The sequence below is a fragment of the Plectropomus leopardus genome, chromosome 14, assembly GCF_008729295.1.
Source record: "Plectropomus leopardus isolate mb chromosome 14, YSFRI_Pleo_2.0, whole genome shotgun sequence".
NCBI classification, from domain to species: domain Eukaryota; kingdom Metazoa; phylum Chordata; class Actinopteri; order Perciformes; family Serranidae; genus Plectropomus; species Plectropomus leopardus.
The window spans coordinates 24000726-24072814 of record NC_056476.1 but is presented as its reverse complement, the minus strand read 5'-3'; the positions used below and the strand labels follow the sequence as shown (position 1 = coordinate 24072814).

Sequence of the window (72089 nt, the reverse complement as noted above, 5' to 3'; positions counted from 1 at the left end):
CACAGATCATTGCATCTCTAATGTTGCTTGGCATCTCAGAAACAGGTCAGGGGGATTTTACTGTGAGTCACAGCGGTCTCCTCCTCTGTAAAACAAGAAGACCCCATGATTTAAACCAGTAAAAACACTAAATAAAGCAGTTTCACGTTGAAAAAAAATCATAGGATTTGTCATATGTATTGTATTATATGTATGTTATATGTATTTCTCTCGCTGTTTGACATTACATTCCAACTAAAGATCCTGACATTCAGGAGGTGTTCATCGGGGGCTGGTGAACGCCTCTCCAGCAATGGGTCAAAACAATGAAAAAAAAAAAGTTTCAAGGTATAAGGTACAAGATATCTTAATCATCCATTTTTTACACAAAGTTTAAAAAATGAAATAACATTTTTTGCGTGATCTTGCTACATCTTTGGCATTAAAGTATCAGTTGTTTTAAATCATCAGCTGCTATCACCTCTTACTGTGGTCACTGATGCAAAAACGCAAAAATGCCAATGGCTTTATCGCAAGCCAATGTTTGGTTTGTCTGTTCTGGACTGCTGTAGAAACATGGTAGACTCTGTGGATAAGGACCTACTCCCTGGACCTTTCCCAAACCACCCCAAGACGATGTGGAAGTGGGTAGGGTCCGATTCAGGAAAGGCCGTATGTAGATGTTAATGGCTTCTTCTAAGGTAAGGAAAACACATCAATTCTAATTGTCAAGTGATTCTACGCTACATTTCTGCCAATATATAACCCTAATAAAAACTGGTCCTTTATCAGAAAGTCTATAGATTTCCTTAGTATGTGAGGAGTGAACGCTGTGGCACATCAAATGAGATCATGTAGGAGGTGTGGCTCTGGTACATCATCCATAAATAAGTTTCAAAAAACTACTGATAAAGTAAGAGGGAAGACTGGGGATGGATATTAGATCTGTCTTCTCTTGGGTATTTGTACCTTCAGTATATAATGTTATGTAACTTAACAGAATATCATATTCAGCAACATTTCTCCTTCTCAGAGGGTCAGTACAAGGTCCAATTGCTCATCTCAAAGCCATATTTTTTCATTCCAAAATAGGACTTACTTGTCTGCCATTTGAGCGTACATTTGAACATAGTAACTGCACATTTTAGGTTCATTGAATAGATTCTTAGATTTAAATGGAACTGGAGCAGGTCTATGCAATCTTGGTATCTCAATGAGTGAAGCCAACATTTAGTTTTTTTCTGCCCATTGCTCCTATTCTTTGTGAATGGCTTGGAGACTTTGCAGGTTGTATGTTTCAACATTAGAGGTTGCTTTAGATCTGAGCTTAGAGCATAAAGAAGGCCTTTGATGATAACTGAAAATGGAGAAGGTTTTTTCTTTTTAAATTTTGTACAGCCTGTTGGAGTGTCTCCACTCCTATCCTACCGTAAACAAACACTCTGTCTGTACAGGGCAAAGGGGCACTGAGTTCATCCAGTGCGGCGTGTTTATTGTTCATTTGCAGAAAGACATTTGTGGTTGCCATGAGAGCAAATGAGCATCTGTTCAGAGTTTGCAACCAAGATGGGATTGTCAAATACAGTGGATGTGGTCATGTAATCATTTTCCTTTTGATATCAAACAGAGAGTCTCAAAGCAAGCTTCGAAATCTCCAACCGAAATCTGTCCACAAATGATATTTCGCTCTAAAAGAATGATGCGCTCATCCCTCACTACATGTGCTGGAGCTATTCTTATTTTTTCATGCAATTTTACAGTACATTTAGCTTAATCCCATTTTACTTGAACTTAACTAGATTTAGTTCCTCGAATCAACAAAATCATTAGAAACGTCATGTGAAAATATTACAATGTTACTTGTTGTTGGTTGTCATCGTGTCTTGTGGCCTCAGGGAAGCAACTCAGATTTCATGAATGGGCTGCAAGGAAAAGATACACTCTGGAATGTCCCAAAACCAAGTCAAAGCCTTTATTCTCCCTCAAAGTGCTAAGGCAGTTGAATGGATAAGATACCAATAATGTCACACTGGAAGTCCCCTTAAACCATCAGAGAGTAGTAACTTAATAGCCTTTTGTCTGGTGGCAGAGAAACACTGGTGTAATGAGAAGTTAGCCAGCCCCAAATTTTTGTAATAATTTGCCATTATGTATGACGACGTAGGAATGGCTGTGGTTTCTATAAAAGTCCCCTTTATAGCGCATAGTCCCATATATTATGCTTATTTTCAAGATCTTAATTGTATTTTGGGGTTCTACCAGAACATGTTTACATGCTTTAGTGTTTAAACACATTATTTTTCTTTTGCTTTATGATTTAAAAAAATACATGTACATCTGATGTTTACAATATAGGACCAGTTTGTGGCTTTTCTGCATTAAAATGTACATTTCTTAAATTTTGCCAAAAGTAAAAGTCCTCTGTTACTTTTCCTGTCATGTAAATATTGTTGGGGATGTGTCCACTGTGTGAATTTGCAATGGGCCTGTTTAGTAGTTAGTATTATCATTTTGAGGTCCAATTTCACATCAGTTTTTTGCAATCGTCATCAGCATTTTCCACTAGTGTCTGAAATAAAGTTATTATTATTATTATTATTAATTCACTTTGAGCATATGCTATACAGCCCAAGTGGAGTAAGAACAATTGCTTACTTTTTCTTTGCAGTGTTTCTTTAATAAAAAAAAGAAAAAAGAAAAAGGAGATCCAGTGTGTATGCGGCACTGAGGTCCCACTAGTGCACAGATTAGATGAAAACAAAATAAGGTAAGTGAACAAGTACTAATGAGCCTAAATGGAGCTGTATTGGTAAACCCAGTGGGGGAAAGCCATGCATTAAAGCAGAAAGGAACATGAATGTTATTGGACAGGCCGAGGAGCGCTGTAACCAGGCAGGGAGCAGCTGTCAGGATGTGAGTGGAGAGCTTGCGTCACTAAGGGATAATTCTGAGAAGGAGGCTGAGACCAGCTTCAGCTCTTCTCCTCCTCCTCCTCCACCACCCCACCCACTCAGCACTCTCCACAGCCACTCCGGACATTAGCTACTCTTTCCTTCTCCCACTTCATCGCACTCATACTTTTTCACTCTCACATTCTGAAATGCTCTTTTGTTTCATTTACGACCTATTATTTCCCAGCTTCTGCATCACTTAAGAGCTCACCTATATTTTAGACACTTGAGCTCAGGTTTCACACCTAAATGGCTTACAAAAGTATGAGTCACTTTACTGACAGGTCTGAGATTCTGCAAAATTTTATCAAGAAAATTTGCAGATTTGCAGATCAGTAAGTGCATGACAAACTTTGAGAAAGAGCAATGCCGGAACTGTGAGCTTAAATTTAAACTATGTTTTAAAAGTATCAATCTATAAGACTCCACCATCAAAATAAACTCTCCTACTCTGCCTACTTTTTAAATGGTCTACTTTTAGGCTTAAAATATAAAAAGCACCTGCAGTGATATGGTCACTTATTAAATAAGAGGACAGAAATTGTAGAAAATGTATTTATCCATTATACAACCTAATAAAACAAACAACAACAACAACAACAACAACAACAAAAAGAAAAGAAAAGTTCATTTTGGGTTGAGCTAGCTGGGATATCTAGCTAGCTCAACCCCTCTGGACCATGTTATACTTCAGTGCGGATGAATCACAATGAAACAAATTCAGATGGAAACATGTTCACACTGACTGTTGAAGGTGATTTTAATAAGTGTCAGAGGCAGTCATCAAGAGCTCAAAGCTCAGTTGGTAAAAGCATTGTCTCATAACCTTAAAGTTGTGTGTTTAAGTCCTTCTGTTTCTATTTGATTTTCTTCTGTTACTCATTAAAACATGTAGACAAACCATTTCAAACTCTTCATAGGACATATACGATTAGCTACAATTAATATCCAAAAAATATTGCTTTATAAGGGCGTAAAAAAAACCTTTAATGGTAGAGGCAGCTAATCTAAACTGCTTAATACATTTTAATATAATTATTAATCCATGAAATGTTCTCAAACCTGCCATTAAAGCTCCACAAATGTCGGGCAAGAAAATGACTTGACATGTTAAAAAAATGACTATATCATGCTGACCTGAGAGGTCAGCTGGTAGACAATCTGTTCCATAATCTGAAGGTTATGAGTTCAATTCTTACTTGTTTTTTGTTTTTTTTCCCCTCTGAAAACACTCACAGGTGTCTCTTATTGTGAAAAGTCTTGAATAAGCCTAAAGAAGCAGTCTGTTTGATGCAGACAATCAGAGATGATCAGAGCCTGAATTTATCAGATCAGAAGTTTAGATTGGCTGTTGCTACCATTGAGTTTTTTTTGGTTTTTTTTTATGCCCTTAAAAAGCAATATTTATTGGATATTAATTGTAGCCAATCGTGTATTTTGTGTATTGGTTGATTAATTAGAAAATTAGTTTTATTTTTTCCTTTTTTTTTTGAGTTCATTTTTTTAATTTATTATTATGTAAGTCATTTTTCATGCAAAATACATTTCATGATTCTAACTCCTTGCACTGTATGTGTGAGGACTTGCTGCTTTTCCTTTTGTTTTTGATCACATTTACTTTTTTTAAGTTTTTTTTAACAGTATCTCAATTCCATTACTGCAGAAGTTTTTTGCATGTCATGTCTCTAGTCTTGGCCATGCACACGGCACTAAACCTGCCCTTAAATAGTTTTAAGGGGGCATTACCTTTTCTAGTAGGCGACTTATGATCAAGTGGGATTCAGAATTGAGCACACCTGGTAAAAGCACATTTGGGTAGTTAAGAACTTTTCTTAAGAGAAATATAACAGAAATTTAAGAGAATGTCTCTGCATGAGGCCCAGTCTCCTCACTTTCCCAGACCCTGCCTCCCTTGCTCACTCATGTTTACATGGTCAATCTTTTGTACATTGCCCTGTTTATTGTTCTTCTCAGATGAAGCAGGAATAAAGTAGAAGTGAAGTGAAAGAAGTAAAAAGCTATGTTTTGGAAATTGTAAGATGAATTTGGGTAAATGGTAACCTTTTGTAAATGCCCATCTTAAGGCAATCTCATATTAAGTTGACTGTTTACATTTTATGATGTAAACATTTTTTTATTCATTAAAGAAAAGTGCAGGTTGGTCAGTAGGAGTTGCACCAGTCACATCACGTATGTGATCCATTGTTAATGTAAAGATAGTGATGAGCGCAGCTTTGGGATAATCATTACTTCAGCTCTGGGGGTGTCGAATTATGGACCCACATGTAAGAAAATGCCTATATCTAAATACTGCTCATTTTACACTGTGACTCACTGCTGCAGCCGCTCAATTAATTAAAATCTTATTGAATTATCAACCAAAGCACTGGCTGCTAAAGTGCATAGTTTCCTGTGACTGATCATTATTAATATTTGTAAGCAGCGTGTGCAAAGCTCCTCAGTACACCTGCACACACGCACACACACAAACACACAGTACACCTCCTCCAAACAAGTCTCAGCCCACATATTAATAGCTGTCACAACAACAGTTTGCTGTTCTTTTGACCTAACAGCCTGATTGCAGTAGGTGACACGATGACTCACAGAGTCGGAAGCACCACAGACTGGTTCACAACTCCCCAACTTGCATCAGCCTGATGCCCTTAACTATTATAGAAGGACGGTAATTTCATAGAGTGTTGTTTTTTTAATATTCCTCCACCACATCTGTATCTTTACCATTTGTAAAAAATGATCCGATTTGGCCTTAAAAGTAAAGGAGGAATACCCTGCCTGCAAACAACAGAGGCATTAACTCCCTTTATCAGAGTTTTTCATTAGTATAAAATCGGTGCGTATGATGGAGAAATCTGGGGATAAATGGGAAAAAACAAACAAATAAACAAACAAAAATCTTGTGTCAAGATGAAAACAAGACACAGGAAACTTCCTCAGTCTCCTCATTCAAAGTCAGACACCTGCCATTTAACTGTTGAGTTAGATTCTGTAGATTAGAATTGGCTTAAATGGTAAAAAGAAAAAACTTCCTTGGTGTTTAAGAGCTAGTGGAATTTGCGCCAGCATGCTCCTTGGTATTCTTTTCCTGCAGAGCAAAATACACCTCAAGAAAACAATCTTTATCTTCTTTTACTGGCCGGCATGGAGAATGAACCAGTGAACTTGGTTTTATTAGCACAATACTCTGACCATCTGAGCTAAATGACCCTCTTTAAAGAGCTGTTGGTTCAATCACAACAATAATACGTAGATCCATTATGAATATTTAGTCAGATGTGACAACCATCCAGTTTGGTGGTAGATTGCACATAGGAGCTTGTGGAATAAATGTCCACATTAACTTGTAAATGCCAAGGAACTTCTCTAACATTTAAAATAATCAAGCTCAACAGTTTAAGAGGCAGCTTAGATTTAAGGTAGCTGCCACTTTGCGCAGGACTGTTGGTTCATAATTAGTTCAGAAATTGATCACAAACATAGCAAAAAATAGTGGCACCGAGTGGAAATTACCTTCAGTGGGACTACTAGTTTCCACGTGAGAGCAAGTGGAAGAAATGCCCACATTCTCCTTTGGACTGGCCAAAGGAGAATGTGGGCATTGGAGAATGAACCCATGACCTTGATGTTATTAGCAACATACTCTGACCATCTTAGCTAAATGACCCTCTTTAAAGAACTGCTCGTTCCCAAAAAATTCCTAAATTTATCGTAATCACAACAATGATGGATCCATTATGGATATTTAGTCAGATGTGAAAACCATCCAGTTTAGTGACAGTGGAAGGGAATTACTTGTAAATTGCTAGTTTTGCACGAGAGCTAGTGGAATAAATGTCTGCATTAACTTGTAAATGCCAAGGAGGTTCTCTGACATTTAAACTAATTCTACAGAAGCTAGGTCAACAGTTTAAGAGGCAGCTTAGTCATAGGCCCCTTGAATTGTAGAAATGAAGGTTTCTGTGACCATGTGGCCTAATGGACAAGGCGTCTGACTTTAGATCAGAAAATTAAGCGCTCAAGTCCCTTCATGGTTGAAAGCTTAAGTCTTATTACAAGCATCATAAGCATTCATTTAGCACCAAATTTATAAAAAGAAGGCTAGTTAGCTCAGATGGCTAGAGTGTGGTGCTAGTAATGCTAAGGTTAATGGCTCAAGCCCCACACTGGCCAAAAGATTTAAGGTAGCTGCCCCTTTGCGCAGGACTGTTGGTTCATAATTAGTTCGGAAAATTCATCACAAACACAGCAAAAAATGGTGGCACTGAGTGGAAATTACCTTTAGTGGGACTACTAGCTCTGCACGTGAGAGCAAGTGAAAGAAATGCCCACTTTCTCCTTTGGCCAGTATGGAGAATGAACCCATGACCTTGATGTTATTAGCAACATACTCTGACCATCTTAGCTAAGTGGCCCCCCTGACATGAATTTTGTCAAAAAATTTGTTCCAAAAATTGATTAAAAGCCGGACAAGAAATTGTGAATCCATTCACAATATTTAGTAAGCTGTGACCACCTTCCAGGTTAGTGTGGAAGGGAATTACCGAATAGCTTTGCATGTGATAGTTACAGCAAAATACCTACAATCACCATTTATTTATCTGCAGAGCAAATGATTTTCTATTTTGTCAACGTTTGTATCTAAGAGATGCATTTCAAATCACACCTTTGAAGCAGTACTTGCATACAAAACATGAAATACTGCAGGACTATAAATCTAGTGTCAGTGGAAGGGAATGGCCTTAATTAGTTGACCACTCACTTTGCATTTGAGTAATATTGAAATATTGAAATAATTTCATTAAAATTAAGTTATCTTTTTACCTCAAACTCCCTTTACAAACTGGTGTTGGCTTTTCAGTATTTTGTTCCTTTATGGATTGATTGCAGGCTATATTTCTTGTTACAAAGTTCACATTTGTGTTAGAAATGATAGCCACAGTTGATTATAATTACACATTTAATGCTCAAGATCTCAGCCAGTCAGTTCAGCAGCTCTTAAATCAAGCTAAACTGTGGTCCTGCACCCACTGTATGTGGTTGATTTTTGTGGACTTTAAGAATGTTTCATTATACGTACTTCTACACCCACATTTTTACATATGTTGCGGCACCGAACCAAAAGACATTCCCACTTACCCACAAAACCACTGTGGTTACTGCCGGCGTTTCCTCACATTCTGCCACAAATTCAATATCAGTGAGGCTGTTCCAGAAAATGCTGTTTGATCACATCACACACTGGTCTTCACTCTCTCTGGAGCTTTTAAAGCAACTTGTCTCTGTCTATACATCTTAATCCAGCTGTCCAAGATCATTGGGAATTCTCTTCCAGGGTGGATTTTTGCTTTCAGCATGACCCAGATTTGACTGTTCATGTTCGGCTTGCAACGAGGAGATCTAATCTCTTGTTTACACGCTGCTACAAATCTAATTTTTGTTTTGTTCTTGTGTAAATCCAGTAAACAGCATTTGCATCTGAACATGCTGTGTTACCAGTATTCTCTGTGCCATTTATGGTTTTTTTTAATTATATCATCATTTGCAACCAGAATCTTATGTCATGTTTGTTTAAAGTCTAAGGTAGGAGCTGGTACACACAAAAACAATAACAGCAGAAAGGTCTGAATTTTAATTGTCTTTCCACTTGCGTAAATGGGACTGATTGTGTCAGTCATGATGTCATGCGCTGATGTGCATCAGGTCGCTATGGTTACACCAATCTTGTGATAGTGGAGCCCTCAGATTGGATTTCCACATAGGAACCAGGTCTGTGAGGGTGAGTTTATGGTCTGGAAAGTTAGATCCAGTCAGAAAGAAATAAATGTGCTTGTTAAAACCATTGTGTGTATGAAATAAGCCACTCGCTGAGTTATTGTGAGTGTTTTCTCTAAAAATATTAGAATTCAGATCAAGCACCATATCACCTTGAATGTCCTTTTAGAAGATTGCATAAAACCTTTCCCCAAAGTGTGGGACAATGTTTTCTTTTCACACCAAAACTGTCAGTTCCTGTTCTTCTATATTCAGCTCAGTCCTATATATAGTTCCGCTTGATGAGTCTACAATAGCCTGCTTCTTTACATAGTCATACTGATGACCACAGCGTTGTTAGGAGTAATGTTATAAAACAGGCAGCCAGTGTGTCCTCCTCCCATCTGTTCTCTCTCCTCTGTCTCTATTTCTCTGTGTTCCATGACGCAAAGCCTGAGTGGGAGTGGACAAACCTTCTGCTCCCTGAGAGGACTGAGTGGGCCGCCGCCATCCGCTCTGCATGCACCAGAGATGGAGGCAGAGATGGAAGTAGAGATAGAGGTATATGGTTGGGAGGGGAGACATTTGAGTGGAAGCCTGAGAGAAGGTGACAGTGATTGATACAGAAATGTAAATAATGGGGATGAATGAGAAACAGGAAGGGAGAGACTGAGTGATATTGAGGATTACTGCTGGGAGGTGTGGATGAGTGAGAAAATGCAGAGAGAAAAGGAAAGGATGGGGAGGTGGGGATGAGAGGCTAATAATGGGGAGATAGGGATAGAAGAGCGGAAGTAGGCAGGAGGCACAAATGAGGAAACGACCAGTCGAAAAAGAGAAACATCAGGAATTAGAATGATAGGCCTTGAATGACAAATTTACCAGGAAATTATTCTGAGAACAAATGCTTTTCAAATCACGAAGCAAACTGGGGCGTCCAGTCAATGGTATCAATAACATGCACATCACAACACAATGCAAATGTTGGCAAAACTCAAAAGAGTGTAATTTAGTTATTTACATGGTCACCTCTGCTTCTTTTCTCACATAAACATCTCCTTTGCTTGAATTTTTCAAGTTATTGCACATTATATTTGTTCATGTTATAATAAATTATGAACTCAGTTCAGGCCTAATTAAAATTGTCATTCTTTTACTGTAATTGCCAGTGTTTGGAAGGTTACTATTGAAATGTAATAGGTTACAGACTACTAGTTATCCTGTTTAAAATGTTACGTAACTATTTTAATTACTTCATTAAAGTAATGCAACTGATAACATTTGATTATTTTTCTAACAGATGTTTTAAACCGGGCAGTAAAGCTAGGACCTAAAAACATAAATGCATAAATGTTGTGCTCAAATTAATCTCAGTGGCTGGTGTTGTCCAAAAACAGGCATTCCTGCACAGCGAAAAGAAAGAGACAGAATTTCTCAGTTACTGTAACTGATTACAATAACATTTATTTTGCAGTTTAATTACTGTAACTAGTTATTCCCCAACACTGGTATTGTACTGTTTTCCACTGCTAGAGGGTGTAAAACCTTCAGGATAAATTTGTTCCTGTAAAAATAAAATTTACTTGAAGCTAATAACCTGGTTCATATGTAGGCAGTATTAATATTTTATGTGGTGTATGGTCAGCTACAGTTTACATTTGTTAGTGTTATTCAAGTTTTTCATTAACTATACCCTGCACAATTGTACAACTCAACTTAGTTGCTAGCATGTTAACTTAGTCTAAATGTATCAAGAGTTTTATCATTTTTGTTTACCAGAGAGCCAATGAAAATCCATCAGAACGTACAGGGTGACAGCCTGCAGCACGTGTTTGGCACCGCTGTTATCATAAGCTTTCATCATTGTGGATGCTTACATAAATGTAGTTATAGTTCCTAAAGCCACACAAAAAATATCAGAATTATGTTGATTTTTAACATAAGTCAACTCATTCAAAATTATGCAGGGCATGGCTGCTTTGAAGGATAGGCTGTCTGCAGAGTTGCCACAAGCTCTCAAAGAAATCCACCCCTCATTTTTTCACAACTCCACTCTCTCATTCCAATGTAGTCACCTCTGGCTTCAAAAATCCAAAACGGCGATGGCCGAAATGATAAACTTAAGGCTTCAAAACAGGAATCAACAATACTGCTTTGCAGATCTCTGCTGGTGGACAGGCGCGTAGCTCTGGGGGAAGCCAAACAATGTTTATCTGCGCACTGTGCGATGACACACAGCCGGCTGAATATTGGCAAAGTTTCCCTGTTTCTCTTCATTGGTTCCTGTGTGGCAGAGTGGGTCTTCACTCAGTGTTCTAGTCATCAAAAAGCAAAAGTAGCATGTGTATACATTCAGTAGGCTGTGCATCATTCAATACCTAGCCAGCTATCTAGCCAGCCTTGAACTTTTAAGAGTTTGACTTTGGAAGATAGAAGAAATGTATGTCTGCTTTCACCTTCTGCAGGTAATGCATGTCATTATTACGCGTGCCCCCTGGCACAACTTTTAACTTGAAATCCACAAAACAAGCCTATGAATAAATAAAATCTCAAATTATTGCACGAGAGTCTATAGAGCACAGCCATATACTTATACACACCCTTGTTGGAGATGGCTAAACAGTATATAGCTGAAAAAAACAGAATATGGCTGGAAAAAAAAACACTTCGGTGGACATGGCCTCCTAGTGAAGGGTCACTTGGAACAAAAACATAAGAGATGTTGTGAAATGGCAATATGATGCAAAACACTTCCAGAAACTTATTTCTCATCAGCTTTTGTAACTGTAGAAAGAGTCTTGTGACAATGGTCACTTGGTCATAACACCACACACACATGATTAGGTCCAAAATAGTGTAAAAGGTGAAAGAAGAGTGAAGTCATAGTTATATAATTGTAAGTTGTATATTATCTTATAAATGGAATTAACCAGAAACCTTGTCAGCTTACACATTTTGCCTTTTTTTTGCTAGGATACAAAAATAACATTTAGAACTCCACATTTTGTTAAATATGACCATGAAATGATATCATTTACTTGCTTAAAAAAACAAAAAAACATATAAAATCTTGAATCAATGGCCCTCATAGTGACCTCTGTCTATTTTTAATCCCTCCCGGTCCTCCTGCCTTCTGCTGCTTATCTTTAGTAACTCAATCCCCCTCATGGTCCATCGGTGGCTATTTTACAATTTGGCTAAATCCAGCTCTGAGGTAACAAGTGACACCTTCTGTTTCCATGCTTCCGGTCGCTAGGCAACCTCAGCAATTATGCCACTGCCAAGAGAGGGAAGAGAGGAAGTAGCACCCCGAGGCCCCCTGCCTCCGTTAATCTTGGCCGCGGCCGGTCAGGCTTCATCTCCGTCTAAGTGCAGTGCTTCCATACCAAGCCAGTGACGAGGGCCGCTGGAGCATGCTGTGTTTCCTACTGCTCTCATTAAATCAGCTCTCTTTCCTGTGTTATAGAGATGCATTTGTCTGGTAAGGAGGTCTATGGGGAAGTCAGCGAATGCACCAAAACACTCTGCTGCCCTCTGTTGTCCTCACTGAATTGCAAAACTAGGAAGTTAGAAAAATAGTGTTTTAATAATGATAATCTTTATTCTCAGAGGACTCTTCGAAACCCAAAATACATGGTGCTTCAAACAAGGAAGCAAATTAAAATCAATCATCAGAACAATGACATGGAGAACTTAAAGGTGACAAAAGACATAAACTGTTAATTGTTTTTCTAAATCTCTTGCATGGACTCCCTCCTTATCACATTCACTGAGCAAGTTTGTGACAAAAGAAATCAAGACAACTAATCAAAAATCAAGTGGACCTTTAATAGTTGATAGTGACTCAGAGCCTCAAAGTCAGACTCTGAATTATAGCAGGAAAGTGGGGCCACAAAGAACCATTAATCAATAACATTTTAAAGCTACATTGGCTATGATACTGTAAGCAGTGGCCAAAAAGTACATATTAAATTCTTTACTCATTACAAATGTATTCTAAGTAAAAGGCCCTACATACAACATTTGAGTTAAAGGTCTTATGTGTAGGATTTAGTGGCATCTACTGGTGATGTTGCCTTTAACCAACTGAAACTCCTCCCATGTGCCAAGCGTGTTAAGGAGAATTACAGTGGCCGATGCTAAAACCTGGATGGCCCTATCTCGAACCAGTGTTTGGTTTGCGGCTACCAAGTAGAAACAGCATGGCGGACTCTTTAGAAGAGGACCCGTTATGTTTGTAGGTATAAACAGCTTTGTTGTATTCTAGGAAGCCATGTGTAACACTTTGGCCAAGAGACTACAGATAAAAAAAATAGTCTCCTGGCAAATTCTGGCATTTTAATACCTTATGTATTTTTAATTTGCACTATCCCTTTTTAAATAAACTAAACCAAACCTAAACCTAACCCTAACAGCTCATTCTAAGGTAACAAAAACATAACAATTATTAGTTTCAGGTGATTAAACAATAAAACATATTTATGAATACTCCATTTCTGCCAATATCTTCCCCATATTCTACACGCCAGACTGTGAAGTGCAAAAATATTATTAGCAAAATGTACTTAAGTATCAAAAGTAAAAGTAACCATTATGCAAAAAATAACACCTGAACAGAATATTGAATTACTATGTTTTTTTGACAGTAGTGAGAATTTATATTCTACTCCCAGAAGTATTGCGTTCAGTCACTCATTGTGCAAAAGATTGGCTCCTACCTGTGTGATATTATATTATGGAATATTGTTTTTGATGCATCTGCAGCATGTTAATGCTGTAACAAGTAGTAACAAGAGTAAAAACATCAGCAAAGTAAAATACTTGAGTAAATTACTTATGCTGATTTTTTTAAACATACTTAATGCTCATAATTGCATATAATCCATAAAACAAAAATGATGTTGAAAATCATCGGGGTTTTTTTCTGACTGAGATCTTTTTTAAACTGGCGCACTGAAAAAATGTATGTTTTCTTTTATAGTGTTAATATATTTATCTCTGATTTTCCATTTTGCCCAATACAAACCTACAGCACAGTGATAGACAATCTAAATTTCTGTGACCATTGAATTTATTATAGAGAAAATAATATTTTCCCACAAAAGACATTGCTAAGCTTTTTTGGCATAAACAGCTTTTACCAGCAATCTAAAACTAAGTGCGCTCCTTTAGGTCACCATGACCTGGTGGTGGATACATCCACACACACAATCATCCACTGTGCTGATGTGATCAGACAGTTTCACATTAATCAGAGAGATGCTGTATTTTGCATTCAGAGTTTCGAAACACTTTGTTCCAAAAGAATGGACATGGCTGGCATAATTCTCAAACAGAAACATGCTGCGGAGGAAAATGTGCCTTTAAAGGCCAGCATAGTGTGGAAAAGGTTGCACATGTATATTTAAATAGTCACCCTGGAGAGTGATTTCTAGCAAGGCGTCACTGTAGGCAGACATTCACTTTAAGAGATAAAATAAATGAAAATGTTCTTCAATAAAGGTTTGTAGATTATTATTGATCAGATGGAAAAAGGCTGTAAAATGAATGTAGTTCCTCGGTAATGTAATGTGTGAAAGATCAACATGGTTTAGGACACAAGACCAACTTGTGGTCAAAGATGCTATCTTTAGCGATAATGTCTTTGTCAGCTCTTTACACTGCAACATCATTTCTCTTTTTTTCCCCTGAAGTCATCAAAACCTCAAGTCAGTCACTGTCGAAAATCATGACTTCATATCTTCATATGATACCTTGAATCCTACTGTGTTACATTATAAAGCGATATTTCAGTCTGGAAAAGCATGTTTCCTTTTCTTAATTATTAATAATGACATCTGTGAGTCTGCTTTGGCACGTGCTATGTTTTAATGTATCATTAGTAGTTGGTCAGATTCATATGTTGTCATGTTGTAAAGCACTCAAAAGTACACAAATTAATATATTCTGTCTGGTTGGTTTCATTTGAAGAATAAATGTAATACAAGTTTTAAAAAATGTGGTTTCAGGGGAGTTGTAATGGAGCAAAATGAATTTTCCGCTAAATGTAACTGGAATAAGCATACCCCAAAATGTAAAGAATTCTTTGGAATTTAACAGTCTACATGAAAGAGCAAACATATTGCCTTGTGTATGTTATACACTGTGAAGAAAGCCTTTAACAGCTTCCATTTACATTTCAGTAGTTTGCATATGCATACAGAAGGACTGGCTATGTCCATATATTAACCTTTAAACAGTACAGCATTAGTTGTTTAAAATGCCATTGTGGTTCTATATTTTGAATATCTTCAGGTCAGTTGTACGCAGATTATGCAACATGCTGTATCATGTACAGTATTTGATGGCTCAGTCCAGTCACAAGAAAACAAAATGTACATTTCTACTAACCATGGATATGTATACATTTGTACTTTTTATACATATCATATTAATATTTGTTAAGTAACATCAGTCTGATTCCATGTATGTGAGCTGACTTTGTCATCAGACAGTGAACAGTCAATACTGTGACACCTACAGAATAAAATCTGACACGCTGATGTTACTGAAACAAATCTAGGAAACCAATTGCTTGAAAAGTGTGACTAAATATAATTATATACTTTTTTTGTTTACTTTATATCTTATTAAGTTTACTTAAAATTTAGCTGCATTTACTTAATTTTGTGAAGTTGTTGCAACTTAAAAATTACAAGTTTAATTAAATCAATCTGTCAACATTTTTGCCACTTTAGTAAACCATCTTCTGGTTGCAACTAGTCAGTCATCTCTGTATTTTCTTCAACATGTTTAAAAAAAAAAACATAACTGAAAAATGCTTACACTTAGAAAGAACAAAGCAATTTCCACTGTAATTTTTAAGTTGCAACTTCACAAAATTAAGTAAATGCAGCTTAGTTTTAAGTAAACTTAATGATTTGATATAAAGTTAACATAAAATAAAATTAATAGTTATATTTACTTTTCTTTTTCAAGGCAATCAGTTTCCAAGATCATTTTAAGTTACATCAACTCGTCAGATGTTACAGTGTAGGCGAGACAGCTGCCAAGTAACAGACTACTGCAGACCAACTGTTTGAGACCAACAAACAACAAAGCTGTTGGTATTTTGGGGTGTTTGTTAATGTGACATCAGCAGCGTTTGCAGCAGTGATTGTGCCGAGACATTAACGAGACATTAAGCAATCAAAGCCAGCTGTTTTTAATCAAGCCTTGGTGCATTTATTGCCACTTCAACTTTGTTGGCACTTGCTATTGTACCATTTACTTTTGGATGAGGAATTTATTTAATAAAGAATGGAAGCTGTATTTTACATTTCTTGTGTTGTTACTGGTATGTCTAATTGGTATGTCTAATTATCTTTTAAACTAAACTGTAAACAGGAATGTAGTAAAGTCAAGTCAATTTTATTTCTAAAGCCCATTATTAAAAAAACACGGTTTACCTCAGAGGCCTTTACAGCATATGACATCCCTTTGCCCTTAGACCCCCGTATCACCTGAGAAAAAAAACTCCCCAAAAAGAATCCCTGTAACAGGGGAAAAAAGGGAAGAAACCTCAGGAAGAGCGGCAGAGGGTGATGAGGGATTTCTCTTCTAGGACGGACAGATGTGCAATAGATGTCGTGAATAACAAATGAAATACAATTATGACAAAAAGGAAAGAGAAAGAGAGAGGGGGAGAGAGGGGGAGAGATGCACAGCAACAATGGAAACAGACGCATGTCATATTACAATAACGATAGGTGTAAAATTACTAAATGCACTCTATGATGATATTGTGGGTGTTGATAAGAGTCTCACGCATATATTGATAGTGGAGGCGTGGCTCATAATAATGGGAGTAGAAGGTTGCGTCAAGCAAGACACTGCAATGTTAGTAATAAAAGAAGTTATGGGTAGTAGAGACAAAAAATGGTAAATTAAAGCTATGCTGACATGTGTGCCCACAGCAGTGAGTACTCTTACTTCATGCCACCCCTGCATACGTCAGGGCTACGTGGACCACCCCAGTGTGTCTTGACACACCACTGGTGGGAGAAATTTGATTCGGTTGCATTTGTAACTAAGACTGAATTTCTGCACCACTCTGAGTATCATGCGTTTTATGGCTTTAGGTTGAAGTCCTCTAGTTTTGTATTGTAGCACTGTAAACTGCACAATACAGTATAGTATTCCAGTGAAATTTATGAAATATACAGTACATTCTGAGCCCAAAATTAAATAAGGAAAATATTGAGCATTTACACTCATGTTCCAAGAAATTAGGACACTATTTGTGGGATATGAAAGAAAGTAAAGTGGTTTACCTGTGGAGCTGGAGTTTGTGATTAGTAAAACATGCTGCAAATGGATGAAATGTGCTTATTTGATCAATCATTTTAATACGAAGAGGCACACCCCGAATGCTAATATAAATATACTTTCTTATTGGATAGATTGCATTTTTAAAGCATTTATTCCTTCATTTAACAGAGGGGAAATAAATCATCTCATGTTTAAATTTGACAGTCATTGTTCCTGTAAGGGCGTGTTGCCACGGGCCAAGTGCACTGTTGTGTAAACAAGACCAGTGAAGCAATGGGAGATAGAACCAGAGAGTGAGACAAGCATTGCATAAGGAATCCTGTGCTTTGTGTTGTTTTAAGAAAACTCAGTGAAGAGAAAATAGCAGCATGGGAGACTAAAAGTAACCTCTCCACCACAGATGGCCCCCACGCTTTCCGCCAGTGGGTCAGTGGGTGAGAAAAGAGTGGAGGGGAGTGGAGGCGAGAAGAGAGGCAATGGCCGTACGCCGCTATCCAGGGGAGAGTGTGGGCGATGCGGGCAGCAGGAAAGAGAAAGACAAGGACTTCCAAGGCCAAGTGGGCCGAGGATTGCAGCACACACTGCTAAAAACAGACGTGATGACGCTCAGAGGTCAGCCGGCTGATTTGTCATCAGCTATTTCCGCATTGTTAAACAACTGACGAGGGAGAGGGAAAAATGTTGACATCACTGGTACGTGCTCACATCACTTCTTGCCCCCGCATTCTTCCCATTGTGCAATCGCCGAGGCTGAGAAATCAAACAGTGTTTCCTGGATTTGAGGTTGTGCCATATTTGGTATCAAGACAAAAGTGGCTGAATACTTGTGTCATAGCATCACCTTTAGGCGGGCTCTGGTCCTGCTCCTCTCCTCTGCTCTTCTCTGCTCTCCTCACTTCTCTCTGATCTGCCTGAATTATGCACTCCATTCAAGCCTCATAAATACACAATGAATAACTCTCATGAACTAATGATAAACTTTGCAGTGAACTCTTACTGTAACATCTCTTACGTACATACAGTGGAATTATTTAGACATGAGACATGAATGTGTGGTAATCCTCAAATCAGGAAGAGAGAAACATTTCTGACTTATAACCTTTGTCAGGAAATGAGCGTTCCACCCTGTAATGCAATGTCAAACATACGTTTATGTGTCACAGAAGAATGAACAAACACCTCTCACACCCCTGCTCTCTACAAACACCTCTTACAGTAACACGTAGAACTTGCTCAGCCTCCCCTCCTCATGATCTGTGCAGTATCAGTGAGCTGCCAGCAGAGAGCAAGAAAGACTGCCGCTTACTCTGTAGCTGTGACCATCAGTCAACAAACTCCTCCAGTATGTGCTGCTATTTCAGTGATGTGTTAGATGTGGCTGAGGTAACCACTGAAGCATGATATAAACTCCCTACATACCGTATGATATGAAGGCCTGCTTACCTAAACTGGAGGCTCCCTGTCAAGTCTAGTCTGACTAAATTAATTAAATAACATTGACTACATACATTTCTACATAAACGTGTGTTTGGTCAAATAATTATGAAATAAATGACAGTCAAATAAGAATTGCTTATTGAAAAGAAGAACACATCTAAGACAGTTAAGTAATTAAAATACAAAATAAAAGTTATTGTAATCAGTTACGGAGACAAAAAAATATGTAATTAAAATACAAAATAAATGTTATTGTAATCTGTTACGCTGAAAAATATGCAATTAGATAAAAACAGAATAAAATATATTACATCACATGATATATTATTTTCAGGAAAAAGGTTGAGGTTCTCTCTCTTCAAGGTTACTTATTGTTACCATTGTGAGTCCTGTTTCCTGTTTTATCCTGTTTTGTATGTTACCCAAAACAGGAGTGGGGAAATCAACACTAATTAATAATGGGGGTTGGGTGGAGGCGTGGACATTGTACATCTGCCTTTTTGTCTCATTAATGTATATCTTATACCATTAATGCTTCATAAAAAGATATGTTTTTAAATTGAGCTTAAGGGTATAATATATAATTCTAAAAGATGCTTTGCATCATTTTGCCGTGCAGGAATGGCTTCTTCTGCAATATTTCTGGACAGTTAGTTATCAAAACGTAATATAACTGTGATTAGGTAATTAAAAAATAGATACATTACAAACTTGTAAACTGTGAACAACAACATTTCAAAAGTAGCCAACAATGCTGGTTAGTATCTGTGGCCCCAACTGGTGTTCAATGGGGGCCCACAGTTAATTTTTGCCTGATGGCCCCATGTAACGTCAGTACGGCCCTGATAAAAATGGGGCATTTTTGAACAGGTTTAACCTAAATGGGAGCTATTTCCAAAAATACTACGTTATTTCTGTGGTCTAAGAAACACCGATTTCTGTTTTCTGAGAGAGTAGCTCAGGTTCACACATATAGATTGAACTTTCGGAGGCCGTGGAAATCACATATCGGAATTCTTACAATAATTTAGGTGGTGTTCCCCTTTTACTCAAAAGACTTTAATATACCATACAGTCTTGTAATCATGCTCTTTGTCAAAAAATGATGAGGTTTATTTAGCATTTTTTTTACTTCTGTTTTCAAAAGAATATGCCATCCTGCTCACTGTAACAGTGTTTACTTCAGGATAACCATCATCTAAAGTCCAGAGGTCATCTTAGTAACAGTAACTTCAATAACACCATCCACCTCCACCATACCCACACAATGCTGTTCAAAGGATTTCTGACTCAATATGGGATCTTTTCTTTGACGTAATCCAGTTATTCCTTACCTCGACAAGAATACAAATGCTGCCCTCATGTGGCCAAAAATGTTCAGACAGCAGCCCACAAATGGAGATCGGCAGCATTTTAGTTGCTGTAATAATTCGACAAAAACTGTACGTGACCATTAATTCGATGTGCTTTTTCTTTTGTCATGATTTTGGACAGTTTATATTTATATATCAGGTTACAAAGACCTTGGCCATTGTTGCTATATTCAGCAGCAAATTGGATTTGCATTCAGCTTGACCTGGAGCCAAGCCACAGGTTCCTTGGAAAGTTAACCAGGTCATTGACCGGAGGTGTTAGGAGAGAAAGCCTCTCACACACAAACAAGCGAGCCAGGAGCTTTTAAAGGCATAGCATTCTGTTTGCATGTTCAACAGCCAGAGAAAGATAAACAAGTGGATAAAGCGAATGTAATGAATCTGACACACCGAATTTACATTTGTAACCACAAGACCAGCTGTAAGAATTTCTGGGTGTGGAAGCAGTGATAGCCACTATGGTTGAAAAAAAGAGACCTGTGGTGATTATTTGATAGAATGTGTATGAGTGTAATGAAATACACAATTTAGATTTTGTACAAGTATGCATATTTTTTACCGAATTTTGTTTTTTATCCAAATGGAAAATGAAAAAACAAATGTAACTACAGTGCGGGACATGCATTTAACATATGCTCACATGCATCAACATCTTGGACTAGACAGTGGTTGCTAAGAATGACATCACTGAAACTGGATGCCCCACTTACACCAATTATACCTGACATGCTCTCCGTCTTCACATCTCTCTGTCTCTCTCTGGTTTCATGAGAGGGTTCTGGTGGTTGCTGGCCACTGGAACGACTGAGATGCCACATGATGGAAAGCACCACAAATGGAAATGGTTTCTGGATTATCTGTCCTTGAAAGTGTAGCACCTGGAGCTATTTCAAACATTCGTGTTTACATACTTGAGAAATAGGAATGATCTCTTTGTGCTGCTTGTATATAACACAGGTAAATCCGCTGAAAATCAATTTTTTTTTTTTTTTTTAAATGTTATCATGATGTTACAGGTCCCAAAATTTACACACGTGGTAACATTTTGCCATAATGATTCCCACAATTACTTTATTTTTACAGCTGTCTACACTGTACCCTGAGAGAGTACGAAACCTTGGATTTTAACATCTCATCGTCTTTATTTATTGATTTATTGGGGTAGACTGCAATATAGGGGATATATATGAAGACAATAGTGGAAATCGATACAATTTGGAAGAATAAAGTATAATTATTTCGGTACATTTTATGTTTAGTTTCTATTACAAGCTCATTTTGGTGAATGCAGTCGTGAGAACAACCAAGTGCAGATATTAGGGGATTGTATGTTATTCCTTTCCAAGTAAATTCATACTTCTACATACAATTTAGTGGGAAATATTTTACTTGTACTGCTAGAGTTTTGCAAACAAAATGGACCCTAACTTTTTAACATACCTCATAAAATACATAAAATAGAGGAGACTGGGGATCTCAGTTACTTTCAGACTATTTGGACTACACCAACTAAATTGTTATTTATTAAATGTACATCTATCTGCTATTACCCATACCATTTAAACATGATTACACATGACATATCATTCACAATATGTATTTGAATGGAAGAAGTCCATTCAAATACATATTTGAATGGACTTCCCATTCAACCCCAGTTTTTTTTAACATTATAACATTATTTATTGATACATACATACATATACACACACACACACACACACACACACACACACACACATATATATATATATGTTATGTATGTAGGAGAATAAGGTTGTGTGGTCTGTTTAAATATGTTTGCAGCTTGAGGACAGTTGCAACAAGTTGTTGAATTTCCCTGCATGGCATACATCTACTTTTATAACAAGTACACTGTATTAATAACACGGACATGCTTTTAGTACAGGACATGAATTAGAGTATGTATTTGGTGTGGCTCTGAATACGTTTCCACCCCTTGGTAAATTATAGTTTGAATATTATATCCTAAGAGAATCTAAATAAATTAAATAACATGGCTTTAATTTCACCTTTTCAAACGTATGGTCTGATATGTGTTTCCTCCTTGTGGTAAAAGATTATGCTTTTATCTAGCACAGATTTTGACTTCACATAGCAGAACAAGCACAAGTGTAACTAATTAACAATGGCACAATTCCATCTGTGTCCCATTTGTCCCAGTAAGGCAATACCTAACTGATAGAAACAATGTTATTTATGTTATGAATAGATATAATTAATCACATCTGTGCTTTTCATCCTATATCAAGCCGATAGTTGTCAGTTGATTGAGTATTTAAATTGGTACAAAATGAATTTAAACAGAGATATTAAGAACACAACACATCAACCTCCACCACTGTGTCACGAAATAAAAATATGGTACAATTATAATGGCTGCAAATTCACTTGATCAAAAACAGGGACAGCGTTGTCAAATCGCACATAATGTCTTTTATAACATGTAAATTACACCCCTAATATAAAAAGAGGAAGTAAACAGACAAGACAATGTGGCTTTAACTCTCAGCCCTCCTCCTCGAGAGAAAACATGACATCACTCAACAGCGCAGCCAATCAGGGCGCAGTACGCGCAAGCTGGAGGAGCACTCCGTGTGTTCGTGCAGCTAGTGTACATTTGCTTGTGTGTATGTGTGTGAGTGTGCGTGTGTGCGTGTCTGAATGCGAAACAAGTTGATATTATTTTTAATTTTCCCCAAAACATATTTGAATTAAGCTTCGGAAGGAAGTGAGCCGGGTCTACGGTGAGTGAGGCATATTTCACCCTGAGGAAAAGTAACAGACTTTCCACAACAACGGAGACTCAAATGAACTCGAAAATACCAAGTTTGCTACGTACGTTTGAAAACAAGCCACATCTACGCAGTTTAACAAATTTCGGTGTATCGTTTTTTTATCGACACAAGCTAAGTTGAAGCTCGCGCTGTTGTTTTTTTAAATTTTGTGGTTGGCAGTTTGCAGTCTGGCGTGCCTTCTTTTTAAATGTGTAAAGTCGCTCATGTTAGCTTAATGAAGTTGTAACCGTCGCATAAGACACGGTAATAATATTGTAGGGGATAAGCCATAAGCTACTCAGAAGAAAAATGCTAAAGACGCTGACGAAGAAGCTAAGAAGACATTCACTCAATGAGATACATCCTTTCCAACTGAAGGTAAGTTTGACTCACGTACTTACTATTGCAATGCTGTTTCTATTGAGCCACTGTTTAAATGCACATGCTGTAGTTGTCAGTACTGCACTAGAATACACAATACACTTCTGCTGAAATGAGTTTGTTTGTGAACAGCGTGGCTTTACTTTTGTCTTGTGACTTGCTCATTTGTAGGCCAGTTGACTACGCAGCTTAAACATTACAACCCCACAGCCTGTAACCTTGCCTGAATGGGTTTACTGAGTTCAATAACACTCTCTCTTTTGCTTTCATACACACCAATGAGACAGACAATCGACTGTACATTGCCAGCCAGTATGCTCTGATATTCATTCGTGTGCTGTTCGGATGTATTTTTCTGCTTACAAGCACTTTAGCCCATTCATTACCATCCATGTTAGAAGGAATTTACTCTTTAAGGCTAACAGCAGTCATCTCCGAAGTCTGGTCCAGGGGCCACTTGTGACCCTCAGACTGATTTTAAATGGCCCCTGTCTTGTCTTTCAAAATATAATGTTTAATTAAGCCACATTGGTTCATCAAGCAGTATCACTTTGCATCTTTGATGGCAGGACAATCATACAAGTTGTAGACATGCACCAAGAAAGGACTATTCAGGTGGAACTAATATGTTTTCATCAGATCATAAACAAGCAACTGAAAAAATTACCCAACACCAAATATTTCTTGCCAGGTAGCAGATATGGCAACAGCAAAGGAGAGTTAAGTCAACAACAAGGGTTGCTACATTCAGAAGTTATAGAAAGTTGATTACTTTTTTATTAAAGGTGAAACAGTTGGGTCTGTGTCATTTTATGTGATTTGAAAAAAATAGAATAACAATGCACATAGTGCAAAAAGCTGTTGGCCCACAGGCATTTTCACATTATCTAATGTGGCCCCTATTCAAAAAAAAAGTTCCGACATCCTGGCTTTACAGGGCTGAGCCAGATGTTTACATGAAGAAACTGGAGATCCAGACTGCTACACAAACACATCAGCAAACATGTGGCATGTCAACAAACTCTCACTCATTGACTCATAAACTGTAGTTCAGCTGTTTGTCATTTGACAACGTAAATGACTCTGCACTCCTTTTTCCAGACTTCTCTTGCATGTAAGAGTGGATAATCTGTCAAAGTGTCACATTCATAACTGTGAAACTAGTCCACGTTCTTTGCCCACAAAGAGAGGTGGAAATAGCTGTGTTTGCATGGTGGGGAAAGGGGTAGCAATTGACAACAAAAAAAGAAACATTTCTGTAAAAACCTTATTGTTGTGGGCTATAATTGTCCCGACATCCACATCTTTACCCTCCAATTTTCCACAACAGAATCCGTGTAAGTGCTCCACAATTGTTACTGCCTGCTCAGTTTGCATAATGCCTCTTTTCGGTGAGCAGAGGGGTGAATTGTATCCGGCATGGGTCACTAACTTGCTCCATCCACAACATTATTGTGCGTCAACCAACTGTATAGTCGCATGGCAGCCATTTTGTGCCAAAGTGCTCCAGTTCAAAGGCCTGGCTGAGGATGCAGGGGAAAGTGTGCCATCCCTGTTGTCTGCTTTTGTTTGTGCTTGTTGCTGTGCTCAGTGACAACGTTCTTTGGGCTAAGAGTGGTTTGTGTGGTGGGGGAAAGTGAATTGTGAGCGGTGACTAGGCTTGTTGCTTATATCCGAGCCTGATTCACAAGATTCATTCAAGCAGAGCCTTCTGTTTCAAAAACTGATACTCTAACTACAAGAAATTCTTGAACTTTAAAAACAACACTGATTGTCAACCAGAGAATCACCTTTGAGTGAAGGATCACTCTGGTGTATTGCAACTTGGGTCTTATTTTCTTAGCTGTGGCCGTCATCATTCTTATCAGTAACTATAATATTGTACTCACCAACTTAATTGATGAGATCTGGGAACATGGCAACATGATTTAAAATGACTCAGAAAGTATGTAAGCTGTGATGGATATTTACAAGCGACATTATAAACTTTTGCCTTTGTTTTTTCAGGAATTTTGCCAACCTGTTGGTTTGTTTACAGCCTCTCTGATCATCCAACTGCTTGTATTTTTAGGCACATTAAATTCGTAGCAATGTTGTTGCATAGCCAAATCTTCACAATTACTCTGGGGTGTATGAATTATTACTACTGAAAAGAACGGGGGCCAAAGCTACAATTATAAGGCACAAGTTGTAATAAAATGGAACAATCCTTTAAATGGGGACTACAGTGATTTAGTAGTGCACTTCCACTACGGTGCTGGTACCGGATATCTGTAAGGTATTGACAAAAACAACCCAGTACCAGGTAGTATCAGAACTTCTCCAGTCAAACAATACCTACATTCGATACTTTTTGAGCTGCAGACCGGTCCTACATGTCCCAACTCCCTGCTGGATAAGCAAACTTTCTATTGCGGCCATTTCTGGAGTTGCTCTCCTCACAGCCAACAGTCTGTTCAGTGTCTGCCTGGTAAGCATGAGCTTACACAGTAGCAGCAGCTAACAACTCAACTTTGTCGTTAAACCCCTTAATAAGTGTTAGGTAAAATTAGCCATATGATCCTACTAGCTATCTCTCACTGTGTGTGTGCGGGTGGTCTCTAACCAAGCGTCCCTGGCGTTGAACTCACACTACCGCAGCAGTGGCAGCTACAACCCATAAAATCTGTGGTCTGGTGAAGATGAGCGCAGTGTTTTGACAGTGTTCATGCCAAGATGCTGCACAATGTTTAAAAGTATATATAAATACTATAAGCCACTACATTCACATCATAGGTATCTAATGATGTACTGTATTGGTATAACTTTAAGAGTATTGATATTGTTAGTGGTATTGTACCTTTTCAAACAATACCCAGGCCCAACTTCCATAAAGATAGTGGACTTGTGATAGACCCTCAGACAAGACTGGTAAACACCGATGCAGCAGAAGCTAAGTTATCAAAACTTAGAAGTCCCCAAATATGCATGTAACATCAAAAATGCTGGATCCTACATTTCTTATAATGCAGCTCAGTAAACTCCACACCTCCAGTTTGCAGTGCAGGTGTTTTGTCATATGTTTATAGTCTCACATGATAACATCATTAGGGTTGTTGTCTTAGACTCAAAGCCACAGAAGTAGTTTTGCAACTGTTTTACTGGCTGAATGGTACTCATCACAACCACAGTGTTGTTATTTAGTTAAAAGGCTGAAATAAGGAAATTAAAGCTGCAGTTCTTCATATGTTTGGTTATTTGCAGGGTTTCTGTTCTTGTGAATGTCAGCAAACCATATTTTAGTTGCATTGAACTTAAAGTGTCTACCTTTAGAAAACACCCTGGCATTGATGGCGCACTTAGGTGTAGGTGTGGTTAAATAATGACAGCTATTGTTTTGAATAAAGATTATAAAAGCAGAAATCTGATGGAGAATCCAGTGGATGCAGTTTGAGGTTTTGTATCATAAGTTACTCAGACAGTGAGTTTACAGTCTGCTGCAGTGTTCACTTCGTGATCGACGGCTGTTTGACTATTTCCGAATAGTTATAGAAAAGAGGCTATAGGTCTCCTAGGCTCGGTTACAGGACCTATCCCAGGAGCTTGCACTAATCAAGACTACTTATACACACTATGGAGAAGATCCACTGAAGTGTGAGAGGAAATAGAATCAACCATGTCTGACCCAGTGTTGTGTGTTTTCACGAGAGGGGGAATGGAGTGTGACAGTGTCCATGTCAGTGTGGAAGGACAGTGCAGAGCTGATCTGTGTGTGAACTTGGTGGTGTGTGTGTGTGTACGTGTGTGTGCGTACGCTGTGACATTGCCATTGATCCAGCTTAGCAAGCTGCTCAGCGATGCAGGGGACTGACAAGGATTTCATTCAACTGTTCTTGACACACAAACACACAACTCTTTGTCCGTCTTTGCATGTATGCACAAAAGCGTTTTTTTTCTGCTTTATTCATGCGGCCTCACTTTCACTTTGCTTATGGGGCTCAGCTCTCTGAATGATATCAAGTTGTCTATGATTACTTGCCTGGCATACAGACGTTTAAAAATATATACAAATACATTTAAAAATATGAAAATTTGACTTTGCAGTCTATAAATTATGAGGCTGTGCGTTTATCTTAGAAAAGGTTATTTGTGTATCTTTGCAGTTTTGATGTTGCACTTCGAAGAAAATTATTTAATGAATTTAAACATGATCAATTATTAGAACTGAAATGCCATGTTACTTTCACATACTTTCGGAGCCTCATCCCTAAAAAGTTGTGCACAGCAAAACATATCACAGTTGACAAGCTCATATGCCTGAAGAAATATGCAAATATGTTAAGATTGAACTGTGCATTGCACTGCCTCTTAGATAAGCCTATCATCTGTAAAAACAAAACAAAAAAACACTTTAGACAGGTCTCAGACCTTTTAATGGAGTTCTTATTTACTGCAAAACTTTTTGGAAAAAGTGTGAAAACAAGATGGAAAGAGCAGCCAAGCCAGTTTGGTGTAGTTTTTGACATATAGGCCTTTGTTGCTCTCGTGGCTGATGGCAGTCCAAATTCTCACCTCAAACACAATTTGAATATTTGTCATGCAAACTAGCAATGGAGACAGATATAGTAGCTGGACAGTATGAAGAACAACACCACCACTGATTGACTTGAAGATAATATTTAAAATATGTAATCCCAGAAGTTTTTTTTTTTTTTTTTTGGTAAAGCTTGTTTTCAGCTCAACACTGCTCCTCTACGGTCTGTTTTCATTGTGAGTGTAATGCTCATGACTAATAAGCATGTAGGGAAAGGTGTGACTGTGGGTGGCCCTGATAAACATTTGATTAGGATGCGTTTTGGCGTTTCATGTATACATTGTGTACTTCTCATTTGCATGTAGTTCCTCATCTACTATGTTGCATGTGTGTACTTCAGCTGCAGAGTATTTATGGGTGTGTTGCATTATGTTGTGCTTTTGCAGAATACTGCTCATCTTGTGAGGTGCCAGTTCACAACATTTAGTGTCCTGGGAAAAACTTCTGGAAGACAGAATCAATGCTTAGCAGCTGGGATTACAGTATGAGGCAGCCTATCCAGGTTGGAGTGGTGCAATCCAGGCTTAACCACAGTATTATACAGGAGCTGGAAAACAGAATGAACCACTGGAGGTGACAGACTATATGACTATAACAAATGTTTGTCCCTTAAAGTTTTAAAAATACATTGCCTTTAAATACATACAGCAGTTGTCTTCAAAGTTTTCCAGGCCAAGTACCACTTTGCGCAAAGAGAGATGGAGCAGAGTCTCCCTACTACATATATTGTAGAAGAAGAAGAAGGTAGAAAGTAGATTTATTAGTCATTTTTTAAACAAAGTTTTAAAAAAACAAATTACATTTATCCTTGATCCTGCTACATCTTTGGAGTTGAACGGTGAGTTGATGAAAATCAGCGGCTACTTTAAAGATTCCTGCATCGCTCTTGCCTGGAGTTGTAAAGTCAGGAACAGTCGCAGCATGGCAAGGTGGATGGGCTTCACCTGCTGCACTTTTGCCAGTGGTTTCTGAGGTGGACAGAGTCAGTCTCTTGCTTAAGAAGTCACAAAATGATCCATTGCGGCTCATGAGAATGTCCGAATTATAGTGCAGCTTATCGGTTGGTAAGTTTTATCAGTATGTAACTATTAGTGTGCCAGTTCACCTTGCCATTGTGGACAAGTGCTGCTCATTGATTTAGTGCTAACCAGCTCACTTGACTGCAGGATTAAATGCTAAGACTTGTGAAGCAGGATTTTATGATTTTTTTTCCTCTGACATCACATTGTAAAGTATATGATAACTGCTACTTTTTAAAAATAGAATCAGCAATAGTTATATGTTGTTTCTTGCTGGTATGCTCAATGCAAAGGAGCCACTGTCTGTGAGTCAGCTGTCGCTGTACCCCTGGACAGTATAGAGAGGTGCAAATTTCAAGTTTTTCGAACTCTGTATGATAGAATGAAGGCAGTGGGATCCCACGTGCAGATTGAGAAACACAAAATTGCCAAGAAAACCTGCCAACAAACGCCAGGTGTTTCCCAGTTCTGTTGCACCCTCTTCCTCACCATGAGACATAAACGTCATATTTTACATTACAAAAATAACTTTGGCAAAATTGTCACTGATGTTTGTTCATGTTTTAAAAAGTCTTGGGAACTCTTAAATCCAACTTGCCTCAAGCTGTAGGAACCTTGTAGTTTACATTTTTTTTCTTTTTTTAAAACATCAACTCAACATCATATTTTGGAGCTGGAATGGCGGTGCTACAGTAAAGTTAAATAACGATATTCCTCTTCTTGGCAAAGCACTGTCATCCTGCTTAACCATAAACTGAACGTCAGTTAGGCAGTTTGTATTTGTTGTTGCTAGCTATGCCAATGCAAGAATCATATCAGATGTGGTTCACTCAAAAACCTTTCCCACACACAGACATACTGCACAAAGTACAGATGCCTTTTGTAACAATTCCTGAAATTTAGATAACTGTGAGGAGTCAAATGTTATGACCTCTCCCGAGTTTCCTCTGGGTTGAAAACCCAGTGTGACTAAGGGTCTGAAACAGTACTGGGAGTGAAACGTAATCAAATACTCATACGTTTGCTCAGTTTTTGCGTTACACTCCCAGATGAGATTTTCCTAGTTTGAATGTTTTATCGTCTGTTGACACTGACCTGCTTTGCATAAGTAGTACTTTCTCAGATAGTGTACTAGTTGTTCAAGGGGTGGTTGGTGTTACAGTGTTAATACTGTGTGTGTGTGTGTGTGTGTGTGTGTGTGTGTCTGTGTGTGTCTGTGTCTGTGTGAAGTAAGTCACTGTTGTGTCAGGCAGTAAAAGACACGAAAGTATGTATGTGTGCGAGTGTGTGTCAATGTACGTATTAAAGCATATTGTGACACAGCCTGAAACACATGAAACAGTCTTGTAAAAGCTGCACATGTGCTACATTTCTGTTGTTCTCTGATCCATCAACAACCTCTGAGACAGTCCCTAAGGGGAAAGGAAGGCCAAATCGTTACTGTCAGCTTCTATTTGCCTCTTGCTGCACAGACAACGATCGCTCTGTGGAGAAACTTCAGACTCACAGGTCAAAAGAAGCTCAGACAGCTGCTTACTCTGTGGCTTTAAAAAGGCAAAATATGAAGAAAAAATGAGTAATCATCCTGATGATCTCACTGAGTGCGAACGTCGAATTAAATGTCGCAGACAAAACTCGTGTCTCATCGGAATACAATTAAGACACTAAGTTTATGAACCAGCAGCATCACCTCATTCTTAGCATCCCCGTGGCAGTAACTTTTAGTAGGATTTCAGCTGTTTCATGGATGCTGCCCAACAATAATTCACAGGAGTGTATGGTGTAGCTGAAGCCCTGAGCCAGCCACTTGCCAAAATACATTTCCTTCCCACAGTTATTCCTCTGTGTAATTTTCCAACGGAGTTCATGAAGTGATGCTGTTTAGCTTGAGACTCCTCGAGAGTCTTTTTTTTTTTTTGTCTTGTACGCTGGCTCTGGAAGTATTCATTGAGAATCTATCCCACAGCTTGTGTACCAATGAAAAGAAAGAGGGCTACACTCAGGCCAAATCCAAATACTCTCAACAGCAGTGTCAATGCTGTGGTCTTGGGAAAATGGGAAAATCAGGCTACGTGTATTTTCTTACTTTGCTATTTGATACCTTGAAATTTCAGATACTATGCTGGACCACAAGGCTGAATGGGAAGTCTTTTTGCAGTGTTATCTTTGTTTAGCCTTTTTTGGTTAATGTGAGAAGCCATGTCATGTGTAGTTACAAATCACAGAAATTAGAGCTGAATGTAACTACATTAACAGAATCCTATCAAAATAATATGTATGACTTTTGTAGCCATTTTATAAAACTACGTATCTGAGCTGCATAGGAGTTGTTGTCTTCTAATACCCAGTAATATGACATTTAAAATGTCATTTAAAAAATGTAAAAAGTGAGTTTCAGCCATGTAGTGTGATTTTTATTGCACCAACAATGAACAGTCTGTGAAATTATACATTGGAATTCACTCTTAACATGAATTGAATATTCTCTTCCATTATTGGGCTCTGGCTCCTTTCTCCCCTTCCTCTTTTTGAAGAGCTTCAGAAAGAAAGGGTGTGTGTGTGTGTGTGTGTGTGTGTGTGTGTGTGTGTGTGTGTGTGTATTAGAGAGTAGAAGGGAGGACACTGTATGTTTGTGTGGATGAATGTGTGTAAGCACACACACACACGCACGCACAAGCACAGATGGCAGCTGCTCAGCGAGGCCTCAGAGTGGTAATTACTGAGTGTGAGGCGCATTACTTAACTCTTAGCGTTGCAGTCTGCAGGGTATCTGTATTGTTGCTTCTGGTGTTGACGAGGAATTGATTTTAAAGAGACAGACTGGTTCAGGCTGTGGGAAAAGAAAATAGCCTCGACTTAACTTAGACAGGAGCATTACTCAATTTGACTTAAAGCATCTATACTGTATGTACTGTAGAAATGACCACGCCACAAATGGTTTTGGAAATATTCAGACAAAGATTCAGACTATGCCTATGCTTTCATTAGAAGCCTGTTGCCTGTGTTGCTAGTTAGTGGTCTGTTTTCTTGTGGCCAACTAAGAAAATTGAAAAATTATAAAGAACTCCTAATTAGGATTTGGTTAACCCTATTTTGTATTAAATCATTGTAATGGTTAAGTTTTGCTCTTTAATTATTTTTTTGTTTGTCAGGTACTGAAATTGAAAATACTGTTGTTTAAGGGCAAGTTTTAAGAATTCTTTTATGTTCTTTATGGTCAATGTAAAGGGCCTGTTTTTGAGTTGATATCATATGGCATATTTGACCTACAGTGTAGGCTGCCCCAGGGATGATGTTTGTCTGTAGGCCTACGCAGAGGTTTGTGCCACCCTGGTTCCCTTAACTAAAAGCCAATGGGATTTTTCAATTGGATTTTGGATCATTGCAGAAAATAAGCTCCATGGCAAACAAACATTTATATTATATTAAGAAGAAGAAATCTGGTGGTCAGTTGCTAGTGAGGATGGCTGAATGCACAAAGTCTAAAGTTTGGCATCATTTTACCAAATCAACTGTCTTCGGGTTAAAAAATCTTCTTCTGCTGCTGCTGCAGCACCTGTGGCACAGCTGGCACAGTCTTCATCATCATCCACTCACAGCAGCAGTGGTAAGCACACCAAAACTGTGCAAGTCCTGTCAGTTAAAAATAGTAATCCAGTGTTGAAATCTGAAAAGAAGTTGACGGGATAAGAGCTAGTTAGCCTAATAAACAGTTACATAAGGTGTTATTATGATGTGTTCAAGGTCAGCTCAGTAAAATGACTATTAGGCAAAGCTAAATAAAATGTCATTATGATGTGTTCAAATGGAACTTAAAAACAAGAGAATTCCGTTTTTGTCAAGAAACTTAAGTAATACAGTTGTTTGGGTGAGAAATGTTTTTTCCCAGCGATGCAAATGGATAGTAGAGATGGAATTCCAACCTGTTGAATGTTGTTAAGGGTTTTTTATTGTTACGCAATAAAAGCAAAAAAGTCATTCCTGGGGCTCTAAGGTCAATCCTTGTTTTTTTTGTCAGATTTCTTATCATGGCAGTGGAGAAGGAGGGGAGAGTGATGACTCAGAGGGGGAGAACCAGGAGCTTGCACAGATTGACAGAGGTGAGTGCTCTCTGACAATTAAGTATTGTTTATTGTAAGTAGATGATGATCTTCCCTGTCGCTCATTCATTGTCACACATTATGTTTCATGTCAGCAGAGAACATGGCATTGTAGAGCATTCACGTTCTTTTGCAGCCACCTTCTCCTTTGACATTTTGTGTTTATTGACTCCTCTAGAGAGACGGAGAAATTGTGCCCTCACCCCCTTGGCCACCAGCCAGCAGCACAACCAGGGTCCCCTCTCTCCAGCACGGTTACGACGCCTTCGCCTCCTTTTAGATGCCAATCTTGATCGCCATTCTTCAGAGGAAGAGCTGGAACGAATCAGCTGCGGTGACAACAGGAAGTGGGTGTCAGCGCTTCCCCAGCGAAATGGCGATCACCACAGCAGCGCCTCCAGTGATGAGGAGGTGCGGGACCTCTGTGGCTGTGGCTCACCGGCTGCGTCCACCAGACCGCTGGTCGAGCCGGGTGCTTGCCTGGCGGCTTCCCCCAGCCCTGTACTCTTCAGCTCCAGTCCACCACGTAGCCTCAAGCCACCACCCATGCGTTTTCAGCTGCAGGTGGTGCAGCCAGTGGCACGGCCTATTATTTTGACCCACTTTGACCAGTCAGCACCTTACAGAAAGTATCGGCACAGTTACAGCGGGGAGCCAGGAAGGCCCAGTCTGGATCTGGAGAAAATGCAACAGGTTAGTAATCTGGTTACATACCTCATGACTCTTTTTACTAAGCACCAACCTCCGCCCAAAGTGTCAGCTGTGCAGAATTTATTATAACGTCATAGGCAGATTTACATGATATGCTCAGCACATTTTAACTATTATAGTCTGCAATATTGCCAAGTGTTCAAGCAATATCATCACTAAGTTGTTTGATCCATCCAACTATTAAGACCAGGGGAATACTGAACACCATTTAGTCTACAGTTAACATACACACACACATATATATAATATAATATAAAGCTACAACAGATAACTTTTTCTTTTTTTTTTTTTTAGCAATTCTGACATTTTTTTTTAAATTGTCATTTTATACTAATAGTAGTACATAAGACAGATAATCTGTAAATAATAATCATGCTCTTCTGCCAGTTGGTGGGAGGTGCTTCATTTGGACTCATTTTCAGAGGGTTAAAGAATGGAAACTATAGTACTGAATGTAGAAAATGGCCCCTGGGCATGGTATACTGTTATACTATTATGTTGTTAGGTTTTTATTACTGATGTATTAGTGTGTATGCCGCTTTTTAATGTTTTAGGTGGCTTTAGGTGGAGCTACTTTATTTTATGTACTGCTTGGTTGATCAATCTGTAGCTATGCATGTCATATGTCATATTTTCTAAACTTATCATATATTTTTTATCTAAATTGGTGAAGTAATTATAGCTTTCAAATAAATGCGAAGGTGTAAGAAGTACAAATTTCTTCTGAACTCTCGTGGACCAGAAGTATAACGTAAAAAAAAATGGGACTAGTCAAGTAAAGTACAATTCAAGTACTATAGTAAATATACACAGTCGCTTTTCACCACTGCAAAATGCCCATACAGTAAATCAGGGCTTTTAGATAGATTATTACCAGCATAATTATTATGCTCATTAGGTGTTTTTGGACTCTAGGTACTTTTTCAAGTTTTGGAGAACCTGGTTCCAAGAACCCCCCTTTTTTATGCTTCTGCACCACAAGAACTAGGAACAATCGTAGTTCTGTAAATGCCTTTTTGAGGGACTTTTTAGATCCTTTTTCAGAGAACTTACTTTCCCAGAACAAGACAAACCAGTGCACAGGTGACTAATCTAGAAATAAATATATGTGGAGCAGCCAGTGCAGCACCGGTAACCACCATTTTTAAAATCCATTTAAACAACAGACATCTCAAACAACAAACAACTGCTTGGAAAAAACAAAAAATGCTCAGAAATTAACCGACAGTGAAGTTGCAGCATTACAGAGCAAATATGCAGCGGTGGAAATACAATGCGATTTTTTACTTGTCAAAGTGGAAGTGGTATTACTATATCAACCACTGTCCAGCTTACAGTACATCACTTCATTGTTCTTGTTGGTAGTGTGAATGCAAATGTAAAAAAAAGCCATTGAAGGTATGAATCCCAGTGATACAGTTCCACAAAGGGAGTCCCTAGATCTGTTTGGTCCAAAAAAGGCAATTGTCTCGGACTATTTATTTCCAAGAACACCTTATTTCATGATCCCAAGGAACAAACAAAAGTCACAGTGCTCATTATGTGTTTTACACTACCCAACAAGGTGATGTCTCCCTATTAGCCAAATGAATTTTCTGAAGCAATATATGTATTTTACTGAAAATGCTAAAAATACCAACCAGTCTTTCACAACCCTCCCTAACAACTCAGTTAAAATAAGGACTGAGGAGTTTGTACAACAAAATACAATGATGTATTACTAATACTACTAAGCAGCTACCCTACACACACATGGTCACACAAACGTGCACGCTCGCATGAGCAAACAAAGTCTTCCCTTTCCATAGCCGGACGCGAGCCACCACGGTGGTCTGGCTGGAGAGGGATGAAGGAGAGGGAGGCACGGACGGCAGATGTCCGCCCTCGTTTCTCACAAAGGCTGGCAAGCGAGGGGAAACGATGAAGGGGTGGAGGCAGAAGGAGAGGATTAAATACACAACAGAAAAACGACAGCCACTAATGAGTCATGGAGAAGCTGGTCCACTAATCATTAAAATCCAATAGACTTGTTGGCCCACACCATGGATGGGAAAGGGTGTGTGTCAGTGTGTGTGTGTGTGTTTGCAGAGAGGAAACTGCAGGTTTCAGGGGTCCATATGTCCATGGGGTTTTTAGAGAGAAAGAACAGATGATGAGAGACAGCGGGCAGCAATGAGAGGGGTGAAGAGAAAAAAAAAGGGGAAGAGTGTGTGTGTTTTTGTGTGTGTGTGTGTGTGTGTGTGTGTGTGTGTGTGCGTGGCTGGGGTACGCGCCTCTCATCCTGCCTGTTTTTGTGTCTGCATGTGTACATCCTCCTGTCTGTGAGTTTGTTGCTGTATCAGTGTGTGTCTGTTGCCACAGTGCGAGTGTGTCTGTGTGTGTGAGAGTGTGCGCACACTCAGTCAAGTGGAATGGGAGGTGCTGCAGGGAATACAATAGGGGGCCTACAGAGGTAGCTAGCAGACACAGCTCCAGTCTCCCATTAACCCTTTAGCTGGACAACCTCCAGCCCCAAAGTCTGTCTCAACTTCTCCAACATCACCATGTAATTTCTTTCACATATGCTGTTCTGGAGTTTAAATTTGGGAAAGTAAGCCAACTGAGCTGGTTCCTTTTAAAAAAGCAATTTAAAGGTGTCAAAACCGGGGAATTCTGTGTTACATGTGTGGACCATAGGGGAGCAGTGCAAGTGCAAAACTGCTATTAATGGTGGACTGTCCAACATAAAAAGTAATTTTAGACCACAGACTTAAGTTAGTTTAATTATTTCATATTGGAATCTTACATGAGGTCTTCTGTTATATATGAATTGATGAAGATTGAACTGTTTTGTGAGAAAACAATGCCAAAATCCAATTTAGGTTTGCAGCAATATACCTGTTGTAAGGTGCATCCTAATATTAAAGTAGATGATTACTGTAATGTGTACATTTGCTTATTTATGATACTGAAAAAAATGCAGCTGGATGGAGAATCTTATTTTAGTTATTTTCAAAAGGAAACATTTTTACACATTCTTCAATTAAAAAGATTTCAAGTCTTGATTACAGGGATAAAACATTTGTTCAGTCAAAATTACCCCTACTTTGTTTTACTTTTTAAGAGTAATTCTGACTGATGATAAAATTCTTTAATACAGTGATACAGTGAAACTGCGATATTTTTTGAGATGGTTTGGTTATTGTACTGTGAAAATCTCATATATTGCAACCATAGTCCGATTGCGGTTCCCTAATTCTTTTGACGTGACTGATCCTGAACTATCCAAGGCCAGTGATTGGCAAGCAAGACTACCTGGCCCCAGTATGACCAGCATTAGCTCAACGTATTCTCATGCAATGGTTCATATCATATCCTATGAATTAAAGCCATGAATGACGTTGATGTAACGGTATATCGTGACTCAAAATTCACTCAGAGTTCATATAATTCCAAAAACCCGTGTTCTGGCCAAAATGCCGAATTCATGGATTCAGAACACGTGCCCACAAGCTAAAAGGTGAAGTCACAGTGGCTATGACCACTTCTTTTAAACACTATTTTCTCTTTTAGCTAATATTTTCTCCTAAAGGCAGGGTTACAAGATCAGCAGCGTGTTTACTTTCAGTCTCTGATAATCCCTTATGCCTGCTAATCTATGTCTAGTTGCTCAGATGTGGCCCTGCTCTTGTTTGGTAGTCTGATGAATGAGCAACAGTTTGTCTGGCAGATGCTGGTCAGTTGAGAAATATATCAGACCTTTGAACACACATGGTGCAACTCAAAAATATCATAAAAATACAGTTCTTGTGGCTCAAAGGCCCATAGCAGTATTTTTACACAATTCAGCTAATTTACCTCACTTCCAGCTATTTCCTCAAGCATAACATCTTTGGTAAAATCAACTGTCTTACACACGCAATGGGTAATCCCTCACATTGAACATCATGCTTTGTTAAATTCTTGAAGTTCCATGTTTTTATAATAAGATTACATTTATGTAGTAATGCATTTAGAAGTGCAGATGAAAAAGAATATTGTGAGACGACTGTAAATATCAAGACATAAACAGGGGTAAAAGCTTTTACTGGGGATTAGCCCAGATAAGGCAAGCCAAAGGGAATGTATTTGTATAGCAGGTTTCATACACAAGGCAATTTAAATTTCTCTATCACTGAAAAAACAACCGAATAAATGATACATGTCCAACCATCACACACACAGACAAAATCTTTGAAATCCCACTCCCTAATTCAATCATTAAGAGGACTTAGTCTTTGTATTTTGTCATGAATAACCACAACACTCACCCAAAACAGTTAGCTAGCTGGCAAGTCACGACCTGTTGGTCCTGTGTGTGTGTGTGTGTGTGTGTGTGTGTGTGTGTGTGTGTGTGTGTGTGTGTGTGTGTGTGTGTGTGTGTGTGTGTGTGTGTGTGTGTGTGTGTAGTTAAAGAGCAGGGTGGTGCGGGGCGGGGGTGGACAGAGTGATTCTGCTGTAGTCAGAGTGGTGGATGTGTAGGATGAAGAGTAAAGGAGAATGTTATTTATCATGATTATTTTGATTTGGGGTGAGAAAATGTATCGCCATTGAGGTTTTATTCAGTATTAGCTAAAATAAAAAACGAAAACAGATGTATTAATTTGTTTTAAATTTTAAACTTAAAAAATGATATATCTTTAATAACTGTCTTGAGATGCTGAAGTAAGTAGAAAGTTTCCCAGTTTTTAATTTTTGTTCAAGCAGCTTGTAGCCATATGGACTGTAGTCCCATTTATTTTTTTAAAAAAAAAGGAACAAAAAAAAGATAAGAGCCGGCAGGAGGTGAGCATGAGGGCAAGTGCACACCAGCTCTCCCACATCACAACAGCAGGAGTCTTGTGTTTCCATTCTTTCCTGTGCTCCCTTCCCCCTTAGAAGCTACCTCCTCGACTCGAGACAATCCGATGATTGTGTGGTCCCTCCACCCCCACTTTCTTTTTTTTTTTTGAGAATAGTGGAGCTGCGTGGACATGAAGGGGAGTGGGAGAGACAGGATATTGCATAAGACGTACTGTTTAATTTAGTGAGACAGCTGGATTTGCCTCACTTCCTTGATCATCCTGATTCGCTGTTAATTGACTCCCAAATTCTTGTCATGTCAGATGTTGCTGTTTTAATGCCATCTTGCTGTTCAAACAATGGTTTTGAAATTGTTGAGCACATGAACATTATCCAGACAGTAGTAGTAAAGTTAGTTTTTGGGCTCACTGTACAATAAGTTATTGAACTGTGTGCAGGATTTACAGTTTTTGGATTGTCATGGATGTTCATAAAAGTTTCTGCAGAAGATTTTTTTTTCAGAACTTAATGCTCTTTCAAGGCTGTCATTGTGCATTCTTGTTCTCCACAGAAAATGCTGCTGAAAAAGAACTGCGGAGGGAAAACGCGGACTATAAAGATTAGGGTGAGTTAATTTTTACTTGCCCTCACAGTACATAACCAAAACCATCTTGTAGTATTTCGTCCTTGTGAATGCGAACAATTTATTGTCAGTTAAAAACCCTGTTGCTGATGGCTATCATAAAAATATTTTGTTTATACAAGTGTTATTAATTTGAAGGTACAAACACACACACACTTACACACACAACCTTTCCCTTTATGCGGACCCATGATAGGCAGTCCAGATCAGGGTGTCCATTACAGCAGCGATAAGGTTGCAAGGTTGCTCAGCCCCCATGAACAGCCCGGCCTGTCTTGTCGCCAGCACCTTGATGTCCATCCAACTGCATACTGGGACAGCATCTGGCAACAGCGTTTGTTCCCATGCCCTGCTAACAGCAGAGCCATGCCTGAAATGTCCGAAAATCTGATAGCACTGTCAGATTGCTTTTGCAAACATCACCCAGCTAAACAGTATTTGCTGCAGTGATACCAAGGACAAAGAAACAGGGAGAAAAATGTGCTTTCTTTTCCAGGTTTTGTTTGATCTCTTGATCTCAACAACCTCTAATAGCCAAGCTTTCCACTCGTCCCATTAGCGGTCTTAGAAGTGCACATTTACTCGCCTAAATAGCTCTGTAAACACAAAGGTATATTCCCGAGATAGTGTCCTGACTGATCTTCCCGTAAAGTGGTTTTCCAAACACAACCTCTAATAATAATCCACAAACTTGCATCTGCGTCTGGGTTGATTTTGTTTGTAGTGGGTAAGGGAAGCATGTTGGAGAGTCGACTGGAATAAGCCTGAGCATCTTGGCACAGAGCAGGGTACTCCAGAAGGATGCACAGTGTGGTGAGAAAAGTGACGTTATTATCACGTTGTGTGGGTTAGTGTCAATGGAACCTTATCACACACTTGTTTATGTACACGCACACACACATCAACTGTAACAGCATCGAGGATGCTCCGATCCTCCATATTGAAGCATGGCTGAGCAGTACAAAAATGTAAAAAACTGATCTTCGAAAGAGAGAGGAAAAACAAGCGAGTGTCGTTGAGAGATGGAGCTGAGGAGGAGGAAGAGGAGGTGGAGTGTTGTCGGTTCCCCTGTGATGTATTTCCAGGGATGAAGTCATTTTCCATTTATAGCCTGGCCGGCTGCTATCTGTTTAGCTCCACTGATACATAGAGATATTGCTCATTATCCTCTGTTCTCGCTGGTGTAGTCGGTAGTGTTGTTTTCCCTGTCAGTGACGTCTGTGGGCATTGGGTATGTTCCAGTTCGTAGATTTTTCTTGAAGTGAGTACACAGTGAGTCTTTGGATTGATGAGCCATTCTGAGGCCTGTGTTGACTCTTTTCTAGCCTTTGTGCCTCTGCGCACAGTGATCCACCCCATCTTCTATATCTTTTCTCCCCGCTGCTCTCTCTCCCGTACCTCTCTCGTCCGCTCCCTCTTTTATTTGTCAGCCCTGTGTTTCCTGGCCAGGATCCAGAAGAGACACTGGATCTAGATGGGGCCCCGGTTTTGAGACTGGATTCAAGCATGGGAGTTGTTACAGGAGTCGAGGAGGTCGATTGTCGTGGTTGTGGTGTGTGTGTGTGTGTGTGTGTGTGTGTGTGTGTGTGTGTGTGCGTGTGCGTGTGTGTGTGTGTGTGTGTGCGTGCGCTTGAGGAGGGGGGTTCATGTGGAAGTAGTAGGAAAACACAGCTTTGGCTGCTGCTGCTGAGGCCTTCCCCCTCTAGGGGTTGGAGGTGAATAGGAGAGTGAGGTGATGAGAGCTTCCCAGGCTGCAGCAGGCAAGAGTGATGGCGTCTGATTTCAGCCACCGTAAAGAATGGGTGGAGAGGAAGGCGAAGATTGATTGAGGTGAGGTAAATGGTGCAGAGAGTGGAGGGGAAAACTAAATTGAAGGAAAATGTGCCACATACCCCCTTTGATTCTTGATTGAGGTAAACTACATGGCTTGGATGCGATGGAAAGGCATTTTTGGCCTTAGCATTAGGACAAACAGATGTTTGAGGAGTAGAGTGAGATTTTTGGAAAAACACTTTTTCGTTTTCTTGAAAAGAGTTGGATGAGACGATAATATAACTCCCATAACTGTTTGTTAAAGGGGACCTAGTATGTTTTTGCTTATTTTCTGTCATATATCCAATATTACAGTGGTGTATGTTGAGAATAAATGTGGCCAAAGTTTTAAGTAATGAGGTAACCATCTTTAAAAATACTACCCGTGAGCTAAAACCTCAGACTGTTCTGAATACTCTGCTTCCAATGCCGATTTTTTTTCTACTTTGGCTTCAAGCTGATCGCAGCTCATGATGGATTTCTTAATATGGTCATCTGCTCCACTGTAAGTGTATACATTAGATACACTGCTACATGTAGCCACATGCTTAAGTTAGGAAAACTTGTAATCTGGGTTGCTGTTGTTATAAATTTTTATCCAGTGTTTGAACATAGTCCTGCTGGAACATTTCAGGTTGTGTTTAGAAGCTTTTATTTGTGATTTTTAACGGGGAATGTGCCGGTATGCATGTTTATTCCATGGCTGCAATTTCACTGCTACATGTAGCTACATGCTACTGTCAGGGAAGCGTATAAGCAAAAAAAGCATGAGCAAAAACATCAGACTTCAGACCGTTTTAAATACTCTGCTTCCAATATTTTTTTTCTACTTTGAATTCATACTAATGTCAGTTTATAATGGATTGCTTTATATGTTCATCGGCTTGGCATGCTACTGCAAGTGTTTACATTATGTACAATGCTACATGTGACTATGTGGTAACATCATGGAAATATGCAATCCTTGTTGCTAATGTTGTAAATTTCTCTCAGAATTTGGATCAGTTGTTTTTCAAAGCTGTTATTAGTGATTTTTCACAGTAGAAATTGCTGTTGTTTTCCATTACAGTCATTTCCTGCAGTGATGGTGCAGAGATGCCAAGATGCGGAAAACCCGTAAATGCTGACCAATCAGATGAGAATGGGCTTTTTTGGAGTGGCTTTAAGAGTCGGGCGTTAAAACTGAGCCTAACAGAAAAGTAACATCTGTTATAAGTTCAATTTACAACACAAATGTTGCAGGTAGTATTTTCTAAACAAATAAATGTTATATCAGACTCTTTATGGACAGATACACTTTTTGTTAAAGGACTGTCATTGGGATCAGGAGCCACAAACTAAATCAGTATGTTCAGGACATCTCTGCTTTTAACTGAGCCGTTTGACTTGACATTTGCCATTGCCCATGCAGTTATCTGTTCATGTAATAAACAGAACTCTTCTTTAACAGAAGGATGGTAACACAGTGTGGAAACTTTTTTAGATGTGCAGATTTGGACCTAGACTAATGATCAACAGGACAAATACAAAGAAAGGCATTTTTGTCTAACCAGTAAGGCTTACGGAGAATTGAAACATTGCTTATAATTTGACCCAGCTCTCAAACTGCTGCTTTTGATGTCTGTACAAAAGGAAGGCCTTGTACTTTTGGGACCTGTACTTTGTCTGACCCTTCTTGGCCCTAAATGTCCGTCACACTGCAGATGTAACCACGGGACAACGCTGTGGGGATTGCTAACGTGGATAGGGAGCCATCCTGATGTACAACTCTCTCCTCCACAGTTGGGCTGTGGAGGAGAGAGTTGTACATCAGCTACCATATGGCGAACACCTTAACACAGTTGACATCCATCAAGTTAACCGTAACTTGTTCTTGGGCTAAGATTTGCTTTTCCACCTCTCACTTTTTGCCTCTTTATATAAACATTGAGAGATAAAACAGCTCTAAGTGGTACTGGGAATTGTTGCCGTGTTACTGCGGCTCAGTTGTCAGTACTGAATCCCTTAAGATGTTGGCTGAAGTCATAGCAACACCCGTAGGCTTACATGCACTGTTAATGGGGGCTTATTTCATATGCACTGATGTTACTGGGAGCTATCCCAGGAGTAGTGGGCATCTGAATGGAATCAGTTCTCAAAGAGGTGTTCAAGAATGGGAATATATACAGCAATCCATATAAACAGAAACTATTTTGAATAGGATCAGCTCCTAATTACAGTGAATCTGTCTTAAGGTCCTAATCTTTCTCAGTCCACTCTCTCACAAACTTGCCCCCTCCTCTTTTAGCAGGCTCTGGAGAAAGTGCTGCCTCACTGCCAAATCCAACAAAGTCATTTCCTGTCGTTTCCTGTAGAGAGGAAAATGACCAGGGCTAATTTTAGACAGAGGACTTGTAGAGTCACAAGAAGTAAGGTTCTGCTCAGAGGGGAGAATGCTTCATGAGTGGAAAAGCATTTATGTCACTGATTCTAGAAGTGTGAAAATGTTCTAAGGAGGTAGTCATTTTGCCATCACTGCTACTTTGGTTTTCAGCCACTTTTCTCACATTCTAATGACACTGCCACACATTATGCTGCAAAATGAAAAACTGACATACTGTAACTGACCAACAAAATCATAACTACAGGACATAGACAATGCATGCCATTTCCAAACACCTATATTTCTCAGCGAGAAAGGAAATTATATTTGTATGCTCATGTTAGACTTACAGAACACCTTCTATACTATTGATCATGGTATTCTTTTAATGTAATGGAAATGTATAGGCCTTAAATACAGAGCTGTAGAATGGTTAAATTCTACATGCCAAACAGGAAACAGGTGTGTAAAGTTGGTGAGGCCTTGTCCACAGTCATGGAGGTCGCATGTGGGGTACCACAGAGCTGCATTTCAGGACCACTGTTGTTTTTAATTTATGTTAATATGCTGGCAGCAGTGACATCAATTGTGATACTTCACACAGATGACTCTAACTTACTTGTATCTTGCAAAGACACCACAGTAATACAAGAAACTCTCAGCAGGGAGGTGTCTCTGGTAAGAGATAGAATCCAATGTATTTGGCACAAAGCACAAGCTTAAGAAAAGCAATACAATTAATGTACAGTGTGAAGAAAATATCATTAAATCCAAAATGAGTGTCAAATACCTTGGAGTCTCTCTATCAAACTGTCTGTAGTAACAAAATTGCAGCTATGATCTTATCTAAAATTGTTTTAAAATTGTCACACCGGATTTTTTATTATTTAAGTGAAAAAGGTGCAAGTTTGCTTTTTAATTCAGTGCCACTTGGACTATGCTTGCGCTACATGGTATAGTGGGTTTTCCCAAAAACTTGAAAGTAAATTGCAGGTAGCGCAGAATTATGTCAACAGATACATGCTCAATGTTCCTCCCATGAAACATATATGCCCTGCAGAAATGAAGCATGTGGATTATTACCTGTTGAAGACTGCATTAAACTGTTTGATATAAATCACAAAAGTGCCCCAGAATATATGAATTATTAAACTGACATGGTTAAAAGTCAACATAATAGCAACACAAGAGCAAGCATTATGTCATCCAGTGTTGTTTGGAGCGTTGATGGTTCACCTTTGAGGGAGGTCATTGAACCATGAGCGTTGGTTTGCAAGAGGTATGAGTTTGTTCATAATGTTTTTTGTTTGTTATGAATTATATGTATGTTTCAAAGAATTACATGCTGTTTCCACCGAGGACCAATTTGGCAATTAGTGTTTTTAATGCTTTAAGTGCTATCCTCTGGTATTTGATGCCATGATACTTCTTTGAGTAGTTGTTCTTTTATAGTCCTAATAAAAATCAAATCAAATTAAAGGCATGTTAGTCATTATAACTACTCGTCTCTCTCAATCCTCAGAATCTGACAGGCAGTCGTCCTCCGCCCCGGTACACCTACGATCCCTCCATCTTCGCCTTCCGCTCCTTGAGTACGGTGCCCCCCTGCAGCCCACTGACCCCGTCCGAGGATCCTCCCTGCTCATAAGGAAATTCATCCACTTCCAGATAATCCTCCCTCCCATCCCCCTTCTCTTCATTCCCAGATGGCTGCTTTTTTTGTGGCTTCTGCAGCGAGACCAAGGAGCAACTGTTATGAGACTGACTGCTAGAAAGACATTTGTTTGATGGTCAAACTATTGCACACTCAGGTAATCCCACCCTTCTTCTAAGCTGTCACTTTGATCATTGTCCTTCAAATCAACAAGAACATTTGGAGAATAAAATGGCCTAAACACAACATTTCTAAAGGATACTTCAGGTATTGCATAGCTGTTTCTGAAAAGGTCTGTGATTGGAGGAAGAACGATCAAGAAGCAAACATGGACCAGAGTTGGTACAAAGGGACAAGGCTGACCATTCTGAAACCTGAATTTAATTCTGGGTTGGATCAATATTTAATGGAAGTAATGCATGTAAGACAATCAAATGGTTCCAAGGTTTCTTCCTTTTGATGTGATTACTGGACATCTTGTAAGGTTCTTGATAACTTTATATACTAAACATGGCAAGGTGAATCACCTGATATCTTGTTATTGTTGAGAAACATAGACAGTGGTCACATTCGTCCGTCTGAAAATACTACGATGTGTTATTGAATATGCAGGTCGTGATGAGCTATAACAAAACATGTATGACATGTATGTAGTTGAATAGTCGACCTTTGACCTTTGACAATGTACCTTTCTTAATGAATGTGTCACTTTTTTTAGTCCAGGTCAGAGTTAAGTACTTGTATCCTCTTTCCTTGCATGAATTCCACTGTTTTTGCAGAAAGAGCGGTATGTGGAAATAAGAAAGTATGAGAATAGTTTGCTGCACATTTGGCAAGTGTAATTGGTGCTGTGTTATGCATAGCCTACTTGTAGTGTGCCATTTTTTTCCAATATTGTACCTCATTACTTTCTAGGTAGAAGAGGACCACTGGTTTATCAAAGACACCCCAGTGTTTTCTAAAGATCTCTTAATGCCTTGAAATCACATTCCTGTCGTATTGAATGAAACTTGAGGTAGCTCTTCTCAGCTCCTGAAACGATCAACTGATTAAACACAATGTCACCACTGTAACTAAGATTTCGCCGGAGTGAATGTAACATTGTGACATGTTTTCGTCCATTGTTGCACTAAACGAATCAATAAATGCCCTGTGGCCTCTTGTTTAGGACAAGACTTTTTTTGGATGTAATGTGAAAAAAGGGAAAACCTCAACGACAGATTGGGTAAACATAATACAACTGGCAGTACACCCCATCACTATCATCAAAATACTTTTATTTGTCAAGGAAACCTAGAGCTGTTGTCGGCTTATGTTTCCCTCCAACAGTTTATGTTGGTTTTTCCTTCAATTTTTACACATTTCTAAGTCACAAGATTCTTCACTCTCCTTTAAGCTCAGTTTTTACCTACAATGTATTTATCTATATCACTTGCTTTCTACCAGAGTGACTGGATAAACTTAAAGGCAGTGTTTCTCATATGGGGTTAAGGGTTGCCCCAGGGGTACTTAGGAGCACTGCAAGGAGGGCCTGAGAATTTTTTACTACTGTTAATACTAAACTGTTAATATTAACTTCAGTTAAAATTATGAATAATTGGTAATAATTACTTATTTTACTAATTCATTTAACTAAGTTCAATAAAAATGTACATGTAAGTATGATAAACCACATTTTATAGTCAGTATTCTCTATTTTTTTTATTATTGCTGTGTTGTTTTGCTTCAGACAAACTAAGGTTCCCAGAAGTGTCTGACAACATTATGGAAAGGATCACTACGGAGGAAGACTTTTTTGTTAAATTGTGATTGCGTAACACACCAGGGTCTATTTAAAAAAAAAAAAAAAAAGAAAAAACAAATTTAGTGTCTACAGAGCAAGTATATTTTCACATCTAGCTTGGTAAATTAAAGGAGCCATTTGTAATTTCCAGCCACTCAGTGCAACTGAATTGGGGGGGGGGCAGTATTTCACCCTTAAAATGTCAGTCTACAACTGTGTCCATACAACCGCAATTACAGTCAGCAGTCAAAAATAAAGGAAAGTCAAAACTGACAGCAGTATGGCCTATGTCCTTCAGTTTCTGAACAACATACTGATGTCGTTTGATGAAAATGCCATAATATAGCATGTCATCAGAAGTTGCTGAGAATGTCATTGTGAAGGTTGTTTGTATGGAGGACCCAAACTGCAGAGATGAAGACGAAAGAAGGTGTAAGAGTGTTTATTTGTGTTGATCAAAAAGAGGGAACAAACAAAGGCTGGCTGCTGGCCGGCGTGGCAGACCGAAACACTCAGACAGGTGAGTAGTCAGGCTGGAGAGTCTGCGTAACACAGGTGAAGCTCACTGGAGACAAGCACAGGGTAGAAATCAAAAATCAGCCAGTAGGTGAAGAAACACAAAACCACTGCACAAGGTCAGCCGAAAACACACAAGAGCACAGAAGAATCTAATAACAAGTGATCTAGCAGAGCACATAGTTACCGACTGCAATAGAGTGCACCGGCACTGGAGCAGAGTCTCAACCAGGATTAAGAAGGCTGCAGTGATTGTCAGATGAAATTCAGGTGTGCCTCATCAGGGGAAGCCAGCCACACCTAACGTCGCACACACACACAGGAGGGAACATGCAGAGGGGAAAAAGAAGGGGGAGAAACATTAAAAACAATACCATACAGTAACCATGACAGTCATACGATATAATGTAATTCAAATTGAATAGTGTAGAATGTTGAAAAAATTAAAGTATAATATGTTGTTCAAAAATCGATAAAAACGTCACAGTTTAGTTTGTGGTTCAAAAATTGATAAAAACATCATAGTAAAGTATGCTATTGTATGGCCTCTTGATCAATTTTTCAACAACATGATATACAATGATGTTTTAAGCAGTTTTTTATTCACATGCTATAGTATGATGTTTTGAAAACATTTTGAACTTAAATATGACATTTTGATCAATGTTGATCATTTTCAACATGCTATAGTATGGCATTTGGAAATGTTTTTTAGCCACATGTTATTGTATGGTGTTTTCATTAGTTCTTGAACCACGTGCTATAATATGATGTTTTAATCAATTTTTGAATGTCATGCAATAGTATAACGTTTTCATCAATTTTTGAATGACATGCTATAGAATGACATATTAGAGCTTGTAGAGTTGCTTCACAGTATAGCATGTCGAAAAAAAGGGCCAAAAAATGTTTGAATGTTCGAAAATGTTTGCCAAAAACCACATAGTAAAGTATAATGAAAAATCTCAAATTTTGAATGTCCTAAAAATGTCTGAAAATGGCATATTATAATTCGTAGAGACGCACCATAGTATAGCATGTCGGAAAAAGGCCAAAAATGTCGTAATATAGCATGTCGAAAAAATTGCTGAAACCGCATATTATAGTATGGCAAAAAATCTCAATTTTTGACATGTCCTAAAAATGGCTGAAAACTATTCTACGAGTATAGCTCGTGGAGACGTGTCGTGGTATAGCATGTCGAAAAAACGCCCATAAAGGTCAAAAACGTCATAATATAGCATGTCAAAAAATGGCCGAAACAGCATAGTATAGTATTGAAAAAAACTAAAAATTTTGACATGAACTAAAAATGCTAAAGCTCATAAGCTTGAGCTCATAGAATTGTGTCATAGTATAGCATGTCCAAAAAAGGGCCAAAAAAGGCATAAGATGTTTTTCTGATTTTTTTATGACATTCTATACTACACAACATTTTCAACAATTTTTAAAAGATATAGTATCAGTTTTTTATGATTTGTCTGAATAAAATTGTATACAATATTATTTGCAGTTCTTGAACGACATACTATACTATGAGTTTTTTAATGTTTAATTTTGGACAACATACATATATACACTAAGAGGTTTTCATCATTTTTTGAGGTAAATACTATACTAAGTTATTTTATTTTAATTTTTGGACAGCATACAATTACATGATGTTTTTATAATTTTTTGAACGCATAATATTATTCAAGGTTTTTATTATGTTTTAAATGACATACAATACTATGATGTTTTTATACATTTTTTAACAACACACTGTTCTCTAAAGGTTTGGGGTTTTTTTTTTTTTAGTTCCTTAAATGACATACAAAACCAGGTTTTCTTTTCATTTTCTGAAAGACATACTATACTATGACATTTCTTATTTTTTTTGCACGACAATATCATGACATTTTTAGCAATTTTTTGACGATATACCATACTATGAAGTTTTTTCATTTTTTGAACAACATATGACATTTTCTTAGTATGTTGAATGACATACTTCAACATATATAATTTTTTGAATTATGTGCTTTACTATGAATTTTTTTCCATTTTTTAAAAGACAATATACTATGACGTTTGAGTAATTATTGGACGGCATTGCAAACCATGACATTCTCATTATTTCATCTATACTATGACTTTTTACATGATTTTGATGACCAACTATTAATGACCTTTTTCCATTTTTATAAATGGCCTATTGTACCATGGCGTTTTTGTGATTTTTAATGGCCCATTATACTATGTCCTTTTTTCCATTATTTTTGATCACACACTATGCCCTGAATTTATCCTTTAAAGAAACCCTGCGCTTAATCTTAGTGACAAAGTGAGGCTCATGTTTTATCATCGGAACATCATCCGCAGTGAGATTGAGAAGGATCTGCCAGGTGGAACGACAGAGGGCCCTTCTCATGTGTTTGGGGCACGGAGGGAAGAATGCTTTCCATCAGTGATTAGTAGGTCACAGCACAGAACATCACAGCAAAGATCTACAGCCAAAACCACACGTCTCTTTGTGCCAGATCAAACTCTGAGAAACACTCTTTGTGTGTGTGTGTGTGTGTGTGAGGCAGCTTGAAGGGAGGAAAAAAGTCTGACGTCAAAACTGGGCTGCTTGTGAAGAAGGCCCCAGAATCGAACTCCAGGGAGGACGACTGGCTGGAAAATTTAGAGGAGAGTAAATATAAGAGGGTGAATGTAAAGTGTAAAAAAACAAAGTTGAACTTACTGGCTATGTACAGACACTTTTATTATACATTTATATAACAAAATACAGCTTTTAACTTGTTTTGAGAAAAGACGACAGGAAAGAGGGTGGAGAGTATGGCAGTAAACCAACAGAACAGCACTGAGTGGGATTTCACAGAGCGAGGAATCCTGCTCTAGGCAAACACACCAATAGCTGACTCACTCGTAAAGACAATCTTGTTAAAAAGAGAACTTCGAGAAGGTTGGGCTCTGTGTGTGTGTGTTGGTATAGACGCGGACACACACTCCACTTAGCTTGAGTCATTATCAGCTTGCGTTTCATCCAGTAAGCCATCCAAGTGTCCAGATGGTCAGAAAAGCTGCTTCAATGCTCTCCCTCTTTCTCCCTCCCTGCTACACACTCTCCTTTGGAAAAGAAAAAAAGGTTATGCCAGCGATCGACTGAAGCCAAATAGGGGAGGGATACAGATTGGATGTCAGGTGGATTTAACTGCGAGGGGAGCAGCCAAAGACCAGAATTCAGATCAGTTACCGCTCCCTGCTCTGTCTCTTTGTATTTTCTGCTTGGATGATATAGAATTCAAATTTTAAAAAAGGACCAAATTAAGTGCAACCACTCTCTATTATTGCAATGGGTGAAAAGTGCCAGCAGGCTGACTGCCCAGTGTCTGCTCCCACAGCTTGCCAGTTTAACGTGGATCGGAGTGGTGCGCATTTTGTTTATGGTGGTCTGAGAATGTAAATATCCCCCAAAAGATGTTGAAAGGTGCAGCGTTATTCCTCTGCGAGCCCCTGGTCTGTGCCACACACAGGGACTGGGATGAGTAGAGAGGGTTAAAATGGTCAGAGCTAAGGAGACTGGAGGCTTTGTGTTGCAGGTATTATCTGCAGTATAAAAGCTGGTGGAGGAGAGACACAAGAGCTCTCTCTCTTCTGTTTTCCCTCAGTAGCCGTACTTGTCGTTGAGGTGTGTGCGTCCATCTCCGGTCTGACCTATAAGTGAAGAAAAAGCTAGATTTAGGATCAGAGAGTTTCACATTTACATACCAATTCAAATTATTTTACATGTTCGAAGAAAATAACACAAAATGAAATAAAATGCTTAAGATGTCCCACAAGAACACATTCAGCCAACCAGACTGGTAAAGTGCAACTCCCTAACCTCGGACTTGTATGCAATCATCAAACTGATCGCATCCTAAAATGATGGAGCGCTATTAGCTGGCGACCCTGAATCAAAGCTCAGTTTGGCAGCTGTTTCAAAGTTTATTTTTTTTAATCATGCTTATCTTACAATTTTTAAGTGACTTTGATCTGCATTCCTTGGCAAACAATATAAATGTTTCTGCAATTTCAGCTGCACAAATGAACCATGAAAGCCTGTTTACTTCCTCTCATCATGTCCTTTATAAATAGCCCCCCTCCCTTTGTTCCTGTGATTAGCAGGCCAGGAGCATACATGCCTCAATTCTAAATATTGCACTTATTTACCTTGAAGACTCACTCAGGCAAATGGTCTAAAGATTCTGACAAAGAACTTATATCTCGCTCTGATCAAAGAGCAAGAGGGTTAGGTTACACTGTTAGCTTAATTAGACTGTGTTTGACCTAAGGACATGATCAATAAGTCAATGAGTCTATGGGTGTAGTGCAAAAAGCCCAATCAGTCAGGTCGTTACCTGTAGGAGGCACCCACACACAATAATCTGGGTCGTCCTCTGGGTACTGTCCTGAGAGCTGCGCTGGTGGCTGTGGAGACAAATCATGAGTCACTCCACACTTTTCTATATGATAGAATTAAATGATTGATTGATTGTGTGTGTGTGTGTGTGTGTGTGTGTGTGTGTGTGTGTGTGTGTGTGTGTGCGTGTGCGTGCACCTACCCTGCTGGGGCCAATCACTTTCTTCTTCTCCTTCTTTCTGGGGCTGGGTTCTGCTGCTGGCTCTCTGTCGCCTCCTGCTTTGGCCTCTGTAGAGACGTAGGTCCAGCAAATTAGTATGGAAGCCTAACTCAGTGTGATGGGAAAAACTGAAAGTCTGTCTTTTTCGTCATCATAATGAAAAACTTTCTTGAAACGATCAGTTAATACCTCAAAATATTGAGTTAGTTTCTCATTATTTTGAGATATTAAGAAAAAAAATTAGAGAAAGCTTATTATTTTAGAGATAACGAGTCATTATTTAACTCATTATTTCAAGATGCCAAGTCACTTTTTGAGATTTGAAGTCATTACTTTGGGATACTAGCTTATAATTTTGAAATACAAAGCCTTTATTCTACGACACTAACTTATAATTTTGAGATCCTACATATGTCATTATTTGAGGATACTGACTTATTTTTTAAAGAGACTACTCATTATTTTATGATAGTAACGATAATTATTTGAGATACCACATCATTTGATTAAGATACTAACTTAGAATTTCAAGAAAGTTTCTCATTATGATGACTTCAGTTAATTTTCTTTTTTCCATCACAGTGGCAGAAATGTCCCCCTCAAATGTTAGTGATGCTGCATCAATACCATGAACACACAACAATCGATACCGGAGACGTCACGGACTAACACGGAAACAAAAAGTGACAGTAGCCACCTGGACTCGATGGGGCCTTGTTGCTTCTCTGTTTAGGAACCTGCTCCACCGCTCCAGCAGACTGCTCACCTCCCCTCTGTTTGTGGCTTTGCTCTGATGTTGTCATGGAAACGAAAATATAAATTATGATCATTAGAATATGCACTGATCGACATTTCATTTATAAGGTTGCATAGACTCAACTTTGCTAGATACTGTATGATATTTCTTTATATAACTCTGATTAGGGATGACACATGAACAACAGTGTGCCTTTGTAAATTATATATTACAGATCTGCTGCCACCCAGTGGTGCAGGAAATTCATGTTAACTCTGACCACACTTTTTAGAACTCACCAAAACAAAATACAGAGTTTTTTTTCCTCTTTTCTTCCTTATTAGTGTCTATTTCAAAAACCTCCCTCAGCTCTGATGACTTTTTACCTCTTGGCTCTTGGATCTGTGCTGGCGGCTGTCTTTTCTGCCCCGAGGGAGCGCTTTCTTGAGACATGGATGTACTGGACTCTGCTGAGTCAACAATAGTCTCAGTAACAGTTTCACACTCTTTATCCTCATTTTTCTCTGCCTCCTCCTCCTCTTCCTCCTCTTCCTCCTCTTCTCCACTGGGTGGAAGTTCTTTCATGTTGAAAAGCTCTGCGGGTAAGTTGGGGCGCTTTGGAGGCAACCTCTACAAAAGAGAAGAAAGATCAGAAGAAGAAAGGGGCTGAGCAGGAGACAGAAGGATGTTTTCAGAGGAATGAATGAGTCAGGTGATTAGACTGAGTTATGAAACACGAGGAACAACATTTACCCCAATGGTGCCGGTCTTCAGTTTGTATTTGCTTCCTCCCTTCATGGCTCCAAACAGCGGCAAGACTTTCTTAGGTTTCTCTGACTCTGAGCTACCACTGTGACACCAAAACACAACAAAATATCTCTTAAGCGTTTAAATGTGGCCTACTATGTATACTGCATTAAAATACTTTACCAGTATTACAGTTAACTCCTGAGCAGAATAAAAATACTTTTCCATGACATCATTTATATGAAAGATTTGTTGACATTTCAGAGTATTTGAATACTACTTATTTGAATACTTCAGCCCCTGAATGAAACATTTGTATAGCAGTTACTCACTGTGTCACACTGAATTTGTGAAGAGAACAAGTCAACGGCAAAACTATATCAAAACATCTATTTACAACCTTTTATACAACTCACACAGTATAATCCAAGTTTCATTTATCCAGTTGCATGCTCACTTCTTCCACAACAGACAGCCCTTTCTGACTGAGAACTGAACTGAGAGTGAAACTTTCCAGACTTCATTGACGAAAACAGTAACTTCAGCCATGTTCAGCGAGGTAAAATTACTGTTTTGTGAATGGAGTCTAACTTTGAAGACAGTGTACACAAGTTTTCATTTTATTTCAGTAGGAAAGGTATATCTGTTTGGGTACAGAGCATACAACTGGATCAATGACACTTGGAATATGCTGCAGAAGTTGTGTGAGAGTTTCTAAACTGATTTTTTGACATAGTGTAGCTATCGTTAAACCATGGACCCCTATGACCTTAATTCATTAAGGATTTTCTCAGTTTTTGGACTCTTTGCCTGCTGTGGAAGCATGCAAGAGAAACATTGTTTATTTCACAAATTCTGTGTATCACGGGGTGAGTAATTGACATACAAATAGTAATTTTGGGGGGTCAAGTATTCCTTTAAAAGACAGTTCTCAGCTTTCTATTACATCCAGTATGACGCCCTCTTGAATGAAGCGTCGTGTCTGACCTCGGCTGCAGTGAGGGCATCTGTGCGGGCCGTGTGAGTTCCACCAGTTTGCGGAGCCTCTGAGCATCTTTGCGTAAATCTGCCACGTGCACGTGAAGCTTCCTGCGCTCCACAGCGTCCATCGCTGCCTCACTTCGCACCGCAGTCATGAAAGCATCCAGCGGGTCCTCAGTGGAGGAGCCGGAGGCGTCTAAGAGAAAGGATGAAATGTACGATAACACGAGGAGAACACGCTTCTGTAGGTAGTCAGGGGTCAGTCCACAGAGCAGTGAACACCCAGGCGATCATGACTCACCCCCTTTAACACCACTGAGCTTTTTCTGAGTCTCTGCCAGCTCCTTCTCCACCTCGGCCAGTTTGGCCACCTACATGAAAATCAGACACATGAATGTTAGCACAGAACCATACTGTATGCTTCGCACTATAGTACAAGTGCAGTTTACATAAATACACCTCACAGTACAGGGTTGTTTCCAGCGGAAATAGTTTTATATTACTTTCCAGTACAAAGAGCAGGTCCACTGAGCGTACGGAGAGCACCGGCATGTATATATTTATATTTTACCATTATTTTGACAGAAAGGAGACACAAGCACCTCTTGTGAGGTTTGTGGTTTTACGAAAATACTTCAGCAAGAAAAAAAACATCTACTTGAACTTTTACAGATGTGGGAGAACAGAATCTGTGAATGTTGTTACATGTTCTGCTCTGTAGAGGGCGTCACTACTTTGGTTCTATGGACAGCAGCATGTTGGTCAATCACTACTGATCCAGACTGAAACATGTCAGTATTATTTGGATAGATTGCTGTGAAATTTGGTAGACATTCATGTCCCATCAAGGATTAATGGTAATAACTTTGGTGATCCTTCAATTTTTGATGTAACGCCATAATCAGGTCAAATTTTTAATTTGTCCACCACTTTGGGAATGACCAGATACCTGCAAAACTAATGTCTGTCAGAATCAATTGTATTTGGTGTTTGGTGCCAATTTGCAAGCGTTAGCAAAATGGTGAATATTATACCTGCAGCACGTCTCAGCATTGCCAGTGTGAGCCTTTAACTTTCTGATTTTAACATTTTGCTCGAAGCAGTGCAGCCTCACAGAACTTGGCTGCAGACTCTAGAGCGAGCCTTACAGTAAACAAGTTTTCAGGGAATTGTATGTCGCTGACAGATTTCCAGCGTCAGACTAAAACTCTGATAGTTTGCTGGAGCTGTGACGAGCTGCAGTGATCTCAATCGTTCTGTGTAAGTTGGTCATGAAAATCAGTGCGAGCTGTCTTAAGTCAGTCTTTTTTTCTTGTCTTGAAATTCTGATAAAATCAAACGTTTAATATTGTTGTAGGTTTTTAGTCTTGGCTCATGTGAATAGTGAAGTTCAGTGGCCTCAACACTGTCAACAACCAATAGCTGCACTCTCCCCAGCTTTACACAGAAAGCAACAAACAAGTTAGACAGTAAACAGGCGAGAAAATGAACAAGTCTTGGTTCTCTTGGATGGTGAAGGAGATGAGGAGAAATTGGTGAACTTGTGGATTTGGTGTTTAATTCAGCATCTAATCCACCAACCAGAACTTATTTTACTCAGTCTGATTCCCATGGTCTCTTCCCACAGAAACAGTGCAGCTAACCAACAGAGGCTGGTAGCGAGTTCAGACGACAAAATCCAAAATATAATGTTTGTATGTAAACACAATTTTTTTTTAAATGGAAGATGTCGCATTGACAAAAATGTTCTTGACATATGACACCTTCCATCACGAGTTTCCAAGAACTACGTTTCTGCAGACAAGGAAGGAATTGTTACAATGTCAAATTTCTTTGAGGGAGTTTGGTGTAATATTTTCCACCAGGAGAAGGATGAGAAAATAATCTCAAAATGAGTCTAGTTGGACTGAAATAGTGATCCTGCAAAATCCCCCAGTCTCAACAAAATCAAGTCTGTGACTCAAAACACAAAAAGTCTTCAGATGCAACATGGAGTCAGACTTCTTTTTTTTTTTAATCTTTTTAAATTCTAGTGTATGGTAGGTATTGCTCTTATTAAACATTACGCATCGACTTTATTAAGATGATGTGTTTAATTTCTCTTTAGAAAACTAAACCCATTTTATGAATCCTGAGAATAATAACATTATGCTCGAGCATCATGCTGAATACAGAGTGAATATAAAGGCAAAGTGAACATTATAAAGGTGATGATTAAAGATGCGATGAGTCAGAATATTATAAAATTCCCCAATCGTGTATATAAACAGAAGCAGATGATTACCAGTGACTCATAGGTCTCAGGCCGCTCCTCAACCTTGCCCGCCTTTTTCATTCTCTCCTGCCTCTTCCTCTCCACTGTGCCAGTTCGATCCAGGAAGGTGTCGTCGTCACTGTCGTAGTAATCCTCATCCTCCCAGTTCTTCTTCTTACGCTTACGGGACACTAGATATAGGATATAAAAAAAGACTATTACTGAAATTCTTATCATTACAAACCATAACCTCTCCTGACGGTGGTTCAGAATTCTTCTTTCAGAATTCATGCCCAGTGTTGTGTAATGGACATGTTTTAGGGGAAAAGTGAACTGAACATATCAATTTGCAACTCTGAACTTGAGCGCTGTCGATTCTCGCGAGCCGCTCAAGCATTGTGCCACTTTTACGGCACACGAGAATTTACAGCATGGAGCGTGCTGGTGTTGTGTTGAAGATTTCCCTGTTTCCCTGTCTGTATACATCTCCCCCCACCTAAATCTCAACTAAACCCTTTTCTTTAACCAAATCCAGAGGGGGGCACAGTGCATTTTAATGGGGAGGAAGCACTATTTGACAGGGGGGACACACTTCAACACAACACCTGCATGGCTTGTGCAACTTGCAGTTTAGACAAAGCAGCCACTGGTACTGCTGAAGCCACTTTGTTTGAATATTTGAAGAAGTTTCATGAACGCATCAGTCCAGACACCAACAGAAAAAATCTCTTTTCTTTTTTTTTTGCCAACTCTGCCTACCGGATCTGAAAAAAACAAGCCTGAACATCTGCAAACTTTTTGAAACAACACATTAAATTGACACATCTGACCAGTCCTGGGATATATCTGCAAGTCAAAGATGGGAAATACAATCAAATTGCTTCTTTAAACCTCTTTTATACATCTGTCTTGTTTACTCCGCCATTATTCCTGTCTTCTCTGGTGCTCATGTTTTCAGTAAAATGAACTGAATGATTGAACTGTAGAGAATCTTAACAGACTAACCATATGTGCAGCATATCCACACTGTCAAAATTTTAAACGTTTATATCTGTATGTGCGATGTAAGCAGCTAACTAAAGTTAACTCCAGCAGGTAGCCAACAACCCAGTTTTATACATCCAAAGAACAATCAACAGCATGGTAACCGGCCTCAAACTGAGACAGTTATTTATTTGTCAAAATGTGTAGCTCCATCGGGCTAGAAAAAGGGACTGGGCGTTTAATTGAGACTAAGCTTTTATTTGAAGTTTTACGTTAAACTATTTTAATGAGAAATGTTAACATGCATAACATTGTTCCCACCTGCTTCCTGGCGCAGCAGCCCTCTGGCTTCCAGCATTCGACAGGCCTCCAGGCAGCACTGGATGGCCGCTTCTTTCTTCTTCCCTGTGTGGGTCACCTCAGCAACCAGCTGCCGGCCCACAGCGTCGTCCACCGGAAGCCTGACAGAAACAAAAACTGTGACTCTGTATGCATTTTACAGCCTGTTTGACAGCAAGTTAACATAGTTTCTAAACTTTAAATTGTAAATCAGGGGTTTCACGTCACTCACTTTATTCTGCAGAGCCAGCTGCCATGGCTTTTGTCTTCATACTCAAACTCCAGCTCCTCTCCTAAAATAAAGAAGTTAAGGTCAACAAATTTGAGACACAAAAAAAACCCCAAAAGAGACACAGACATCTGTGGATTAACAATAAGTCCTGTCACCCTCTCTGTCATAGAAGCCCTGCAAAGCCTTCTTTGGGTCTTTCAGGTAGGCAGCTTCCTGGTCTTCGTGGAACTCGGTTGAGAAAGGGTTTTCCTCGTTCTCATCTTCTTCTGGAACCGCCTCCTCAGCTGCACCGTAGATTCATGGAGACAGATGGAATGAAAGGGAAGGAGAGAACAAAAGGATTGACGTGCCTCTTTAGTCACTCTTAAGAGAAAGTCGGTATCAAATCACTCAGGATGACAACACAGCAAAAAGTCAACACAGATGACACGTAACATACTGCAGCGTGACCCTACAACCAGCACAGCAGCTCACCCATTCCCCAGGAACAGCCCGAGTCTTCATTTGAAGGTTTGCTTTGGCCTTTGTTTTGTGTGTCTTCCTCCTTCTCCTCCTCCTCGTCATCATCGGAGTCGTCTCCCATCATCCTCTTTTCCAGCTCTTCCTTCTGTTTTCGGGCTTTCTCCCTCAGCTCGGTCACTGTGAGCTCAGACTCCTCTTCCTCATCAAACTCAGGACCCTGTGGAAGGACAGGAAGAGACCTCCACAGATTTATCATTGCACTCCTATGAACATATGCAATAAAGATAAACACAATTTTATATCATAACATAGTCTGACATATGATAAGCTTTTTTTAAGGATCTAAATCAACTTAAATGACTCCCTTTCATCTGGAAAATATACAACATGGATCCATCTGACTACACTGTGAGTCCTGATTTGAAAAACAGATTTAACATCATTTTTGAAGGTGTGAACAGTTGTCTGATCTGACTGTTTGAGTCCTGTTAGGAGGGACAACAGGTGGCGAAGATGAAAAAAAAAAAAACAATGCATCATGTATCACATTTACCAAGAAGACCTTCAACACAGAGAAGGTTTCCACGCCGATGAGTCTGGAGATACGCTTCAAATCGATGTTATTTCAGAGGACTTTACGGTAAAGGTTGGCTCTTACTACACCCTCCTTTTCCTGCCACTGGTCTTCTCTGATTAGTCTGTTCAATAGACTTTTTGTCTTATTTTCAAGTTATATTTGACAAGCTTGAAACTGAATTTTAATTTTTTTTGTGTAATTGCTATTTGACTATTTTAAAAAAATATGTCAGGTAGTTGTACAGTATGATTCTGGTATATTAATGATCATATATTAATGTGAATATCATCATGTATTTTTATCCTCTCATCTTTTTTGCATGTTTGTTTGTATTGTACAGTATGTTCAATTCATTTTTTTTGACCGTCATCACAAAACACTGATTGCATCAGAGGGCTTTACAGCATACGACATCCCTCACAAAAGTTGTGTATGTATATATAGAATATACATAAATACAATGATATAAAACTGCCCTTAATATAATTAATGAATGTAACATGTGCTAGTCTCGTTGGATAGCTGGCTGTTGCCACCTCCATTCACTCATTCCTAATTTGATATGCACTTTAATGAAAGCTGTCTGTTATCCTAAATATATTTATATCAGTATCTTAACAGTGACAGGTACAAAAAAGAGGATACACATCATGATTCACCTGCAGAATAAAAAGCCTCGTGCTCCCACCAAACTTTAACACATGTCCCACGCGGAGCCTGATGTAGGTTTTCGGGGGGATCTTGTTCTTGTTCACCACAGTGCCGTGTGTGCTGCCCAGGTCGTGGATGTAAAAGCCCCTCTCCTCTCCGACAGAGCCCCCCTCTCCAGCCTCTCTGCGGTACTGGATCACCGCATGATACCTGGAGATGGACGGGTGCTCCAAAGAGACGTCACACACAGGTAAACGTCCGACCACGAAGTAACTTTTCTGTGTGAGGGGCACCGTGTCCACTATGGTGCCGTTTTTAAGGATTTCCAGAGCATATGGGACATCAGAACCGGTGCCACCCCAGGGTGGCTCTGTGTATGGGACAGGGGGGAATTTACCAGCCGGGGGCCCTTTAGCGGGGAGCACCCGGGGTTTGGCTTCTGGCTTGGGTTTGACAGGAGCCGCATTCTTGGTTTTAACGCCTTTCTCGTGCTCTTCTTGGTCCTTTTCTGTGGTTTTGTCCTCGTTTACTTGACCTGAAGAGTTCTCGTGAGTAGTGTCCACAACTTGAGCTCCGTTGTTTTCTGTCGCATGTTTATTGTCGGCTGCTGTTGGTTTGGACGGAGCAGAGACGTTACTGCGTTTGCTGGTGAGGGAGGGCGCTGCGAAAAGAGCCGGCTTTTTAAAAGTGTCCTCTGTTTCTGGTTCAGTTTTGAGTACTTCTGTCTTTTCGTGTTGTCCTCCATTCTCTGTGGCCGAACACTCGCCCGTTTCCATTGCAGAGTCCATTTGTCCATCCGTGTTTTTCACATACACGTCTGACGGCGGGGAGACGGACATGTTTATTTGGTGCGTCCATGAATTTTGCCCGGGTTTTGTAACCCTCTGTTAATCTCTACAAAACCGCTACCAAAGAACAGTAAAGAAATAACTCCGAGGGAATGATAAAAGACGTCTAAAGATGCATGTTATATTATCAGGATTTCTAACTTAATGCCTGTTGAAATAAATGGTTTTGTTGCGGAACTAAATATCTTCCTAAGTTGTTGACCCGAGTGTTTTGCAACAAGGACGAAAATACTTATTTCCTGTGCAACTTCCTGCAAAGACAACGGCAATTGGTTTAAAATACTAACAGGCGTTTCATCCATCTCGGTGTAATGTGAGTTGCTGTTGTTTTGTTTTGAACTCGTGATTTTAACTAGTTAAACATGCATGTTGCGTACTTAGCGAGCTAGCTTGTAGCATAGCCGTTGCTCCTCTATGAAAGTGTTGCTCGCAGCTGCGTTGTCGCTTGTATCTTCGTGCTGTGCCAAACTCCAGCCAGACACCTGACAAGTCTGCGTCCTCTTGCTATTCGGCAAACGGTTTTGCCTGTAAAACCTTGACTTCAGCGCTTACGCGAATCAATGCATTTTTCTTTTCAATTCGGCATACACCTAGTGCGCCTATTTCCGGTTACTATACCTTTTTTTTAACCATTAATTTTGCATCACCTCCCAATGTCTGTCATCAAAGGGCACTGTGTTCCACTTAATGTTGACAATATTTCCCTTAAAACGTGACATTGTTTGGTCGCATGTGTGCCAAAATAACCGGACAACAAGTTAATTTTTGTAAAATTGCTTGTAAGCGTCTGAGTTGCGCACATTTGCCATCATGCAGTCGACAATACTTTACGCAGTTAATGGCTGATGTTTGGTGGGTTCTTCCAATCAGTATCAGCGAAAGCGTCACATTTTTGAAGGGCCAAACACTGTAATAAACTGTTATGTGTTAATTGAAGGTGATGTCAAAAAATCTGAATCAGTGCTATCCTGAAAGATGTTTTGTTTTTTTGTTTTTTCTCAGTTTGATGATCTCGATTGTGATAGTACGGAAGCGGCGCACTGCCACGCCACAAAACAAACAAACAAACAAACAAAACACAAAAATAAAAACAAAAAAACAACAGGTAATAAAATGAAAAGTTTATTGTTAAGAAAATGTGTTTTTCTACATTTTTACGGGAAATGTTAATGTCATAACAAGAAATTATTCTTGTGAAAAAAGAATAAAAGAAACGTTTCTTGTTATAACAGTTAAGTTATTTATCTTGTTATGTTATTACAGGGAACATTTCACGTTATAACAAGATAGAAGGGTATAGTGGTATAGCAAGACAAGTTTATAATTAGAATGTAAAAATATAACATGAACGTATCTTGTAAATATGTAAAAATATCTTGCTATAATAAGAAACTTTTCATATATTTATTGAATTACCCCAAGACCATAACACATGATAAGATGCACAAACATTTACATAAAAAATAACAGAACCAGGGAACATGGCATGGCAAAAGTACAACTAATGGTACTTGATACAGTTTTTTTTTTCTGGCATTGCAGTTCTTCATTTTAGTATGATGGTCCTCTGACTTCCTGTCCATCTTTCCAAATTTCAGATCAGAGTTTGAATCTGGCTTGTGTCTTTTGATCCCTCATCATGATGCGTTACTGGGGTGAGATCCCGGGGCCTGCGGGGGCTCCTCCGAGTCGCAGCTCCTTTGACCTACTCCAGCGTGAGTTCCGCTCAGTGGAGATGCAGGACCCTCCGTTGCACCAGCCCTCAGCCCAGCGTCCGCGGCCAACCACAATGTTGGACATCCCCTCGGAGCCCTGCAGCCTCACCATCCACACAGTGCAGCTGTGTCAGCATGCCCGCCGCCTACGTGGTCTGTTATCAGCAGCCCAAGCCCAGGCTCAGGGTCAGAGCTCAGCGTCCTCTGAGGGCGGCAGCAGGCTGGAGGATGCTGACACCAACCTGCCTCTGCGTCCTCCCACCCCACCTGTCATGCCAGATGACTTGCTACCTGTGGACAGCAAAGCCCCACGGCAGCCTTTCCTGCTCCGCCACAGTGACCCTGAAAGTGACTTTTATAAGTAAGTTCATTTGAATGTGTGGCTAAGATGCTGTCTTTTTGATTAAATACATTCCAGATCCAGTAAAACATCTAAATGGCAGGCTCATCAGTCACTCACAGTTTATATCAACTTTTTTTTTTACTTCTCAACGTTTCAGAGACATTATCTCAGTGAATGTAGCAACCAGTCATCATTTATCCACTTTTATCTCCTTTGATTCCCCCATCATTAGGGGTAAAGGCGAGCCTGTCACAGAGCTGACTTGGCACTCCTGCAGGCAGCTCCTCTATCAGTCAGTGGCCACCGTCTTGGCTCATGCCGGCTTTGAGTCAGCCCAGGAGAGCGTACTGGAGGCCCTGACTGACCTGGTCCATGAGCATTACCTGCGCCTCACCCGTATGCTGCGAGTGGCGGTGGACCGGGAGGCTCGGCTCGGAGCGAGTCCTTTCCCAGACGTGGTGGAGCAAGTGTTCCACGAGGTGGGCATCGGCAGCGTGCTGGCACTGCAGCGCTTCTGGCAAGTGCGCATCAAGGACTATCACAGCTACATGCTGCAGGTGAGGTGTGGAGTAACGTTTGTAGGGTTGTGTTTTTTCACAGTCACTTTAGAAGATGATATACATTTGTCAGCCATGCATGATTTGGTATACTTTTTTCTATATATCTTTTATATACAGTTTCTCATTTGATCTTTCAGAAAATGTATCATAAGTCAGCAAATATAAATATCAGGACATAAAATTACATATACCTTGATAACTAATTTATCAGCATTGCCCCTTGATATTTGTTTATGGTGTTGGACTTATTTCTCTGCAATGTGTAAAAACTGCCATGCATTACAAAGCAGTTTTGTACAAATGGCAGAGTAGAAGCTGTGACATAGACCAGCAGCAGTGTTTCTTCATGCTTTCTCTCATTTCTTGAGTGCCAAAATTATTAATCGTTGAAACAAAAACTCTTTTTATATGAGATTGATCTCAGCAGTTTTAATAATCATTCAATGTATTTTTCATTTATCAAGCAAAAACATAAAAAATCTCTAGTTTCAGCCTCTCCAATATGGGGATGTGCAGCTTTACAACTTTGGGTTGCACAAAACGAGATATATGACGACAGGGTTTCTAGTCGCTAACATTATAAGAAATTATTACACCATGATAGAATAAAATCTTAGGCTTATTAAGTTTCAGGAAAAACAAGTAGTGATACTGCTGATTAAGCTCACTCTTAAAAACAATCATCTAATAACTATACTGATAATAGAGTGCGGCAGGCATGATGTTTATTTGAATGCAGTCCTGGAAGTCATCATCATCTGTTTTTGATTTTTCATTGAATTTTGGATTATTGCAGAAAATAAGCTGTGTTGCAAAAAAAAAGAGATGACAATACGTCCATGTTTTATTCAGTAAGATCATCTTCACAAATGAACACTACTTTAATGATTTTTGAAGCCTAAATGCAATCGCCAGAGATAAAAAGCAAATGTTAGAGTATAAATAAGCTACACCATGGTCACACGATTTGACGTCGCCATCACAACGAGGCTGTAAAGCCGTGTTTGTTGATGATGTTTTGTAGTCTCATTTAGCCACTAAATTAGTAACCGCCTTTGTTAAGACACCTAAAAGCTGCAAAATTGATGAGTGGGGTATTTACCAACATATTTTATGTCATAGAAGAAAATGTTGCTTGTGTTTACCATAAACCTTATTTCAGGCATCTAACTAAAACCCCATTCAAAAAACTTTGAGATTAGGGAACCAGGACTGCTAAAATGAACTAATTTAAGGGTTCAGGTCTCATTCCTGCAGCACTTTACCAGTGTGATTGGTTACATTGAACAGTCCTGATCACTCAGAGCAGCTTAGTTTGGAATGGTGAATTACCCCAAAAGTCAATCAGAGGAAAAAAAAATCTCACCATATTTCCTTTCACCTTCCCTAACCAATTTCCTAGACGATGCCACCAAAGGTTCTGGAAAACTGTGATTAATTAGGATCATTTCTTAGTCAGTGTAAGCTCCCATGGCTTCACCACGACAACGCTGAATCATCACAGAAAGCATAAAGAATTTTGTGCGAGGGAAAACAATGGCGCGTATGGCAACTTGTGTGCAAGCTGCTTGGAAGTGAGACAGAAACCAAACCGAGAGATTCACAGTCGTCAGTGCCAAAATGACTTCTAAAGATACACAACAGAGGAGTGCTGTAGAGAACAGAAAGTAGAGCTGATGATCCGTTGTGTCTGTGATTAACTAATTATCTGGTGGCTATTATTAATCCACCTACGCTACAGATATTATATTCATTTTGCCGAATGATAAGGCATGTTTGATGTGATCCTAGAAGAGAATAATACTAGATAATTTAGGCTCAGATCTCACATTTATCTCCAAGCTCTCAGCAGTAAAATGGGACTGAATAAAGATTTCCCTCTTCCAGGTGAGTAAGGATCTGTCAGAGGAATACGAGCGACTGGTGAACCCAGAGAAGGCCCTGGAGGACTCCAAGCCCCCGAGGATCAAGGAGGAACCCATGAGTGACATCTCTTTCCCTGTTAGCGAAGAGCCAGAGGCCGACCTAGCCTCTGGGGACCAAGCTCTGCCGATGGGGGTCCTCGGGGCCCACGGTGAGAGGCTAGCTTCGGGCCTGGATGGTGACCATTCTCCACACACTTCAGGTGAGAGCAGCACTCATATTGAAATAGTATTCAAGGTGCTGCTTGTATTTTTGTGTCATCAGTAAACTGTTTGGTGTGTCTCGTTCAACAGGCAGCTTTCAGTCAGCTCGATACATAAGTATGCAGCTTTCCAATCGTCTCTTTTGCACTGCTTGTAACGTGTTATTTATATTATGTAACTGATATCACAAAATCATAACAATTTGCCAAGTGTACTTGGTCACTGCTAGGGTTAAACCTTTTTTGCTCACTTGGCTGATAGAGCAAGCGGGTCAGAAATCTCCTTGTCCAAAGTCAGTTTTTACTGGCTCCACACCGGCGATAGCCTTGACCAGAGGCATTATGTTTTCGGCTTGTCAGTCCCATTCTTGTGAATGCAATATCTCAAGAACGCCTTGAGGGAATTTCTTCAAATTTAGCACAAATGTCCACTTGGACTTAACAATGAAAGAATTAGATTTTGGTGGTCATTGTTTTTTTTTTTTTACCAGATTTACCAGCCTGACATTGCATATTTCTTGCCTCCTAACTGTAAAACCTTGCATTGAACATTACCTATATCATGTCTGTAGATGCACATACTCTGCAGTTAGCTAATTTACTAACCAAACAGCTGTTGTATGGTTATTAGATAAGCTTGATTCATCATTAACACATCAGATCCCGCTGTAGATAACTATGGAGTATGTTTCTGTGGTTCAGTGTTGAATATCGTCCACTGACAGTATTTTCACTGCTCTAGTATTATATGCAATCAGGACATATCACACTTTAATTTTCCCTTTCATCGTTGGCTGGGATTTTGAGAACCACTCAGGAATACAGGTGGCAGCATTTACACTGAGGGAAGCCACATGCCTTAATTTACTCTTTTATTGCAGTCGATTTTGTCCATTTTTTTTTTGTGTAAAATCAATTTTGCTAATTTGCCTCTTCTGTCCTACAAGGTGGGGGCGCAGCCAACAACTCCCCACTGTGGCCCCAGGTAAAAATGGAGCCACAGGATGCAGAGGAGGGCCAGGCTGCTGGCCACCATCACCACCACCACCATCATCACCACGGCGTCTTGGGTGGAGATGTTTTCGAGGAAGGCGGGCCCATGTCCACCATGAGCGAGTCAGGAGGAGCGATGGCACCCTCTCCCGCAGGCGCTGCGTCAGACGGCAGCTATGCTTCGCATTCGCCCGACTCTTTGATGGGCACTTCGCCCGTCTTTAACCAAAGACCTAAGAAGCGGGCAAAGAAGATGTGAGGCCAGGTTTGTGGATGCAAGATGAATTAAGAGGAGGACTCACCAGCAAGTCTTTGACATATGTTATCAATAAAGTATGTACTGAAAAATCTCATGGTTTAAAAACTCCAGCTGCACAGTGTGGGACTCATCTGCAGCTGTTGAGATCATTAACCACTGCATAGACTGATGGAAATATGAACATCATGGAAAAAAAATGTTTTTTTGTGTTTCTTTGTATGAGTTTGTATAGTTTCTCACAAATAGCTGAAGATGTTGCATTGAATATATAATGAGGTTTATTTGTCAAAAGAATAAACATCATTTGAAGTATTGTTTTCTTCATTTGACTTATTAAGTGGTTTTCTGAAATTATATGGGGGGGTTACGATTAGCCTAATGAATTGAAGAACAGGAAAAACTAAGCGGCCCAAAAGCAAATTATTTAGTTAAACAGCTTAATAATTCAGCAGAGTGGTTTGTTTTCCCAAGCTATTAAGTCTCTTTCTCCTCACACACCAATTACTGCCTGCGCCATTCATTATGAGATGCTCCACCAAAAAAGGAAAATATTTTTTCCTCTATGAACATGCTGTTGCATATTATGATGTATTTTCAACTCCTCGTTTCTCCTCTGCAGTACACTTTACATGTAACCCAATACGGCGGAACAACACACACACACTTCACACACCTGTCAACCTGAAGCAGCTCTGCTAAATTAGCATCTGTTTCAGTAATGAGGCAAAGCTGTGAATGCAACACCAGAGGCAATTATGGCTTGGTTGTCTGTATCGCGAAGGCGACATCAATTCAGTCTTAATGGCAAATTAATTACGGCATGCATAATTCTGCATGCTGAATGAGCAGGCCTGTGTGAATACATGTGATTTTCTTTTGTGTGGGCCGCTTTCATTTTCACGATTAGAGCAGGTAATTGTATATTCCTACTGTGTGGGAAGTGCTGATGGGGTCACGTATTGATATTCAGTTAGCTGCATTGACGGTTGATTTATGGTTTTTGCGCTGCGCCTTCAGAAATATGTCTGCTTTGTGATGCTGTGTGATGTGGGATTTGGAGCAGCTGGAAAACAAAATCAGTGCTCCAGACTTCTGATTGTCGATGCTAATAACTGTGAGCAACGTCACCTGGTTCTAATGAGAGTCCAGAATTACTTTCTGCTCTGACACGTGCAGCAGAAACATCAACAATGATCTTATCACTCCAAAACTGCAGTCACAGAACAAAACTAAACCATGTAACAGATAGACACCCAGAGCTGAGCCTTTAAGGAAACAGAAGTACTCACACTTGACCATTTAAATCCAGTTTTCTTCTTATGTATGTGCCTCCTTAAATTATACTCCATGGCAAAAATAATATGTTTTATCAATCAAAAATTAAATGGAAAAATTAGTGAACAAAGACCTTCAAAAGAAACTCGATTTTCATGTTTATCTCACCTACATACCAGCAACTTTTTGTGAGCCAGAGGAACAAAGTGGGGGGACCATGGTACTCTCCCTACTTTGTACCCCCCTACTTCTGCCCCCCTTGCTTGTACCAAACCCATCTTTGAATTTGACCTTCATTTTGATCTCAACTACAAACCTGTAAAGTTTCGTTACTGCATCGTGCATGGATGGAACATGATCACGTTAACAAAATCTGCCCACAGACACTGACAGACAGACATAGAAGTACAAGTGCCTAAATATTTTACAATTAACAGGTTACACTGCTAAAATCACTGCACCACAAGTTGGTCATGTATTATCGAGAAAAACTGTAAACTTAGAAAGAAAATCTATAGCCTGAAAAATGGAAACATTTTTAATGGTCACTGTTATGGGATTAAATTGGTAATTTAAATGCTGCACCCCTTGTTATATTTGTGCTGTGGCAATGTGACCCTTCAATTTGTCAACAGCTGCTGAGTAGCTTTGTGCCGGGGAGAAAAGGTGTAATTACAAAAATGTCAAGATGTTTTTTTGAGCAGGGGTCTCTGAGAGGAGCCAGAAAAAGGACCCAACAAATGATTAATTACCTTCCTACTTGCAAAGTCATTCATTTAGTGAGAAATTTAATCTCTCCAGCTGAGTTTTGTGAACAGAATGAGGAGCACATTTCATTTTTACACAATAAGCTTGAATGGTCCTTCAGGGGCGCTCATTTGTCTGTTTTGAACAAATCACATGAAAAGTGGAAACGAGACACTCAGTCTAAAGTAATACCATTATAGGATTTTTAGAATCCTATTTATTGCAATCACGTAAGAGATACTATACATCTGTGGGGACCAGTAATGAATTATGAGTTGAGGTGATCGTATCAACAGAGAGATGAATTGCCAGACATATGGGATGCGACAGGTACAGAGGGTCTCGTGCTGCACATGCCACTGTTAGAGCCATTTCATTGCACCCCTGAGATGAGAGAATTGGCTGCACAGCGTCAGAGTCTCAGTCTGGATCAATCAATGGATATTTTCTTTTTGTGTGTGTGTGATATGACTAAAAATATGAAATAAAGCAAGAATGGATGCAGTTTTGCCAGTTTGGAGCCCATCAATTCTCTAGTTCATGTTTTGTTTGGGAAGTGGCCAAAGGTATAATTAGGAGTCAGAAATTAAAACTTACATGAATTCATTTAAAAAGTATGAGTTGAAACACGTTGCAGCTCATTAAAAAACGACACTGTGAAAGTCAATTGTGTCGCATCATGGATTCATGAAAGGTAAAAAATACCAGTCTGTCTGCTGTTATAATTACAGTATTTCCATGATTAAATGCCAGTACTTCACTAATTTATGAAGCTGTGCAAACCACTGAATTGTCAATAAAATGGTCATGCAAACATTTCACAATAAAAAGCCTCATGCCATTGACTGAAATGATTCTGTTGACAAAAAAACAGGTTTTAGTTGAAATGAAAATAGGAAAGGCGTATGTTCATTACATGTATGACAGAATATAAGCCATAATTTCAACCATATACACTTCAAAGCATTTGATTGGTGGAGTTCACTAGTGCTCATTGCCCAGAGCAAAATAGTCCATTTCCATGTATCCCTCTGTAATGTGCTTTCATATGATAGCTTTCCTCTTTATAGAATAAGGCGACTCTGGAATGGACCATTCTACAGCAAATCTATTTTACTGGAAACAATATTGGTTTTTTGAAATTACATTCTTCTTGGGTAGGGTAGTCTGATTTCTTTAGCAGCTGTTCATTAATCTTCCATCGGAGGGCAGTCTTGTGCCACTCACAAACTGCAGCCCCGTGGCCTCTTCTTCAGATGCAGGATTAAGCTCCCAGTTACCACAGAGATCTGGGCACTCCCCAGTCTTCAGAGCGAGGGATACTTTTACATTAATCAGAATATTGCAGAGTGGTGAAGTCGAGACATTACTAAATGATTACATTCCCTCATCACAGGGCAGTAATTAGCTTGCTGTTGTGACTGCATGGCCATGTCCCCTGGATGTCTGAATTGGGACGTTTCTAAGAAACCATCCCTGTAATGTCTTACCAAACCATTGAGCACAGTGCACAGTTGGATTTTTTTCTCCTCATCAAGATTAAAAATTATTCCTGCATGCCTGTTCCTTTTTATGATTTTCCTCACAGTAATGTCAGTTTTTGATATTTATGTGCATTTTATTTTACTGGAAGGTGCACCTTAAAATCAGTTTTCAGTCCTTAATTGCTTGTCAGTCATGGCAGCCAGTTGTTGACTTCAGTGTTTTCTCACATCTGCCTTTACAGCGAAAGGGCTAGGATAACCAATTAGGGGATTGTGCCTGCATATAGCTGGCAGCAAATGCACAAAAATAGCACCACCATTTTCTCATTCCATTCCACCACAATTGATATGCCTGCAAGTAATGTATTCACATAAGGCGCTGAAAGCACTTTAGATGATGGTATTGATATCATAAAGAAACCTTCAGTTCCCCCCTACACACACACGCACACACACACACACACCATTCACTGTAACCTACAGTACCAGCTCTTAGTGCTCTTATTCATTAAACTGGCTCAAATTTAAATGTGCCGCAGCTGTAGGCTTTTGCATTCATCCTTATACAAAGAGTGAAAGTTGGGGGTTTTTTTGGCTTTAACCCTTTTTTCAGCCTATATTTGTTTCTCTTTAGTAAAAAACAGTATGCCAAATTAGCTATTAGCAGTTCATATTTGCAGTCAACTTACAAAATGCACAGACAGCTATCATTGTTTTGCCTAAAATTTAAAAATGTAATGATTCTCAGAGAAGCTCCAGCATTTCAAGAAATTCATTTTTTTTCTAAAACTTCCAAGCAGATTTCTGTAAAATTATTCACAATGGATTCACAATATATATTTACAAAGTCCCAACAAGTGATATTTTGTTTTTTTTAGCTTGTGCGCACAAGCTATTATCTTTTGGGAACAATTTATCATCTTGTGTGCATTAGTTTGTCTTGTAAAAACAAGTTATTCGCTTGTGGAAATAAGATAACTACCTTGTGGAAACACATTGTTATCTTGTGGGAACAAGCTATTATCTTGTGGGAACAAGCTATTATCTTGTGGGAACAAGTTGCTGATTATTATGTGAGAACAAGTTATTATCTTGTGGGAGCAAGTTCTTATCTTTTAAACACAAGTTAATGATCTTAAGGGAACAAGTTGTTATTTTGTAGGAACAAGTTAATTAACTTGTGGGAACAAATTAGTATGTTGTGGGAAGCAAAAGTTACTTTGGGAGAAACAAGTTATCTTGTGGGTACAAGTTAATTATGTTGTGGGAATTTGTTTTCCTGTAAGAAAAAGTTACTTTTTTTGTGGAAAGAAGTTATTATCTTGTTTGCACAAATAAGTCTTTTATCTGTTTTTTAACAACTTGTGCATGCAAGATAATAGGCTAACTTGTGCGAACAAAAAAAGTCACCTCTCAGGCTCTGTATGAGGTGTAAGTCGAATTAAAAATATGTGTATCATGTCTGTATGTTCAGATTTGACTGAGCTGGAATTCTGAATGTGATTTTTGATGCTTGATGTAAATGCTGCAAATGCTGCAACTGCTGCTGCTGACTGTCTTGATAAGCAGGCCAAATCAGACACTGATGTGCACACGTCCCTTTCCCCTTATCAGTATCTTAGCCTCACATCTCTCCTGTTCCCCATGCAGTTTGAAAACCTCGAGCTTAGACATGAAACTAACCATCAGCATGGCCACATATGCACAAGATGTAGTAAAATAGTATTTATCGTCACCAACAAATGCAATTTATGGCTCATGTATTGTGTTCTTAAACCACATTTGTTCAGCAACTTTCCCAGAATAAAAGGGTCACTGGGTTGTTTCACCTTTGGCCTCATGGCCCATTCTTGCAAAGCGACTGCGTTAAGTCTGACACACTGTCACGAGCTGGTGTCAGTTTGTCACACAGCGGTTGTGAAGCTGTGACACTTTGTTGAGTCCTCAGTGTCAGCTTGTTGAGTATATGACACCATCCCATCCCCGTCTGCTATCCGTTGGCACATTCTCCGGGACTGTCAAAACACTTTGGAGATTGTGCAAAACTGAGTGCAAGCGGCTACGGCTGACAGGAAGATGCTGCGCTCGGAATGGAAATGCTCGCTTTTTTTTTTTTTTTGGATATACGTAACACCATTCAATCTTGATGGATATTTGTCAGCAATCCATCCAAAACGGCTGAATTTAGATGTG

General features: G+C 39.3%; 3 protein-coding genes across 3 annotated transcripts; 2 read left to right on the top strand and 1 right to left on the bottom strand.

Moving 5' to 3' along the window:
- The first annotated feature begins 22455 nt into the window (after positions 1–22455).
- Positions 22456–45842, top strand: si:dkey-16j16.4. Its single transcript, XM_042500679.1, has 5 exons — positions 22456–22998; positions 32612–32693; positions 32872–33386; positions 38776–38829; positions 44544–45842. Exons 1-5 carry the CDS (start codon positions 22930–22932, stop codon positions 44667–44669), a joined length of 846 nt encoding a protein of 281 aa, XP_042356613.1. The 5' UTR covers positions 22456–22929; the 3' UTR covers positions 44670–45842.
- Positions 45843–49702: 3860 nt separating this feature from the next.
- On the bottom strand, positions 49703–60386 carry LOC121954052 (solute carrier family 4 member 1 adaptor protein). Its single transcript, XM_042501371.1, has 14 exons — positions 59556–60386; positions 58332–58536; positions 58013–58141; positions 57858–57918; positions 57608–57747; positions 56333–56493; positions 54350–54419; positions 54055–54244; positions 53074–53170; positions 52707–52950; positions 52282–52374; positions 51567–51652; positions 51363–51432; positions 49703–50676 (listed from the first exon to the last, which is right to left on the bottom strand). Exons 1-14 carry the CDS (start codon positions 60384–60386, stop codon positions 50627–50629), a joined length of 2427 nt encoding a protein of 808 aa, XP_042357305.1. The 3' UTR covers positions 49703–50626.
- Positions 60387–60631: 245 nt separating this feature from the next.
- Positions 60632–66650, top strand: supt7l (SPT7 like, STAGA complex subunit gamma). Its single transcript, XM_042501038.1, has 5 exons — positions 60632–60708; positions 61994–62471; positions 62686–63010; positions 64901–65138; positions 66086–66650. The coding sequence occupies exons 2-5, from the start codon at positions 62035–62037 to the stop codon at positions 66388–66390; spliced, it is 1305 nt and encodes a 434-aa protein (XP_042356972.1). The 5' UTR covers positions 60632–60708; positions 61994–62034; the 3' UTR covers positions 66391–66650.
- The last annotated feature ends 5439 nt before the right edge of the window (positions 66651–72089 follow it).

What these genes read in the sequence shown, in the direction of transcription:
- si:dkey-16j16.4 (XM_042500679.1), top strand. Translation starts at nt 22,930, where the DNA reads ATGCTAAAGACGCTGACGAAGAAGCTAAGAAGACATTCACTCAATGAG. An exon ending in TACATCCTTTCCAACTGAAG is followed by an intron (nt 22,999 to 32,611) that starts GTAAGTTTGACT and finishes TTTTTTTGTCAG; the next exon opens with ATTTCTTATCATGGCAGTGG. An exon ending in GCTTGCACAGATTGACAGAG is followed by an intron (nt 32,694 to 32,871) that starts GTGAGTGCTCTC and finishes TGACTCCTCTAG; the next exon opens with AGAGACGGAGAAATTGTGCC.
- LOC121954052 (XM_042501371.1), bottom strand. Translation starts at nt 60,386, where the DNA reads ATGTCCGTCTCCCCGCCGTCAGACGTGTATGTGAAAAACACGGATGGA. An exon ending in GGGCTGTTCCTGGGGAATGG is followed by an intron (nt 58,142 to 58,331) that starts GTGAGCTGCTGT and finishes TCTACGGTGCAG; the next exon opens with CTGAGGAGGCGGTTCCAGAA. An exon ending in ACAGATCCAAGAGCCAAGAG is followed by an intron (nt 52,375 to 52,706) that starts GTAAAAAGTCAT and finishes TGACAACATCAG; the next exon opens with AGCAAAGCCACAAACAGAGG.
- supt7l (XM_042501038.1), top strand. Translation starts at nt 62,035, where the DNA reads ATGATGCGTTACTGGGGTGAGATCCCGGGGCCTGCGGGGGCTCCTCCG. An exon ending in ATCACAGCTACATGCTGCAG is followed by an intron (nt 63,011 to 64,900) that starts GTGAGGTGTGGA and finishes TCCCTCTTCCAG; the next exon opens with GTGAGTAAGGATCTGTCAGA. An exon ending in CCATTCTCCACACACTTCAG is followed by an intron (nt 65,139 to 66,085) that starts GTGAGAGCAGCA and finishes CTGTCCTACAAG; the next exon opens with GTGGGGGCGCAGCCAACAAC.